General features: G+C 43.4%; 1 long non-coding RNA gene across 4 annotated transcripts; it reads right to left on the bottom strand.

Annotated features, from left to right (window-relative positions):
- Positions 1–28,369: 28,369 nt before the first annotated feature.
- LOC102148050 (uncharacterized) lies at positions 28,370–57,276 on the bottom strand. Of its 4 annotated transcripts, XR_011430762.1 has the most exons (5): positions 57,147–57,256; positions 42,913–43,093; positions 40,061–40,212; positions 38,718–38,832; positions 37,368–38,430 (listed from the first exon to the last, which is right to left on the bottom strand). It is a non-coding gene; the product is annotated as an uncharacterized lncRNA (long non-coding RNA). The 4 variants fall into 4 exon arrangements; XR_011430761.1 differs by lacking the exons at positions 37,368–38,430; positions 42,913–43,093; positions 57,147–57,256 and adding exons at positions 28,370–29,334; positions 40,589–40,754; XR_011430760.1 differs by lacking the exons at positions 42,913–43,093; positions 57,147–57,256 and adding an exon at positions 40,589–40,788 and having other exon boundaries at positions 35,446–38,430.
- Positions 57,277–70,063: the final 12,787 nt, after the last annotated feature.

Raw genomic sequence — 70,063 nt, 5'->3', positions numbered from 1 at the left:
TACTAGAAACCTACAACTGTGGCTTTCTCTGAAGTTGGAAGCTAGGAGACCCTGACAAAAAGAGGAAGGGAAACTTTATTTTATTGATTTAAGTTCACCTGTTTGAACTTTTAACTTTTAAAACATAAATATTATACAACAGTTTCATTTACATTCTTTCTGGTGTCCAGCTGCCTTCAAAACAGAAAGCACTGGGGCTGGCCCCGTGGCCGAGTGGTTGGGTTCGCGCGCTCCGCTGCAGGCGGCCCAGGGTTTCATCAGTTCGAATCCTGGGCACGGACGTGGCACTGCTCATCGGACCATGTTGAGGCAGTGTCCCACATGCCACGGCTAGAGGGACCCACAACAAAGAATATACAACTATGTACCAGGGGGCTTTGGGGAGAAAAAGGGAAAAAAATAAAATCTAAAAAAACAAAAAACAAAAAAACCAGAAAGCACTATTTAAAATTGAAATATATTTGACACATAACTGTGTAAGTTTCAGGTGTACAACTGTTGATTTGATACATTATATACTGCAATATGACTGCCATTGTAGCATTAGCTAACACCTCTAGTACATGAAATAATTATCATCTTTTTGTGGTGGGAATAATAAAAATCCGGTTTCTTGGAAAATTTGATGTTTATAATAAAATATTATTGTCTATATTCACTATGCTGTGCCTTAGATCTCCAGGGCTTATTTATCTACAAATTGCAAGTTTATACCTTTAAACAAGACCTCTCCTCTTCTGTCGCTGCCCCCAGCACCTGGTAACCACCATTCTACTCTCCAAAACAAAGGCCGATTAAGAAAATATGAAAAGTTCTCAGATGTATTAGCAAGGAATTCCCTTGTCTCCTTTTAGTCCATTTTTTAAAATAACGGGATAGATCATCGATCACGTGGTCACATCCAATTTGCCCCATTTGCCAGGTGGGAAAACTGAGTTGAGAAAAGGAAAAAGTCTGAAGGGCATGAGAGTGGTGACCGGTCTACAGCTGGCATCCAGATGCCCTGAGACCCAGCCTTGGCTGCTGCTTCAGACATGTCTCCACGGTGGAAGGCGGATCTTTACAAGAAACTCCAGAGGGTAATGGTAATGCCCGTAACTCTGGGGTAGACCTACAGCTGTTTCCCAGCCAGCAAATGTCCATCTTTGCTGGAGGACAGTTGAAATCATGCAGTGGGAGTTCCCCTCCAGCCATGAGAGCAGACATGTGACTATTCCTGGCTGAAAACTTTGTGTCTAATCTCAACCTTTTACTCACAGAGGCCACAGTTTCTGTGCTGCTTACCTGGTGACTCAGTTCGTTTGGTAAGTTGTCTCTGAATCATAAGTTATATTTGTATAGTGCTGTAAAAAGTGCTTTCACCTACAATCATATTGTCACAGCAAATCTACTGGAAAACAACAAACAAACTTTGCAGATGAAGAAATAGCTTCAGAGAGGTGCATTAACTTGCCCACCATCACAGTTAATTGCACAGCGGAGCCAAGTTTAGAAACCAAGATCACCTGAACCGTTGCTCTTTAAGACCCGCCATGGAAGTCTTGCACTTGCCAATAAGAATCCTATTAAAAATGAAAATAACTTCCCAACTAAGGAATTAAATTCTTGAGTAAGAACACATACTAGTAAATAAGACACCAAATCATGTAGCATCATGCCAGGCACGTAATAAACGTATAAAAGTAACTCAGCAATTACGATGTGCCAGATATCCTCAAATACAAGAAAAACACATAGTATAGTATTGAAGACATCCTTCAGTTGGTAGTGTAGGGGTGAGATGTACCCATCAGCCTATATTATTTGGCTGCACCAAGTTTTTTAAACATTTGAATTGGTTTCTGACATTTCAAAATTGGGACGTTTCCCATGAATAATCCAGATGTGTGGCATCTGGTGGAAAGCCAGCACCTATGGGCTGGAGTTACAGAGCCACTGCCCCCATAGGATAGTGTGCAGCCTCTCTGGTTCCCCACTGAAGTGAGGCCTGCTGGGTGGCCATTTCTCCCTGGTGGTTAAGAGAGAGGGCTCTGGGGTGAAATGACAAGTCTCGGTTCTTGGCGTTGCTGTTTCCCAGCAGAGTGGCCTCGGGCACATACTTTCCCCTTTCTGAGCCCATCTCCTGGAACTGTGGTGATGCTTAAATAGAATAATCTGCACAAAAGCATTTAGCATGGTATCTAATTCATGGACAGCTTTCAGTAAAGCTTCGCTCTTTGTATGAGTAGGCGTGGGAGGCAGAACAACGGCCCCCTAAAGATGTGATTAAGTCAAGGATTGTTAAATGGAGAGATTATTGTTCAGCTATCCGGATGGGTCCAGGGTAAGCACAGGCTCCCTGTAAGTGAAAGAGAAAAGCGAAGGGTCAGGGTCAGAGGTGATGTGCCGATGGAAGCAGAGGTTGAATCGACACCCTTAGAAGGTGGAGGAAGGCGGGGCTGGCCCCGTGGCCGAGTGGTTAAGTTCGCGCGCTCTGCTGCAGGCGGCCCAGTGTTTCGTTGGTTCGAATCCTGGGCGCGGACATGACACTGCTCATCAAACCACGCTGAGGCAGCGTCCCACATGCCACAACTAGAAGGACCCACAACGAAGAATATACAACTATGTACCGGGGGGGCTTTGGGGAGAAAAAGGAAAAAATAAAATCTTTAAAAAAAAAAAAAAAAAAAAAAAGAAGGTGGAGGAAGGGGCCACAAGTCAAGGAATGTGCATAGCCTCTAGAAGCTGGACAAAGCAAGGAAGTGGGTTCTAGAGCCTGGACGGGACAGTGCCCTGCCAACACCTTGACCTTAGCCCACTGAAACCCATTTTGGATTTCTGACCTCCAGAACCATAACATAATGAATTTGTTTTTTTTAAGCCACTAAATTTGCGGCGATTTCTTCCAGCAGCAATAGGAATGCATTAGGGTATTTCATCCTCAGAACAGTCCTATGAGGTGTGCCCTATTCTTGTTCTGCAGAAGAAACATTCTCAGTAAAGAGGAAGAGCAGGGCCCAAGGTCCCACAGCTAGAAAGTGACAGAGCCAGAGTCGACTCTGAGTCTTTCCGAAGCCCAAGTCCAACCTCCCTCCTGACACCTCCCAGTTATCAAGGGTCATCCAGCGTCTGCTTGAATGATCCCAGAAAGAGAAATATCCTTACTTCCTGAGGCAACTCTTTCAGTGGCTGAATGGGATTCTCTGTCATGTCTTCTGTATACTGAGCTACTTTCTGCTGCACTCTGAAATAGTTAAGACACTTTCGGTTGCAAATGAAGAAACCCAGTTGAACTAACAGAAGTAAAAGGGGTGGAGGGATTTATAACAAGGACACAGAAATCTCTCACAAAACCTATGTCCAGGAAGGCAGTTGGGCTCTGAGAAGAACTGAAACCAGGAAACGGGAAGCTGAAAAGAATCCAGCCAGGGAAGACCCTGTGTCTTCCATCTCTGCCTCATTCTTTTCTCTCTGTAGATTGATTTTCTTGGCTACTCCATTGTCATGGTGGCACATGGCTGCCAGTGTGCTCCAAATTTACACATTACAGATCTAACTCTATGGAAAGGCAGACTGGTAGACCCCGTGGCAAATTCCATATTCCCCAGAGAGGGAACCTGCTTGCTCTAGCTTCCAGCACTCATCCATCCATTGTCGGATCAGATATCAACAGGAAGGCGGGGTTGTGAAGAACAAATAGGGGTTCCAGGGACTCACCTCATTTGTGACCTCGGACTTAGTATGCACAGGGGAGGAGTGAAGGAACTGTTGTGAGCTGAGCTGATACCCCAAAAGATGAGTACATCACATTCATTTCCCCAAGGTTTGCCAAAAAGCAACAGAAATACTAAGGCAGGTCTTCCATATGGAAGACCTTCAGAGCTTTCAAAAGCTCTCTCTTCCTTTGTGGTCATGTCTTTTCCTGGGAAACATCCCTAGATCCTTCAGTCATTCCTCATTACGACAGTTCCCAGATGACTCATCAACATGACTACTTCCCTCTCAGCCTACACAACTTTGTCAACATCCTCATTAAAATTTGTAATGTGTCTCCATAAGTAACTTCTCTTCTCCAAATGTGGACCGTCTAGCTCATTTAAATTGTTCTCTTCTTTTACCTTCCTTAGACCCACAAGGCATATACTGACTCTGTTAATGCAGCCCAAGATCGTTTGCAGCTGTATACATCTGGCTCAAATTGAGCTTGTGGTCAACTAGAAGCCCCAGATCTACTTCCCAGGAACTGCTGTCTGGCCGAGTCTTCCCATTCCCAGACTTAAATAATTGATGCCAGAATCCACATCAATCCTCGGTAAATGTTCTCTTATTTCTTCCAATCCTTTGTTTGATGCTGTGGAGACCATTGTGAATCTTAATCCAATCATACCAATTTTTTGTCTCCTAGAAATTTCATCAGTATACTTTAATTTTTCAGTCCTGAGCCAAAATGATATCCAGAATAGACCAAAGACAGTGCCCCATGGGACACCAATGGACACTCCTAAGTTGCCTCAGCTCTATTAATCAACGTCCAATATGCTGAAAATAGGCTGCAAGTATTTTATGATCTTTTATTCCTGGAACAAGACGGGTGGCTGCCCAAATTCCTCAAATATTTTTGATGTTTAATTTTTATAAGAACAGAAAAGATCCAGTATGATTATAATCTAAGGCATCAAGAATATGGGAAAACCTCTGAAACTCTTTAATGTAGATGAATCATAATATTGATCACTGAGTAAACGCTTACTAGGATTACTGAAATTACTTCCTACATAACCCCAGAGCTGTTCATATTCCATTTGATAGGCATGTAACCAAGTTTACATACACAAAAGGGAGCAGTAGAACTGAGATTTAAATGCAGGCTGTTTGATTCACAGCCTGAGTGCTTAGTCCCTACACTCGAGGTGGGCAATTTTTTTCTGTATAGGGCCAGAAAATAAATATTTTAGGCTTTGGAGGGTCACACAATCTCTATCTTTGTGGACTGAAAGCAACCATAGACATTACATAAACAAATGTACGTGGCTGTGTTCGAATAAAACTTTATTTACAAAAACAGGCACTGTGCCGGATTTAGCCCACAGCCTGTAGTTTGCCAACCCATCCTAGAATGCTCTTCCTTCCTAATCTGCATGGCAAAAGCCTACTCAAATACACAGCTCAAACATGACCTTTAAGTGACAAAACTAGACACAAACTGGGTTTGCCCATGAATCATAGCGTACTGACCCTTGTCCCCAACTGCCATGCCTTCTGATTTGGTGGGTTAATTTCTCTCACTGAAGAACCTTGAGTTACTGGCTAACTGGAGCTCATAGCCAGAGCCAGCAAGACTGACACATTTCAAAATACATAAAGATTCACTCATCTCCTTTTAACGCTGCCCTGAACAGCAGAAGTTCCTTGTAAGGCTATTTGTTTTGACACCTTTGTCCAAAAATCCCCAAAATAAATTCATAACAATCTAACACAGACACACACACACACACACACACCCCTCCCCATGCTCTGAGTTCTGGCATCTGATCTCAGCTTTCTGTTCCTCTCTGGCCAGGGCATTTTAGCATCCCATGATACAGACCTGAGCCCTATACTGAGCCTGAGTCCTGTTTATCCTTTCACATGCCTGAAAAGTGGGGAAGGGGTTCTACTGGAAGTTAGGGTGAAAGCAGATACAAGAAAATAGTCCAGGAAGCAGAGTGAAGATGGATTCAGGCATGATGGCCGTCCTGGGCAGGCTAAAGGGGCCATAACCATCAACAGTAACCAGGGGAGAAGTCACCCACAATTTTGAAGAGTGGGTGAAAGAAATAAGGTCCAGAGCCCTGTTATGAACTCAAGCAACCTGAAAAGAGCAGAACAGGCATTTCATGCTGATGCAGAGGAGGCTGCCATTTCCAGAGATGCATTGTCCTGCTAATGGGAAACGCAAACACTTGCAATTCAGGAAGTGTTGCAGGAAGGACAACAGCATCAGCCTCTGGCCAGCTTACCCTGTGTTTCTCAGTGTTAACACTTTTCAGACAAACTGTTTAGGGGGGATGCTTTAACTTTGGAAACAGGGAAAATATAACCAGTAACGCTCGGCTGGTTCTAATGGCACAAGAAGACATAGGTAACAATAGCAGAAACCCTGGACATCCTTTATCAGATTTATTTGCATTTTTTTAGTGCTAACTTAAGATTTATTTGTTACCTAATCACCTTTAACAGATGTGCTATGGCAGAGCCCTCAAGGAGCTAACGTCAGGCAGATCTCAGGTTAAATCTCTACTCTGGTGTTAGGTAGAGATGCAGCTGTGGAGTCAGCCCCACTGCTCTGAACGTCACTTTCCTCATCTGTAAAATGGAGTATGAATAGAACCTCCTCATTAGTGTTGTAATGCACATCACCAGGTGTCCTCGATTTCTCCAAGCTGTAGAGACTCTAGATATTTCCCCGAAGGCCTTCGAACGTAGCAGAAATTCACCAAGTATATAGAGGAAGTAGAGGTGGTTCCTGAAGCCCCTCAGCCATCTCTGCCACTGGAGTTTTTCCTCAGACATCGAGGGCCTCATTACCCTGCCCTCCGCCACCCCACCTCCTCTCCCTCCCACCCCTGACCCCTCCTCCTGTCTTCATCTCTCCCAGCTTCATGAGAGTTCTGCCCACCTTGAAATTCCCGTTCGAGTGTTCTACTAATCCTCATCAATTTTCCATCTCCCTCCACCCCACTGATACCAGGAAAGTTGGATTCTTCTACTCAAAGAAGCCATCACAATATCTATGGATAACAATGTCCTTTTGACCCAGCAATTCTATATAAATGAGGATTTATCTCTTTGATCGGTTCAAGAAAATAATGCACATTGTGTCTATTCATGTCAGCACTGTTGATAACAGACAAGAAATAACAACCCAAATATCCATCAACAGAGAGCTGATTAAGTAAATTTGAGAGTGATCATAAAGTGGGATATTTTACAGCTGTAAAAAGAAGGAAGAAGTTCTCCCTGCACTAACGCGGAAGGACATCAGGATAAGTTAAGTGAAAAAACAAGATGCCTGAGAGGTTATATGGTATGCCCGAGTTTGTCTTGAGAAAGTGAGAGAAAGGTTGAAACAAAAAAATGTTGGTGTGTGCTTCACGTACAAAAGAAGATTCTTCGAGAGGGACACCCGAGAGGCTAATAAAAGGGGTCTCTGGGGGTGGCGACAGGTCTGATGGAAAGAGGAATATGGCTTCTCACTAATCCCTTTTTATATTTTTTTCTTTTCAAATCATGTGAATGCATTAGCTATTCAAAAGCTTGAATTTTTTAAAAAGCTATCAAGGTGTTTAGAACAATGATAATTCTCTCTCACAGGATGTTTCTGCTAGATGTTAAAACAATATTTTTACTTCTCTGCACTGTGTAAAAATTAGATGGATAACGTGCTTAGAATGGCATCTCCTGCGAAGAATGTAGTATAAATTGAGGCTGTTCTTAGTAGCACTAGAGATGATCAAAAGGGAAAGCACCTAGGTAGCATTATCATTGTATTGTCTGTATATTAAAGTAAAGAGATTGAACTTGGATTTCACACCAACCTGGGGGGAATCCACCTGCAACACTCGCTGGCTGTGTCACCCTGAGCAGGTCACGTCGGTTCCAGAGCCTCAGCAGCTCTGTGTAATGGAGACAGAAACACCTACCATTCAGGGTTGCTCATTCATTCCTTCAACAAGTAAACTGTTAACTACTAATTATGTGCCACGCACTGTTTTAGTCCCAGGCACGACCTTAGATTCTAGACCGGTGCGTCTCAGTAGAGAACAATTTTGCCTTCTGGAAAACATTGGACAACGACTGGAGACATTTTTCGTTGTCATGACTCTGGAGGACAGTGGAAGATGCAACAGCATCTGGTGGGTAGAGACCAGGGATGAGCTAAAGACCCTGCAGTGCCCGGGCCAGCCCCCACAGCAAAAGCTATCCGTCCCCAGATGTCAAAAGTGCAGGGGCTGAGAGCTCCTGCTCTACCCCATTCTAGAAAAAAAAAGAGAGAAGAAAGTTACAATAAACAAGTAAAAGACAATTCCAAATATTGCTCAGCGCTACGAAGGCAATGAAGCAGGGAATGGGACAAAGTGACCTGGGCGGCTGCCATAGCTGGGTGGGGGAAGGGCGTCAGGGAAGGACGGTTAGGATGGAGCCAGGTGAACTGGCATCTGGGAGAAGAGCACTAGAATGCCCAGAGAAAAGGAAGGGCAAAGGCCCTGAGGCCGGGACAAGCTTGGCTTGTTCAAGAAAGAACGAAGGGGAGTGTGCCTCAGAGTGAGCAGAGGCAGCTGGAGACGATGTGTGACAAGCAGACTGCCTGGCGAGAATTTTTATTCTGTTTGAAGTACAATAGGAATCCATGGAAAGGTTTTAAATAGGGAGCTGGCAGGATCTGCTGTGCATTTTAAAATACCATTTTGGCTGCTCTATGAGTGATGGATCGAAGGAGGGTGGGGATGAAACAAGGAGGGCAGTGAGATGCTCCACAAGGTGAGAGAGGATGGCAGCTTGTGGGGAGGGGGGGAGGGGGCGCTGGGGAATGATGTGAGAGAGATTTTTGGAGGTAGAAGCCGAGAGGACCCTGTAGAGAAGAGAATTAACTGGATCACACAGATCAGGTAAGTCATATAGAAGAAGAGCCCGTAAACGGGAGCACCAATAAACAAAAGGAGTGTTAATCCTGCAATCTGAAAATTAAAATGTAGCTAAAACCAAAATGATGATGCAGTTTACAATATTCAGTTCTCCCCAGGTGCCCCAGGGTGGTGAAGGATCAGGGCGAGCTGCCATTTTGATGTTTGAAAGTTCTGAGCGAAGAAAATTGAAGATGAACACAAGGGATGATAAGAAAAGCAGTGGTAATTCCAATTTTGGGAAGCTTACAAAGGCCAATTGATATGCCCAAATTCTTCAACAGGAGGATAACAGAAAACTAAGGAAGTATTTCAAATAAGAAGAGAATATTCTAGGAGGTTATTTAGAGTATGTAGAATTTTAGACAACAGCTGCAGTCTCTTAAGAAATATTTCCACTAAGCTAAAATAGCATGATGAAGCGCCCTTCTCTGCTGTAGGAGTATTTCTGTAGAAAGAACAAGTTTGTTTGTTTTTTCCTTTTATGTTACCGTTTGTGAATGTTTACTGTATACCAGGCTTTTTAAAAACATGGTCTTTTATAATTCTCAAAAAAAAGAAAGAAAAGAATATTCTGAACTATCGGGTGTCTCCTTAGGCGTCTGCGCAGGCATCAACAGGCGATCGTCAGCCCCGTCAACGGAAGATGCAAGTCAAACAAGGCGTTAACTAGAGTCCACACGAAGCCACTTACAAGTGGCTGTTTAAAGATTTTTAAACATAGGGGATATTGTTTATGAAAAGTAGTCTGATCATCCAAGCAAAAATAACGCAAATTCCATGGCAACCATGGAGATTAAAGAAGCGTTTTAAGGACAAACTCCGCATGAATCCCTTATCTGCCACCCCTCTTGTAAATTTCCTCACCAAATAAGAACTTTCAGGAAAAACGTTGGTGGATAAAGACAATTCACTCTGCAGACTTTCAGAACCTCACTTTGAAACTAGTGAAATTACTGGGTAAACACCACTAATGTGGGATTAAAAGGCATCGTTTGGCATCATGTTTTGTATAGAATCTAAAAATAATAATAAAGCAATAATAATAGCAGCTGCCTATCTACTGAGCTAGGTGTTTTATGTGCATTAACGCTAATTCTCGAGTGAATTTAACATATTCCTTTTTTTTTTTTTTTTGCTGAGGAAGATTGGCCCTGAGCTAACAGCTACTGCCAATCTTTCTCTTTTTTTTGTATGTGAGCTGCCACCACCGAATGGCCACTGACAGATGAGTGGTGTAGGTCCACACCTGGGATCTGAACCTGGGCTGCTGAGGCAGAGTGCACTAAACTTAACCACTAGGCCACCAGGCTTCTGATCCTATTAAGTCATTCTCCAAATCACACTCCTCGTCACATCTGGAGCAAACAATCCAGTACCTCTCGGCATGGGGGAGAAAACAGTAGAAGATATCACTTTCAGAGACTAATAATAGTAGCAACTAGCCTTCACTGAGCACCCTGCGTGTGCCCATTTCTAAGACTAAGTGCTTTCATTTGATTCTAATGTCAACTCTATGAATAGGTACTTCTATAATTTTCATTCTACAGGTGAGGGACCTAAGGCTCAGATAGGTTCAGTAACTTTTCCAAGGTCACACAGCCGCTAAGTGACAATACAGGATGTGAAACCCTGTCGTCGGACTCCAGAGTCTGCAGGCTTAGCCAGCCCTGCAGTGAGGCAGGTGGGAAAGTAGTCACAGGTGGGCAGGAGGCATGATAGAAGTTTAGATGCAGCTCAGATGGAGCCTCATGTTAGTTTATTTTCATAGCAAGTATCAAAATGGTAATCACATTATTATCTGTGGAATTATTGGTTCAGTGGATGCCTCCACTGAATTATTTGTAAGAACTGTCTTGCTCACTATCTCAGGCTTGTGTGCCTGTGAGAGTCGACGCATAATCAATGCTTCACCAATATCTTTTGTTTTGCTTTTCCGGTTTTTTGGTTTGAGTCAATGAAGCAAGAATTGGAAAGGCGAAGGGGAAGTGTGGAGACACACAAAACTAGGGAATCATTATCCCAAACTAGAAAGCAGGCACATTCACCTCTTGCCTTCCAAAATCTGATCTCCTTCTTTCTTCTGGTAGCTTCATTCTAGCTCGATGCTCATCACTAGATCAATAATTAATCTACACATCCCAGATCAAAGAGGGAAACTAGAAAACACCCAAGGACCAGCTCTCACACATGCAGCTCCAACCTTGGGCATCCTTCCATTTAATTAAAACAAGAGCAAAGTTACTAACTTCTCAGTGAGCGACTTCTTGGGAGTGTCACTTCCTTCATCAGTACCTGGGATGGTGTTCTTGCTGGCTGGGGTAGGAGGGCATTCTGTGGCGAGCCACTGCCATATTCTGATTCTTATCGACCCAGCTGTGGTCTCTGCTCCTTGCATCTCCATAGCATAAGTCACTTACACTGAAAGTGACTATGCAGAATGGAAAGCCAACAGATTGGAAGAACGTTGGCTTGGGGAGACCTACCTGGCCACGGGAGAGGACACTGCCTCGTGGTTAAGTCTAGGTAAAAGCAGACAGAACTAGGATTTGAAGTGCAAGACTTCGAGCCCTGACTGCCTAACTGGAAAGTTCATACGTCCTCCATCTGCCATGATGAAGAAATAAATGTGGACGGAGGCAAGACCATATGGACGCACTTCTCTCGGTAAGATTGTGGTCACGGATGTTCGACTCAAATACACCCAACTTCACAACTGGACTCTGCCACCTTCCAAACTCGGGCAGCTTCCTGCACTTCTCAAAGCCTTGTCTGTGTGGCAATATTAATGAGACCTCCTTGGCGTGTTGGAGCCAAAATTAAATGAGATAAAGAGTAAAAACCATTTAGCACAGTGGCTTGAAAAAAGTGCTTGATATATGATTGCTATTATTAATGTTATTATTAGTAACAACCATTCATTTACAGAAAGAGGTTTCCAAACTTTACACAAGAGAGAAATCTTCACCTCTTCTCAGGCTTTTTCTTCCCCAAAAGGAAATAGAAATTTGCAGCCAAGACAAAAATGATAGAACTGCTCCAAGCTGGTGCAATAGTTTACTTTTTAGGTCACCGTGTTTATACTGGGGCGATACTGGCGTATCTGTTAATGCCTGAAGCAAAGAGAAGTGCAGCACAGACATCGAAACGGCATCCTCCACTTTCATATTTTAAAGTGCATTTAAATCTCTGTCCTCAGCCCATTCTCCTAGAGATTCTCTGTATTTTTCAGGTATGTTTTTTCTGTATAAATCCCACCCATCCTCCTTTTTTTAAGCACGAAGATTAAGTAAGCAAAGATAAATTCAATTAAGCTGCAGGCTTTGGTGACCAGCAGCTATTTTTCTTGAGGAACTGAATCCAAAGGTCTCAGGGGCGGGGATGTGCATGCAACGCCCTTCTCAATGGAAAGAGGCAGAACTCGAGCAGAAATCACGTGACACACCGACAAATCGAGCCCTCTTCTGTTAATCTTTTATTCGGAAACAGGCAGTGTTTTAAGGAGAAATTAAAGGTAATCAATAAGTGGGCTTGCCTGGGCCGCTTCTGAGCTTGTGATGCAAATATTATTCCAAATTCTGGATTCCAGAGAGATCCTTCCATTGACATGTTAACGGCCTTCTGTGTTTCTCCGACCTCAGATCCCGGCAGGCCACGAAGCTGTACTTACAGGAAACAAAAGTAAAGCACGTCGTCGTCGTCAAATAAACATTTGCTAAGTGGACTTTGACTGTAAACCCCAACTTGTCCTGTGCTACGGCATGGAATTCTCTAGGAGCCAGGTGCTGATGCATTGAATGTTTAATATATTTATATGTTTAAAGAGCTGCCATGACTGCTTCTTTCTCTGACGTCACCTGATGTTTCAGCTTCACGCTCATGGTGCACAAGACAGCAAACGTTTTGATGTTGTCATCCCAAATAAACGCAACCCTGGGCAAATGGAAATGAGCAAACTTCAGTTGCCTACAAATCAAAGGTGATTGTCACCAAATGTTGGTCACCTATTTGTAAATTCAGACAGCCACAAGCTAATTCAAAGAATATTTATTTAGCACTTATTGTATGCAAGATAGTGTGCCAAGGTACGGGGGATAGACAACTGAACATGTTTGACAAGGAGCTTATATTTTTAGGGGCAGATGGGCAATGAACAATTTAAAAAATAAAGATACATTAGGTTGTAGTGAGTGCTGTGAAGAGTAAAACCAGATAATGAAAAAGGAAGGCCTCTCCGAAGAGAGAACATATGCATAGAAATTCGAGGAGGCCAAGCCAGCAATGGGTGGTCTGCAGGACTGGCATTCCAGGCAGAGGGACAGTAAATGCAAAGGTCCTGAGGTACGAACGGGCTTGTGTTTGAGAATCAGAAAGTTGCCCAGTATAGCTAGACTGTGGTGGATGAGATTATGTCTCACCATCAAGCAGGAGCCAGATCATGCAGAGCCTTGTAGTTAGTACCTTATGAAAAATTAAGTGTAATATTCAAAAAGTTACGTCTTCCTATAAGTAGAGGTACATATCTAATCTCTAACCTTAAACATACTAAAAGAATCTCCAAGGTTGACCAAATATACATTTTTTCTTATTGAGGTCATAACAGTTTATAACATTGTGAAATTTCAGTTGTGCATTATTATTTGTCAATCATATAAATTTGCCCCTTTGCCTGTTGTGCCCATCCCCAACCCCCCTTCCCCTCTGGTAACCACTAACCTGTTCTCTTTGTCCATGTGTTTGTTTATCTTCCACATATGAGTGAAATCATACAGTGTTTGTGTTTCTCTGTCTGGCATATTTTGCTTATCATCATACCCTCAAGCTCCATCCATGTTGTCGCGAATGAGACAATTTTGTCTTTTTTATGGCTGAGTAGTAGTCCATTGTATATATATACACCACATCTTCCTTATCCAATCACCAGTTGATGGACACTTGGGTTGCTTCCACTTCTTGGCTATTGTGAATAATGCTGCAGGGAACCTAGGGGTGCAGAAGTCTCCTAGGATTTATTTTTAATTTTTTTTTTTTTTAGGAAGATTGGCCCTGAGCTAACATCTGTTGCCAATCTTCCTTTTTTTTTCTCCCCAAAGCCCCAGTATTTCCTAGTTGTAAGTCATTCTAGCTCCTCCATATGAGATGCCACCACAGCATGGCTTGATGAGCAGTGTGTAGGTCCACGCCCAGGATCTGAACTGGCAAACCCTGGGCTTCCAAAGTGGAGTGCGCAAACTTAACCACTGGGCCATGGAACCAACCCCTGAATTGTTGATTTCAAGTTGTTTGTATAGATACCCAGTAGTGGGATGGCTGGATCTTATGGTATTTCCATTTTTAATTTTTTGAGGAATCTCCATCCTGTTTTCCACAGTGGCTGCACCAGTTTGCATTCCCACCAGCAGTGTATGAGGGTCCCCTCTTCTCCACATCCTCTCCAACATTTGTTATTTTTTGTCTTGGTGATTATGGCCATTCTAATGGGTGTAAGTGACGTCCCAGTGTGGTTTTGATTTGCATTTCCCTGATGATTAGTGATGTTGAGCATCTTTTCATGTGCCTATTGACCATCTGTATATCTTCTTTGGAAAAATGTCTGTTCATGTCCTCTGCCCATTTTTTGATTGAGTTGTTTGTTTTTTTGTTGTTGAATTGTGTGAGTTCTTTATAAATTTTAGAGATTAACCCCTTGTCAGATAGATGATTCGCAAATATTTTCTCCCAGTTGGTGGATTGTCTTTTTGTTTTGTTCCTAGTTTCCTCTGCCTTGCAGAAGCTCTTTCGTCTCATGAAGTCCCACTGGTTCAAATATACACTTTTAAAGGATGTGGTATACTAATACTTAGGAATTTACTATATTCTTACACATATATTAAATTCTAGAATGACATACGTTAGCCTCAATATCTCTTCATCGAGCTTGAGGTTTCCAGCTAATTTGCTTTTCAAGATCTGAATTCAAATAGTGGCTGACCTAATATGTTGTGCTTCTTATCTTTTATGTGAAAGGAGTTTGTAATATTTTCCAGAAGCATCTTTCCAAGCAAACTAATCATTTACGATGTGAAGCTAAATCTTTCATAAAAACAGATTTTCCGGTCAAAGTGTCTTCTTTTCAAAGTTTTCCACCACGTAGAGTGGGTGTAGTAGCCAGTCTCTGAGACAGACCCAGCCTCTCGCTAGTCCCATTCTTCGGTAGTCCCCTCTGGTTGTGCCAGGATTGCTCCGTGTGACCAACAGAATAGACAGCCATGATAGGAGTCACTTCTGGGGTTAGGGATCAGAGACCCTGCAGTGAATCACAGAGCACAGGCATCTCCACAGTTTCTGCCACCTTTTAGAATTGGGGGTATTTCCTCTGATTTCCTGAATGATCTGTCTTCAGCACTTGTGACAACAGAAAATAACTGACCCTATCTACGGAGGAAGTGCCCTAAGATTCCTGGATTATCCCAAGGCAAGAGGATCCTGGAGATGGAGAGAGACTGCACTTTCTGCTGCTCTGGTTAGGGAAGGTTCTAGAATTCTGAACAACATCAGTATCAAGGAGGAGATAGCACGAGAGCAGAGACAGAGAGAGCTAACACCATGTTCGGCCTGCCTTTCCACCACCCAGCTGTGTGACCCATGGCAAGTTACATCAGGTTCCTCTCCTACAAATTGGGAACAAAGTAACTCCTGTTTCATATGGTTATTTGATCAGTATGTGAGTTGATTTGGGGAAAGCACTTAGCGTTGTGTTTTCACTCGGCATATGCTTGACATACTTCTGCAAATATTCAGAGCCCACGATCAGTGAATATTTTAGGCAGGGCGCTGAGTAAGGTACTATGATGATTCCCATTTACAGATGGAGAAACTGAGGCTGGGGGTTGTGGAGCAGCTTGGCCACTGTCACACGGCCCCTGGGGGGTGGAGCTGAGATTCAAGCCCATCATTTCTGATCCAGGAGACTTTGCTCTAAACGTCTGTGCTATGATTGGATCCAAAGATAGTTTGCTCTATAAATTCACACATAGAAAAACTAATTTTCAAGGCTATTTTATAAAACTTTTGTAGTGATAGACAGGAATGTTTTGTTCTAATTTGTTTTGATTTTGCTCTGTCCATTTGTGTACGATTCCCTCCTTCCTTCCTTCCTTCTTTTCATCCTTCCAGCCTTTCTTTCCATCCTTCCTCCTCTCTCTCTCTCTTTCCCCAGCAATAAGGGTGTATAATTTAGATAGCAATTAAAAAAAAAAAACATAAATTTAAAATGTACTGTGCATCTTGTCCCCAGGGAATATTTGACAATGTCTGGAGATATTTTTGGTTGTCACAGCCTTTGGTGAGTAGCGGGTGTGCCACTGGCATCTAGTAGGTAGAAACCAGGGATGCTGCTAAAATTCTGCAGGGCACAGAAGAGTCCCCCACGACAAAGGCTTACCAGTCCAGAATCTCAGCAGAAAGCCCGCCATAGAGCAGAAGGCTGCTTTGAAAGGGGCCGGTTCTCTGTGAGGGCTCCTGTGATGGCTGCTCCCGCTGCTGCCCCGTGGACCAAGACGTGCCCACTCTGCTCCCTCCTGAGGTCATGCAGAGACGTGCTATGGGACCGTGGGGCTGGGGCCACAGTCTAAGGGCTAGAAAGAGTATGATAGAAAAAGAAGTCAATAGAAATGTTTACTGAGGCCTTACTCACGCCAGGCTCTGAAATAACTTCCTTATATCAATTTAATCACTTATGAATTCATTGATCAATTATCCTCATGGCAATCTTGCAAAGTAGGTGCCATTTTTATGCCCATTTTGCAGATGAGCAAATAGAGGCTCAGGGAAGTTAGGTAACTTTCCTAGGGTCAATCATCACGGAATCAGGAATTTGGGGATTCAAATTCAAGCTGCCTGAACTCTCCATTTCCTCTTTTATTTTTTTGAGGAAGACTAGCCCTGAGCTCACATCTGCCTGCAATCCTCCTCTTTTTGTTGAGGAAGGCTGGCCCTGAGCTCACATCCGTGCCCATCTTCCTCTACTTTATATGTGGGATGCCTACCACAGCATGGCTTGACAAGCGGTACCATGTCTGCACCCAGGATCCGAACCGGCGAACCCCAGGCCACTGAAGTGGAACGTTCGAACTTTAACCACTCGGCCATGGGGCTGGCCCCTCCATTTCCTCTTGATGAATGTTGTGTGAAAATTCCCAAGTATCACCCACTGAAGAGCAATCAAAATGGGTTTCCCCAGCCCCTCACTGTGATCAGTTTGAATCCAACGTGCTTTAACTATCAGGTCCGCCAACGTGTTCCAGTTGTTCCACTCAGGCTATCAACCAATTACATCCATTCCGAGGGGTGCCAATGCATAAATTTTTGTTGCAAAATATTTGATCATTGGTCAGGTATTTATTTTCCCTTAACTCAAGCCTTTTAATTACCTGCCAAAGCCCTAAGTCCCTAAGGGTCCTCGCTGCAGAGGCATACACAAATGACAGTAAAATCTTGATTCACTGGAAACCGATTGCATAAAGCCCATTTTTGTTTTCTCTTATTTTTGGCTCCTGTGCCCCATTTTTAGAAATCATGTAAATCATACGAAAATAAGCTAATATTAAAAATTTATTTTTAAACCACAACCAAGGAAACACCACTTCGGGGAAGTCTTGAGATTAGAGTCAGGGCGGCTCAAACTGTTACAAGTCCATCGGAGCTACACGTGGGCCACCGGCTCCAGAGCGGTAACGCAGGTCAGACCACCGATCTCTCCAGAGAGACCCAATTATGTTCAGAGACTTATTAAGGAAGTAAGACTTGAAAATGCTTCCAGGCTTTCAGCCACCACCTCCTTGAGCTCTGTGACAGATGCCACCACCACGAGCCCCACAGAACCCTGAGCTAGGTGATGCGTTGAGGAATTTTCTTTTTTGAATGCTATTTGAATTGAAAACCCACCAGAATGTGCCCCCCCCCCCCACCTACTTTTCCACCCTCAGCTCCTCACGCTACAGCTTGCTGTGGTCACAAGGGCCTTTTCTCCATCCCTGAAATGGGCCGCGCTCCTTCCTGCCTCAGGCTTTTGCCTTCGCTGTTCTCTCGGCCTGCAGGGCTTTCCCAGATTGCTGACCGCCTCTCATCCCTCGGGGCTCCGCCTGCCCGTCCACCGGTCACACTCCTCATCACCGCTCAGCTCCCCTTCCTTCCCGGCACTCTTCAGGCCCTGACCTCGTCTGGGCCTCTTGTTCAGGCGCTTTCTTAAAGACCACGCAGAATATTGTCATACAGTTACCAGATGCGCTCAAAACTCCGTCCAGCTGACCTTCAAGTCCCAGTGGCCACTTAACTGACTGTGGGGCTTTTAAAAACACAGACTTAACCTTTTGGTTTCTTTCCCCATTTGTAAAGTAGGGAAGCATTAAACGAGTTAATATAGAAGGCGGTTAGGACATCACCCAGCATGGAATCAGTGCTAGATCGAGGTTGTCATATATTAATAAATACAATTATTTTATTAATCCTAATTATAATCAATATAACAGGTCTTCTATTCCATTCTGTATTGATCTATAAGTTAATTAATTTTCTACTTATTAGTGCTTCATCAGCTCTGCTGCTAGGAAAGAAGTGCCCCCTGAGAGCAGGGACTCCAGCACAGTACCTGGCGCGCAGTACCTGGCGCACAGTAGGCACCGCATGATTACCTGTTGACTGAGTGAGTGAATGAAATTGGCATGCTTCCTTTCATCATTGTATTGTAACACACTGCAGTGAAATCATGCTCCCAGCAGGGGATGGGGGAATCCAAACAGAAAAGTTTTACAGAACCGGAATAGAAAATCCTGGAAGATTATACTCTCTAGTGGGTTCTCTGGAAAGGTCAGAGGAAGTGGGGTGCCTCTGTCAGGGGGTGGCCCCCACTTTCAGGAGCTCACGGCGGTGGAAGCGCAGCAGGCCGAAGCGCTGGGGGGCCCGGGGCCCTCAGAGGCAGGCACGCTCCCGGTGACCAGCATTCCACGGAAGCTGGCCTCCTACTCCCTGGAGAATCAGAAAGTAATAACCCAAGTCCTTTCATTTCTGAGCCGGGGTTTATTTAGGTTGGAAGAGAACTTTGAAAACAAACTTAAAAAGTGAAATGTAAGACTTGAAGGGAAAGCTAAAAATAGCTGCGCGGGCTGATTCTTTCACTGTATTGCTGTTAGCGGTGTTTATACTGGTCAACCTTAGCGGGGAGGGAGGGGCCGGAGCGCTTTTCTTCAAAGGAATGCAGGAGCATTTGCGGTGGCAAATGGCTGGCGATCCCAGACTCTGGCAGCCGGCATCTTTCGTAACATCTGTTTCTGCAGAATGTTCTCGTTTCCTCACCACTGACCTGGGCAGACGGTCGTTTGGAGATATTTGTTTAGCTTTACATTTTTCCCAATTCTCCCACATTGGGCCTGATGAAATATATCAAGGCTCATTTCAAAGCGCTCTCCTGGGAAAAGCAAAGACGCTGGCTCCTGGGGACAGGGCGACTGCCTCTCACTGTTGCACAATAGCAACCCCACCGCTCGGCACGGGTTCACCCTGCAGGACAGCATCGGAGCCTCATAGGCGTTATCTTATTTGTCTCTGATAACGAGTGGATGAGATATGTTTTAAAAAACCATTTTATTGATGAAGAAATGGAGGCTCTCCACCTTGACCGAGCTGACACAGCTGGCAAGCGGCAGAGCCAGAGTCCAGAGTCAGGTGTGTCCGACTCCAACTCCTGCGCTCAGTCAGCGCAGTATACCGCCTCTGGCAAAATCTAGAAGCGAAGCTCCGAACGAACTTTTTCATTTATTTGTCAAATGCATGTTGAACGACCACCACGTACTGGGCGCTGGACGAGTGAGAAACTGGATCCAGCCGTCAACAGCAGCCGAAAAGGCCTTGCTCTCAGGAACCTTACCCACGAGGTAAGGAGAAAGTCGAGAAGCAGAGAGACGAGGCAGTGCGCGCTCTGTCCACGGCTGCTAAGTTCTGTAAGGAAGAAGGCAGAGGCAGGAGATGGCAGGGAGGGGAGTGAGCTGTATTTTAGACGCGGTAGAGTAGAGAAGGAATAAAGTGATGGATAAAGCTAAACGGCTATTTAGGAGAAAAGCATTCCAGCAGAGGGAACAGCCCAGGCGTGATGGCCCTGGGGCCACAGTGCTCCCGTCCTGCCAGAAGAACAGCGGCAAATTAGGAAGAAGCAGGAGGACAGGAAGTCAGAGACATAGTTATTTCCACCATTTAAAGGTACAGTCACAAAAAATATTGGCCCATTCTACTGGTCTCATCATACAAAAGTATCAGTTAGAATTACTTTTAGTGCAAGTAGCAGAAAATCCAATTCAAAATAGCTAAACCATAAGGAATGCTATCGTCTCACACACAAAAGAAGTCTGGAAGAAAAGTAGCTGCAACTAATTCAGCAGCTCAGTGGCCTCTTGAATGTCACAGATTTTTTTCTATTTTCCCATTATGCCAACCCCAGGATATTGGCCTTGTCCTACCAGGCTAGCTCACCTCATGTTTGCAATATTGCTGCCATAGTTCCAGCCATCACATCTTTACATAACAACATCCAGAGGCAGAAAAATAACTCTTCAGTTCCTTGAGTCCCTCTTTAGGAAGAAAGAACCCTTTTCCTAAGGCCCCTTATCACTCTTTCTCTCAAATCTCATTGCCCAACATAATGTCATGTATCGCTACATAGATTAATCATTGGTAAGAGGAAAGGGATCACCCTGAATAGCTTAAACTAATCAGAGCCCACCTCCTGGGGCTGGTCCAAGGTATCCCTGGGGCATACAGTCATCCTGAGGACGACAGATGTCTGTTAGGGAGAAGGGAATAGTCATGTGGCAATTGGTAGACTTCTAGCTGCTCATCAAATATCCTTTATCTTCTTTTTTATCAAAAGAACCCTAGAATGATTCAGGGTGCCACTAAGCCCAGCTAAAAAAACCCAAAACTTATTTCCTCAATTCCCTTGCAGAATTTTCTTTAAGTATTTTATTGAGGTCATATTGGTTTATAACATTGTATAATTTCAGGTGTACATTATTATATTTCAGTTTCTATATAGACTGCATCTTGCTCACCCCCAAGGGTCTAGATTTTATCCGTCACCATACCTATGTGCCCTTTTACCTCTTTCACCCTCCCCTCCAGCCCCTTCTCCTCTGGTAACCACTAATCTGTTCTCTTTGTCCATGTGTTTATTTTCCACATATGCATGAAATCATAGGTGTTTGTCTTTCTCTCTCTGGCTTATTTCAATTAACATGATACCTTCAAGGTCCATCCATGTAGTTGCGAATGGGACGATTTCGTCTTTTTTTATGGCTGAGTAGTATCCATTGTGCGTCTATATATATACTACATCTTCTTTATCCAGCCATCAGTCACTGGGCACTCAGGTTGCTTCCACGTCTTGGCTATTGTGCATAGTGCTGCAATGAACATAGGGGTGCATAAGTCTCCCTGAATTGTTGATTTCAAGTTTTTTGGACAAATACCCAGTAATGGGATTAGCTGTATCATATGATATTTCTATTTTTAATTTTTTGAGAACTCTCCATACTGTTTTCCACAGTGGCTGCACCAGTTTGCATTCCCACCAGCAGTAAATAAGGGTTCCCTTTTCTCCACATCCTCTCCAACATTTATTATGTTTTGGCTTATTAATTATAGCCATTCTAATGGGTATAAGGTGATATCTCATTGTAGTTTTGATTTGCATTTCCCTAATGATTAGCAATGCTGAACATCTTTTCACGTGCCTGTTGGCCATCTGTATATCTTCTTTGGAAAAATGTCTGTTCATGTCCTCTGCCCATTTTTTGATCGAGTTGTTTGGTTTTTTGTCATTGAATTGTATGAGTTCTTTATATATTTTGGAAATTAACCGCTTGTTGGATATATGATTTGCAAATATTTTCTCCCAGTTCTCATTTTGCTTATGGTTTTCTTTGCCTTGCAGAAGCTTTTAGTCTGATGTAATCCCATTTGTTTACTTTTTCTTTCGTTTCCCTTGCCTGAATAGACATGGTTAGAATTTTTTTTCGTGATAAAAATTCATGACTTCTGCTAGAATGCACGTTTGTTACCTTCTCCTTGTCTTCCCATGTGGGGTACGTCCCCATTCTTGCAGTGGAGCAGCATTCATGGAATCATGAAGTTGAGGGCCATGTCCAAAGGATGATGGACTGGGAAGGCAGAAGGAGTTGAGTCCCTGGTGACTTCCTTGGAATGCTCCAGCAGCCTTGAAATCTAAGACTTATATTGTGAAAGAAAAAAAGTCCTATTGGCTAACCCACCATTTGGTAGTTCCTTCTGCAGCCAAGGCAGCTTGTTGTTAGGCAACCAGTAGTATCTGCTACATAGAAGACCTAGGTTGTTCCATATGAGGGAAGCTTGAAGTGACCTTTTCTAATCCAATTAGCTCAGCAGAGCTCAAGGGGAAGTCTCCTTCTCAATACAAGAGCATATAACAGTGTTGCATCGTTCATGCATTTAACTCGCCAAATAAGCAAAGGGAAAAAGAAATGCTGGGGCCAGCCTGGTGCCATAGTGGTTAAGTTCATGTGCTCGGCTTTGGCAGCCCGGGGTTCACGGGTTCGGATCCTGGTTGCAGACCTACACACTGCTCATCAGGCCATGATGTGGTGGCATCCCACATACAAAATAGAGGAAGATTGGCACAGATGTTAGCTCAGCGACAATCTTCCTCAAGCAAAAAGGGGAGGATTGGAGACAGATGCTAGCTCAGGGCGAAATGAAAAAATATCTCAAAGAAAAAAGAAAAAGAAATCCTTTTACTGGCTTTCATCAAGTTTCCAAGTTCAAACTCGACCTTGGCCTTTGATGCAGCCAGAGAAAGAAAAGCCATAGCCAAAATGCTAAGAGAAACAAGAAACATTCATCCTTGACGTTTGAGCTTCCAAGAACCCTCGTCCTGGCAATTAAGTGAATAAAGATGCCAGCTGATCTTCTGCCTTCAGCTTCTTCCAGAAACTCTCTTGCACGTCGGGAACCAAACTTTACTCTCATCTAGTGGTTGAAGAAAAAATATTGCGTCCTCTTGGAAGGCAGGAGAGACAACACAGATCAATGATTTCACATGGATTTATTGAGTGTAGTTTCCTATGAGGTCAAATGTAGAGAATTTAAGAGAATCAGAAAATGCCAATACCATCCTTAGGTCTACATTCTATTTAACATTTATCGTCAGTTAACTAAGCCAGCTAACACTTTTTGAGCACTTCCTATTTGCCATGGATGGCATAACACATTTTAGATGGATTTTTCTCACTTACACCTCACAAGTCTGGGAGAGAGGAGCTGCCACTCTCCCCATTTTACAGATGGGGAAACTAATGTGGAGCATGGCTAAGAAATGTGTCCAAAGTCATACAGCTTTTTAAAAAAAATTATTTTATTGGGGTCATACTGGCTTACAACATTGCGTACATTTCAAGTGTACATCACTATATTTTAGTTTCTGTGTAGACTGCATTGTGTTCATCACCAACAGTCCAGCTATGATCTGTCACCACACGCATGTGCCCCTTCACCCCTTTCACCCCTCCCCTTCTATCTGGTAACCACTAATCTGTTCTTCTTATTTGTTTATCTCCCACATGTGAGTGAAATCATACTGTAATTGTTTTTCTCTGACTTATTTCACTCAGCATAATACCCTCAAGATCCATCCATGTTGTCACAAATGGCACAATTTTTTTTGTGGCTGAGTAGTATTCCACTGTGTATATACACCACATATTCTTTATCCATTCATCCATTGATGGGCACTTGGATTGCTTACATGTCCTGGCTATTGCAAAGTCACAGGGCTTTTAAGTGGCAGCTCTGAGATGCACACGCGGGCATCTGATCCCCCACACTAGCACGTTTAACATCACACATAATATCTGTGAGTTTAATATCCACTTAAACTCAGTGAAAGGCATTCTGAAGGCAATTTCCAAATTTAGTGGTATCAAATCTGTTTATTTCAATACAATGCTCTCAAGACAGCAATCCAAGGAAGATAGTTCACTGAGAACACAGCTTAGTTGTACACGTTATTCAAGCACCAACATCTTGCAACGCTAAGAGTTGAAGACATGATCGATTGCTTATAAAACAGCAGTGGCTTTTCTGTGATATATAGTCCATGGCATCTCAAAATGAGTCTCTAAATGGCTCCTCCCTGTCTCCGAGGAGTTTAGGATCCAACAAGAGGCACAATCTGTCTCATCTTTGGCTTTGCCTCCTGTGGTTCCCACGTGCCAAGTAACTTCAGTGTTTGATTCTCACCACAAGCCTCTGTCTGAGGCCGGCAGCATCATCCTGGTTTTTAAAGGACGAAACAGAGACTCAAACACATTGAGGATGCAGCCAAACTCTCAACACCAGCAGGTGTGGAGCCAACGCACCACCACGAACAGGAAAGTCGGCCCTACACTAGTGCAGAGAAATGAGCGTCAGCTGAAAGTCAGCCCTTCCTCCAGTGCCATGCGGGGCCCCCGAAGAGCCCTGTCAAGTCATCCACTTAAAGAGGGAGCACCTGCTCGAAGGGGGCACCTTTTTCTAATTAGCACAAAGGTACCAAATGGACTAGTGTTGGTGGAGCCGACTAAAATTGAGTTCATCGATGCCTAAACCTCTGTTCATAATCATCACCAGGGCAAGGATGGGGACCGAGGTCCTTCTCCACCACCAGCCTTGGACAAGCTTCCTAGGCTCACTGTGCTTCAATTTTCTCCACTACTAGATGGGGATAATAACAGCATCTAGCTTATAGGATTGATGTGACCATTAAATGAGTTAATACTTAAAAAGTACCCAAAGCAGTGCCTGGCATATAGCTATAAGAGAGCTACGATTATTATTTACTATTAGTTTCATTATCGTTGTTAGTTTTACATCACTTCTGGGCACGCTTGAAACCTATTACCCCCAACCTCCACTCAATTTCTGACTTGGATCTTTTGCATTTGGACCAGGTAACTTTTATTTGTCTTCCTTTAAACAAAAATCAGTAGATCATCCATTTAGACATCTCGATATTGCCTTTTGAGCTACTGTTGTAATGAAAAAGGACTCAAGTTTTGGATCAAAGTCTACCTTTAAGACAATTTAGTCTCCAAGTTAAGCAGGGAAATGAGAATCAATCCCATTCTTTTGTTTCCTGCTCTGCGATAGACCTGCTGTGTCATGGTTGTTTTCCAATCTGTGATTCAGGCTTCCTTTCTGCAAATGAAGGGGCACACTCCTGGACGACAAGGGAGCCTGCGATTGTCTAAGAGGATTATTCCCTCTGCAGACTCCCGTCGACACCCGTTCTCGGGGAGCTCGCATGGTCCTCTAAGAGCTACAGCCGGACAGTCAGTCACTTCAGGTAATAAACACAGTAAAAATAGACAGGCTCCTGGCGGGGCTTGCACACGCCCATGGGGCGCACCTGATGACAAAGGTAAAATTACTTCCTCCCCAAAGTCTGAAGTAGGTATTTGTGGTGAATCATGCTTAAGTAAACCTCTTCTTGGGATTTTATTGTACTCCAGGCAATTTTTCCGGAACCTTTAGCACAAGATGAACCCTGGCGATGCTTGAAGTTCACCTAAATTAAACCGGGCAGCAACTATACCGGCCTTCCCTGAAAAGGTGGAGCAAGAGAGACTGAATCTGAGTGCTCTCTGGCCAATTGTTTACGTGCGTAAGCTAACCTATGCCTCTCTTTCCTCATCGTAACGCAGAGGTTGCTTACTCTGACAGCCTCCAGGTTGCTATGAGGATCAAATAAGAAACAACACAATAACAATGCTTGGAAAAGGACAGTAACAAAATCTAACATTAGGATCAAGTTTTCAAGAGACCTTCTATCTCATTTCATCCATAAAAACAAAATTTCTTGCCTGATCCTCATTTAATGTAAACACATTCTAAAAGGTGGGTGCAAACAGACTTTCTCTGACACAATTCTGTAAGTCTATAAACCTCCAGGAGACAGACATACCTTTGCTAATCAGAGGTGTATCCTGTCAAGTTAAAAATCCCAGCCTTGAGAAAATAATTTGCCCGCCTCACAAATCTTAAGATCCGCCCATGCTGGTTATTTATTCTTTCCCTGCATACGATTAAAGCTCCGGTAATTAAGTATCCTGTTCTCCTAAGAGAAACCAGTTTCAGATTCATAGCTGGAAAAGCTAAACCCAGCTTGCCAGCAGCCACCATTTTGTTGAATTCCTGGCGTCTGTGCGGGTGGCGACGGATGCGGGTGGAGGAGCCTGCTCCTCGGTTCCCCCGTCATCACTCTCCTCCGGCGCCTCCTTCGCTTCCTATTTTCTATTTAACACAATTTATAAAGAATGAATTTAACGAAAGTAACAGGCAATCTAGTGAAATTTCACCTGAAAGATCATCTGAAAACAAGAAGGCAACCAGATTGTTTCACAGTAGATTAACTGAAGACCAAACATTTTTTTGTACGTAAGCTAAGGAATCCTCCAGGATCTATTGCATCCCTGTCTTAGTCTCTAAAAAGGGCTGGTTTTTAACTGTGATTTTCTCTTTAACATTCAAAGGTACGATTTGAAGCCTTAATCTGGTAGGAGGTGTATTTTAAAGGATAGATTACAAAGACCATGTCATTTTGGATGCTTCCTATTTCTTAAAAAAATTAAAAGTAAAAAAAGCAGTGTTAATAATTTTAAGTAGAGTACGAGAGAGAGAACGGAGCATTTCCCTTTTGCCCCACAGGGCAGTTTCAGTAACTGTTTTCAGTCGTCGACCTTGTTCGGGGCAGGGTGGAATTCCGAATCACCTTCCAAACGCGATTTAACTAGGAAGGCTGCAAGCCGGGGAGCCTTTTGTGTCTGGAGCCTCAGAATTCTTCGAAGTTAAAGGACTTTTTGTTTATTATGAAACTTATCCCTTGGGGTTTTTGTTGTTTGTTTGTCTTTGCAAGTTCATTTTGTTTTTATTTATTTTTAAATTGCACAAGCAAAGGAGGAATCCTGAAGTACAGATGATTGAAAATAGAAAGTTGCCCTTTTCTCTCTCAGACACACACACCTTCCTCCGCCCCCGCCTGCTTCTCGTGTACTTCCTGTGTGAACGGTGAGTGTATTCTTCTTACCCCTTTTCTATAGCTTTACACTCCCGCACACCATCGCATGTGTATATACGCGCCTTTTTTAAACACAGAGGAATCATCCAGCAGTCACCCAGCTACGGCTGTTGCTTTGACCAACACTCTCAGCCCTTGGCCAAGCTATCGCCCATCTCCCTCCCCCGAGCCTTTTTGAAGAACACTTGCTCGTGTGAAACCATGTTAATCTTCCACTGCCTTCTGGAGCCAGCTTCAGATCTTCTCAAGGAAGCTTTCAAGCACGCTAGGGGGAGGCCCACTTCCCCTCTCGACTGGAGTCGATAATGCCGGCCGCTTTCTGAAACACCATCTTTCTACCCCATCGTCCTATTCTCATCTGCATCCCCAACAGACAAGCTGCACTTTTCCTGTTAGCTGTGGCTTTGAGTTGATAGAATCAGGGCAGCTCCCAAAACCAGAGAGAGAACAGCAATAATTTTTTACAAGGGGCTGTGTCTTCCTGGAGGCAGAGGTTTAACCACAGTGACAACTGCTCAGCTCCATCCTGCCTGACTGGAAAAGCATCTGTTTTCTTTCCCCTGCCTGGTTACTAGTGGGTTTTGTCACCTGATTCATAAAGATGAGATTGCTCAGAACAACAGTGACCACAAATCTGCAGAAACTATAATAGTATGTAGCTCCTTTTTTGAGTTGTACGTGTGTGTGCACATGTGTGTGAGTGTGTGTGTGCGTGCATGTGTGTTTTGCATGCACATTTACAGCTGCAATACTTGGCCTGGAAAGGTGTTCTGACAGAGGAAAGGCAGGAACCTCCCGAGTAGCGGGCAAACCAGCCCAGGGGTGAGAACAAGGCCCAGCCAGCTTCGTCAACCCCTTAATTCATCCAGTGAACAAGCACCAGCCCGCCTCTCCTGAGAGAGCCTAGCGGGTACAGCCACAACTCAGGGATCAGATCCGAGATTCAAATCTGGGTCCTGCCATTCACAAGCATTGTTATTTGGTTTGGTCTCTCCATTCCTCAGCTTTAAAATAAAGAAAACTACACATCCAAATCTCTTGTCCAAACCCTTATAGTGGAATATGCTTTGGAATTCAGAATTTTGAGATTTTAGAAATGTGATGCGATGCTTATACCGTATGGGACACAGCATTGCCCGCGAGGCCTGGGGCAGCACCTCAATCTGCCTCATCGACACGTCTGCAGAGAAACACACAAAGGTCAAATTAGTGAGAGAAATATAGGCAATCGACAGCCTCGCATTTGTTCAAGGCATATTCTGCAGCCAAACAGGTCAGATCAGATCAGGTTTTGCTGCCAAATTTGGTTTTTAAAAGTATGGCTTCGGAAGTTTCAGGTTTGTGGACCCTTATTAGAATCTACCTCATGGAGTGCTAAGCAGGATTAGGTGGGATTAAGGGTACTGAGTAAACACTCGATCAGTATTTGCTGAGTGCCCACTATGTGCCAGGCACTGCACTAGACAAATAACCACAACCAGGGTTGGCACACATTTTCTGAAAAGGGTGACTATCTTGGCTTTGCGGGCTGCTCAGTGTCTATCACAACTACTCAAGTTTGCTGTTGGAGAGCAAAAGCAACCACAAGCAACAATACATGAGAGAATGGGCATAGCTTGTTCCAATAAAGCTTTATTTACAAAAAGAGGCAAAGGGCCAAATCTGGCCCACAGGTGGTAGTTTACAAACCCCTGATCAAGACAGACCTGACTCTTCCTCTTCATGGTGCTCACATTCGAGTGCAGGAGACAATCAACTGATCAACTAAGAAAATAAATGTCCCATCTGATGGTGATAGATATTAGAAGGAAACGAATAGGCTGCCTACAGGAGGAGAACCAGGGAGGGCGGGAGCAGCCTTGCAGTGGGTGGTCAGAGAAGGCTTCCTGGGGAGGGACGTTTGAACGAGGAACCAGCCGTTGAAGATCTGTAGGAAGCGTGCTCCTGGAGAAAAGACTAGGCCACTTTAGTACACTCAAGCAAGAGACAGTGGCATGCAGAGAAACTGAAGTGGCGATGGATTTGATCTGGAGCATAGAAGAGGGAAGCTTCTTCCGGGTGGCCTCATCCAGTGTTTCTTGACCTCAGCCCTAGTGACGTTTTGGTCCAGATAATTCTCTGTCATGGGAGGGTGGGGGTGGGGTGGGGATGGAGGAGGCTGACCTGTGCATTGCAGGGTATTTAGCAGCATCCCTGACCTCCACCCACTAGATGCCAGTAGCACTCTCCCCACATTGTGACAACCAAAAACGTCTCCAGATATTGCCAGTGCGCCTGGGGGCAAAATCCTCCCCCATCCCCGGTTGAGAACCACTGGGTAGCTGAGTTAGTTGGCCTCCCTGATTCCCAGCAGATCCCAGGTCTTAGCGACAGAGCTCCCACGTGTTGATCCCCTCCTCCATGTCAAGGACCGAGGAACAGCGTGACAGGCGTTACTTCATCTGAGCCTCGAAACCACGCCCACAGAAGAGGGACCGTTGCTCCTGGCGAGCCTCCAGGGGGCCAGGTCCGGCGGGGGATTTTAGCCGTGCTGAAACACCCAAGCTTGGACTTGATCCTGACAGCACTGGGAAGCTCCTGAGGGGTTGAAGCAGATTACACTTTAGAGAAAGCTCAAGGTGGTCCCAGAGCCTTGAGGGCCAAGGCTCAGAACAGGGCCCAGCACGTAGCAGGTGCTCAGTTCATCTCCACTAAATGAAGAGCGAAGGTGGGGAAACCAGTTAGGACAGAGTAACCCAGATTAGGAAAAACAGTGAGTCAAAATGCAACAAAAGCAACGAAAACGGAAAAGAAAGAAGCTGATGTTTCAGTATCCGGACTTTGAAAATGGATGAGGAGAACTGCAGGGTTCTTCTGAAGGGATGTGCTTGGGACCAGGGTGTCTCCCGAGTGGTGGGGGAACCAGCAGCATCAGCATGCCCTGGGGGCCTGTGAGAAATGCAGAGTCTCAGGCCCACTCCTGACCCCTGAGAGGTGCTCTCTGGTCCACTTCTCTCCTCCACAAAACAAGCCTGTACATCGATCACGATCAGCGAGCACCACTTTAATCTTTATGACTCCCCGAAAAGGTGGGTCTCATTATCCCCATTCTGCAGATGAGGAAACTGAAGCTCCAAGATTTAAGTGACTGGTCCCATATCATCCACTTTGCAAGTTCTAGAATAAAGTTTTAAACTCGAGCCTTCAGAATCCCAAGCCTGCCTTCTTAACCACGATTGTTTTCTTGCTTTGTAGGAAATCACAGGAAATAGTCTCCCTCCTGTGAAACCTCCAGGCAGGGAGGTATGACATTGACCTAAGTCAGCAGTTCTTGAGTGTTTTGGTCTCAGGACCCTTGTACACTCTTCAAAATTTGCAATGACCCCAAAGATCTTTTATTTATGAGAGTTAGATCTATCTATACTTACCTGTTTGAAATTAAATGAGAAATTTTTGAAATGTTTGTTTGTTTGTTAATTTATTTAATAACAGTAACAAACCTCTTATCTGTTAACGTGAACTGTCTCGTGCTTGCTTTGCTAATGAGTGTTTGGCTATCAGAGTAGCAGAATTTGGACAGAGACTAGATTTTTATGATGACCTGTAGGTAAGCGGTGAGGGGCCAGCTAACTCTCACCTCTGCCAAAAATAACCGAAGAATTGTTCCACTCCAAATTGGCTTAGATCACAACAGTTTACCTCGTACCCAAAAGCCATCACCCATGTCTTCCTTCCCAAGAGAACCCTATTGGTTTGGCTTTTAGTCAGCAATGTATTCGGAGAAGATGGGCCCAGGACCAGGAGACGAACCAGGACTAGTCAAGCAAGGGGTCAGCAAACTATGGCCCACAGGTGAAATATGGCCCACCATCTGCTTTTGTAAATAAAGCTTTATTGGAACACAGCCATGCCCACTAATTTGTGTGTCTCTGGGGCTGCTTCTGAGCCACTGCTACAGCAAAGTTCAATAGTGCAACAGACACTATATGGACTATAAAACCTAAAATATTTACTATCTGGCCATTTACAGAGAGGGTTTATGACCTTTGGTATAGAATAGCGTTAGTCAAAGTGTGCTTTACGGAGCGGAGGCACCTGCATCACCCGCAGACTGCCGCACCCCACCCCAGACGCCCCCTGGAATCAGAAATCTAGAGGTCAAACTTCCCCCAAAGAGATAAAAGAATTCCGTGATTGGCTGAGAACAAATATCCTTCCTCCCTTGGAGCCGGGTGCGCTGCTGCCCCAATGAAAGGCGGGTTCTGTTAGTAGGAAAAAGAGGAAATGACTGTTGGCTAGGAACCGCAGTGCCCTTCGTGTTCATTCTCCTTTGGTGACAGAATGTTTGCATATATAACAAAGCCCCAAGTGCTGAGTTCGTTTGTTACTATCAAGGGGTAATGGAACAGGGGTCGTCACTGCACACCGCCTCAGATGAGTCCTTGTATCTCCCCGAATTCGGGGTTCCTTAAGTGCAAAATAAGGATGGTGATTCCAGACCTAGGGTTTGGACCATACAGGATAAGCTCAGCTGCTGGTAATGGAATAGGCTGTAAAAGTGACTTAAACTATTTATCATCTAACACAACACGAAGTCTGGAGGTGGGGAGTCAGAGCCCTGGATGGGAGCGGTAACGGCGTCGTGAACCCTGAGCCTCTGCATGCTCCTCTCCGCCATCTACCATTATTGATCCTCCCTCTTGTGGTTTTAAGATGGCTGCTCAGCTCTCATCATCTTTCCTGCTCCAGAGGCGGGAAGAAGGGAGGTGGCCACCTTCCTTCCTACCTCTTTTGAAAGGGGAAATGCCTTTCTCAGAAGCATCTCCTCAGCAGAACTCTGCCTAAATCTCATTGGCCAAAACCCATTTATATTGTCACCAGCGGACAATCACAGATAAAGAAAGATAGGATTACCACGATTGGCTTAGACCAGCAGAGGTCGGCAAACTTTTTCCGTAAAGAGCCACACAGTAACTATTTCAGGCCTTCTACTCACAGTGTCTCTTACAACACTAAACTCTGTTGTAGTGCAAGAGCAGCCACAGATGATGCCTACGCAAACCGGGTCTGGCTGTGTTCCAGTAAAACCTTATTTACAAAAACGGGTGGTGGGTGGGGTTTGGTCCACAAGCCATAGTTTGCCAACCCTATTCTGTATCATAGTCATTGAAAGCACAGAAGTTGGAATCAGACACATTCAAACCCTGGCTTTGCAACTTACCAGCTGTGTGACTGTAGACGGATAGCTTAACCTCTCTGTGCTCCAGTTTCCTTATTTTGTAAAATAGGAGCTTAGAGCTTCAGGAAACAGAGAACCCATCTAAAAATGGCATAAATGTCCTCCTTGATAGGGCAGTTCCAGGGTTAGTTAACTCCATTGTTCTAGTCCTAGGTTCTTTTGATCTTGTTCTGCCCACCTCAGTGTATTGACTTTGAACTTCAGGTTTGCCTCTCATAGCCACAAAATGGCTGCCACAGCACAAGGAAACACATATTCACCTAAAAAAAAAAATCTGAAAATTGGAAGAGAACATTCCTTTCCTTGTTTCGAGAGCAACGATAACCCTCCCAGAGACATACCCCAGCCCACTTACTTCACCTCTAAGGGTCAGAGTTATGTCACATATCAATTCCTCAACCAGTTATTAGCAACAGAAATAAAATTATCTTCCCTGCTTAGACCCATTTAATCACAATAGCTGGGGGTGGGACCCAGGCATTGACAATTTTTTTTTTTTTAAAGATTGGCACCTGAGCTAACAACTGTTGCCAATCTTTTTTTTTCTTTCTGCTTTTTCTCCCCAAAGGCCCTCAGTACATAACTGTATATTTTAGTCGTAGGTCCTTCCAGTTGTGGCATGTGGGACGCCGCCTCAGTGGAGCGCTCGAGCTCAACAGCTCGGCCACAGGGCTGGTCCCTCAGTCTTTTTTTTCTTTTTTTCTTTCAAGCATTGACAATTTGTAAAAGCTCGGAAGATGATCTGATCTGTGGCCGGGGTTAAGATGCACCGATATTGACTAATCAAAACTCCCACCCCTGGGACTGTTGAGGTCCCAGCTTTCCCTGAAGCACAAAGGAGTTGGAAAAAATTAAAATTAAATATGTATGTGTAGGTGTGCGTGTAAGTTGAGTTTTATCAGCAAAGAAAATAATTAGCAATTGCTACTAGGCAGACAACTACCAAGATCTGTTAAACTAATGATCTCATTTTTTTCTCACATAATTTTGAGAAAAAAAAGACACAGTCCCTTATATAAGTTGACATCTTAAATTTTTACCAGAATTCAAATAAGTCCATTTTTTCTTAATAAGAAATAGAAAATAGTAAGCATTTTGTAAGAAAAAAATACTATGGTGACTGTAATTGGAATCCATATTTCATACGATTTGATAAAATGTTTTTTTAAATAAGTTTAATAAGTTGTAACTAATGTATTGAACAGCACCAACACAATCTGAAAGAAACCGTATACAATTTTTATCCTAGGACATTTTTATGTATCCTGAAATACTGGATGGTTCTAGAAAATATTCCCATTACATTTATAAGAATTAACAATATCATTATACTTCTGTGGTTGTTCTGAAAGCTCCCTAGAAAAAAATGCATGTAAGATACAGTAAGACAGGATGCCCACATCTAGGTGCTTTGATTAACCATTAAAGGAGGATTCCCCCAAACCAACATGCTGATTAATCTCTTTGTTTGTTACCTTGAAGGTTATCACACCGCCTACCTCTTCAACGCTCCATAAAGATACTGCTGTACTTACCCTCCACAGACTTCTCTGTAATGGCAGAAAAGGGTTGTTCCAGTTGAGTTTAGGCCTACAGGAGCATTCCAAGGCAGTTTTAGGAATAAGTAAATGTAAGTATAAACATGTAAATTCTAGAAATTAATTTCCTTAAAACTCTCAGCACAGCATCGACCTGGATTAAGAGTGTTCTACCGTAATTCAGTGGGGTGGTTTTGCAGATTCAATGAGATAATGCAATTAAGCAGTTAGTACAGTGCAAGGCGTGTACTCAGTCATTGGTAACTTCTTGTTTCCAGTCACAAATAAATGAGGAACAGCTTGCTCCCCTCTGATAAGGAGAAGGAGATAGCAGTGTTAGGAAATCGGAGCCAAATGTCTTAGAACTGAGGGTAAACGCTCAGCCCTTAGAAGACAGCACCTAGGACCTTCAAGCTTAGACAAGTCTTAATGGCTGCTGAATTGGCGAGAGCCAGAAAGTATCAACATAACTTCTCAACATACCAAGATCTTTCCATCTCAAGGAATGTGCTTTGCTGTTTCCTCTGTCTGGAACTTTCTTCTATTATCTAGATCTTTCTCTTGTGGCTTTTATTCCTCATTCAAGTCTTTTCCTTGGCCTCCCCATCCTATATTGCTACGCCGGACTTAGACACTTGCCATCCCATCTATCCTGTTTAATTTCCCTCTTGGCACTCCTCATCCTCCAAAAATATCCTGGTCATGAACTTGTTGACTTAGTTATCTGTTTTGTTCGCTGTTGAATCCCCAGAGCTGAGTGCAGTGCCTGAGACATGGTAGACAACAAAGTAGGTAAGAATTGGGTCAATGAAAGGAAGAACAATCAGTGACAGACCTCCTCTTAGAGGGGAAAGAGTATGGAATCGGGGCTCAGGATTTCGAGGTCAATCAGTCATGTATTAACTGGACACCTTATGCACCTGGATCTCATTGTTCTCATCTAGAAATACAAATAGTAACCCCCTGCTTGTCGAGTTATCGGCCCTCAGCACTATGTATTCAGAACTCCCAGCCCACAGCGCCCGGCAGATACGAGATACAGAAGATACTATTATTAATTTTGTTCACTAACGTTTTTTAAAACCTGGATATGTAGCTACACTCATCAATCCGGGAGACCTATGACAAACTAAACCAGTGTTACAATACCAGAAACAGTTCACGTGGCAACACGGATCAGTTTCCAAGATCTCCAACTTCCATTTGTAGGAAAGAAGAGAAAATAACTGTTGAGTTAGCAACCCCAACTGTCCTTAGTTTTCATTCCCCTTTGGTTACAGAAATTTTACATTTATAAACAAAGCTCCAAACGCCGAGAGTTTGTACATTACTATTATAGGGTGAACATCAGATTCAAAACTGGGAGCTTCTTACTTTAACAACTTATTCTACTTGCAGTTTTGAAAATAACATACGGAAAAAAAATGTTATGTCACCTGGAAAACTGTATTCCATTCCTTCATTATTTTGGAAATGACTCTAGAAATTTTGGTTTTTAGATAAGCGTTTATATGCAGTTTCAATAAAGCTGGTAAGGCAATGCAAGGTTTTTTTGTTTGTCTTAAATTTAGGATGTAAACAGTTTCTAATTTTGAGACAAAAAAAGGAAAAGAAAGAAAAGTTTGTTTTTGCTTGTTTTTAATATTCTTGGGCCTCTAACAAATTAAATTCTCCAATCACTATTATTATTTCTGACATGTTAGATTAGTTTTTCCTGTTCAGCATCACATTTAAAGAAAAAAATGAGACATTTTTGGAGGAGAAGAACACAGATGGGGTTAAGAGCTTGGGCCTGGGGGATTTAGTGCAAGCATCTGCCAACTTTTTCTGTAAAGAAATGGAGAGTAAATATTTTGGGCTGTGCAGACCATAGTGTCTCTATCATCATAGCTCCAAAGCAGTCAGAGGCAATTATAACCAAATGATCGTGGCTGTGTTCCAATAAAACTTTATTTACAAAAACAGGCGTTGAGCCGGACTTGGCCATTGGACTGTAATTGCCAACCCCTGACCTAGAAATATATTTTGCCTGTACCATTTTCTAGCTGGCGATCTGGCTGAGTCTCCATTCATCTGTAGAATGGACATCGTAACTATCCTAACTCATTAGGTTCAGAGGATAAAATGGATCAGGGTAGAAATTATTCCATGTAAGGGTTCTATAAATGTTACCTATTATTATTGTTGTTGTTATAATCCTCTTCTTACGGTAGAGAAAGCAGTCTGCCCAAGTCATGCAATTAGGAAGTGTCACGCTCGACCTCAGCAGACAGCCTCAGGAAGAAATTTCCATTGTCCAGCAAGTTTAACTTGGTCCTACTTTAGCTTTTAGCTAAAAAATGCCTTTTCTCCTTTCCTAAGCAATTCCATTCAAGGTAGGGTTCTGGGAGAAAAAAAGAGAAGAGCAGAGGACCCCAAAAGATTGGACTCTTTGGAGAGAGGGATCACTCTGTCCCTGCCAAGGGCTCCTTCTGGCCCATTCTCAACTCCTTTCTGGAGGAGAAAACTGTTCCCCAAGATTCCTCCATCTGGTCCTAAGGCTCAGGCTGGCCTGGAGAGAGCTTCAAAGGCCATCAGGAAGCCAGTGCCTTTGCATATAGCATTGCTCGCAGGAGCAACGTGGCAAAACCAATCTTTATTTACTCCATTAGACAACATCACAGAGGAAAAAGATCTCCTGGGATTTTGTTTTCCTTTTCCTTTGGGACATTTTTCTCTTGTCCAAGTTTCCCACTTAAGTGTTTAGGATTTCTGGCATCAGCCATTTGCCTTTGTCTCCCATTTCTTTGTGCTGATTGTCAAATGCCCACATATTATTTACACCTCCCATTCTCTCTGGGGTTTCTAATCCCTCCCTTTCTTATTACTAGCATTTCTTCCCAGACCTCGCCTCTTTTTTCCTAAGCAGCAGGAGAGCTCCCCGAGCCTCAAGATAAACAGCAAACAAGACTGTGAATTTCTATAACAAATACAGCAGGTGATGTATTTTCCAGCCTCGCATAATTTTTAACTTGGAGATAACTTCTTCGGTTTTCCTGCTCTGAACATCGACAGGCCTAGTTCCTCTTTCATTTTGGCCTCGTTGCATCTCTTCCTGAATTAAATTTTTCAATTAGCTTGCTTGTTACAAGGCATATGGAGCTGCCCTGCTCTTTAACTCAAATTTCCTTCTTCCCGGGCGTAACAGAAATTTGCTGCACACACAGCAAGACAAAGAACAGAAAGACCTCACTAGCTGAGCAAAAAGATTCAGTTGTGTACATGATTTCATCAGGTTTCCAACTGTATAATGAAATCAGACTCCTCCCCCGGGAGGGGGTGCCCCCCCATCCTCCTGCATACACCAAATCCCACCCACTTCTTTCCACGGACACACTTTGTTCTCAATCCCCAATGGCTTCAACTCTTGCATACAGAAAAGAGCAGGGAGCAGTACCTAAGTTGTAAGAGTGAGTTGCGATCTTTCTCTGAGCCCAGGATGAAAGAAGTAGATGGGAAGGAATTACCCAACGTGCAGCCTGCATTTGTAATAAGCAGGCACAGGATGCTAATGCAATGATTTTGGCATGGCTGACTCCTGGGCGGGGGTGGGCGTGGGGGGGAAAAATGACTTTCTTTTTTTTTCATGAGCCTCACTTTCAAGCTGGAGGAAAGATTCAAAACTGCAGGAAGGGGCACGTATTCATAACAGATTCTTAATGGATTATTAATACTCAGTTTTAAACCCTCTTTTTAAAAAAAAAAAAAGTTGATTCAATCAGTTCTTCGGATTAACGCAATTTGAGGAGAGGTGTGGGGTATAGGTGTTGCTTTCAGGAAGGGGTGAGTGTGTTTGAGCAAAGACTCACAGGGTGTGCACTCGACTATTTATTGCAGCACTGTTTGTAGAAGCAAAAACTGAAATCCACCCAAAGTCCATCTAAAAGGACGAGTGAAATACATTAAGGAGCGCCATTCAAAGAAGTACGACACCATCATTTAAAAGGTCAATTTTTTCTAATGTGAAGTGCTCTCCAAGAGACCTGAGTGAAACACGCCAGGTGAAAGATACTTGGTAAAGACAAAGACAGGTGTGAATATTTGATATCCATATATGCTGGTCTGCGCGTAGACTATTTCTGGAATGATACACTAAAAACTGCTAACAGTGATTGTCTGTGGGGGTGGGGGGAGCCTCGCCCTTCCCCACAAGCCCTTTGGTCTGAATGCCCCCCTCCCTGGGGAGCATAATTACACTTTTCTCAAACTTTATAGCTAAGTTTTTAAAAATGCACATAGACGCAGATAATTACCCATGATAGATATTTTAAGTGGAAAAAAAAACCAAGTTGTATAATATTGTCTATAAATATGATTCCTGTAGAATATTTAAAACAGAGAACGTCTGTGTGTGTATATATAGACACATACATATATTTGACAATATATGGACACAAATGTATATATTTGCATACTTACCGAACACGTCTGGAAGGATATGTTTGACAGTGTTAAAAGTAATTGTTAGCTATCTCTAGTGAATGAGCCAGTGGGGGTGAGCAAAAGGAATGAGGAACTTTGACTCTACCTTAATTTTATACTGTTTGAATCTTTTAAAGAGATTACATAGTACTTGTATTTTAAATCTTAAACACGAAGATGAGAAAATAAGAGGAGATGGTCAAATATTGACCCACAATCCGTGAGAAATGTGGGTCATGTCTTTCCAGGGAAATCAAACTCCCATGAGCCTTCAAGGTAAATTTCTGCTTTTTGCCTCCTTAACAATGGGACGTGATGCATTATCAGGTCCACAGGCGTTTTTCCCCTTCCCCTAAATGCTGTTTGCTGGGACTTCTCCAGATTGCTTTCCGAGGTGGCCCCGCTGGTGTCTTTGTTCCAACTGGCCCGCCTGCCAGGAGACGCAGCAGCCTCTGCCTTCAGGGAGATGGAAATGCAGCGTCAGGCAAAAGGCCGGGCTGGTAGGCAGGAGTCATACTTGTATATACTTTCCTGCATTACTCAGTTGAGCTGCACTCGAATGACTCCATCAACAAGAATGAAGTTGCTTAATGATAAAACCCTGACTCTGGCAGTCTGCTGTTTTCTGTTATGCTGTCGTCCTGTGAACGGCAGCATATCCTATTTGATAGTGGGGGCCTCAAATGGGATCCCATGGAAACCCCCTCTCCCTTCTCAATTAGCTCTGAGAAGACCTCTGTTACCTCTTCTTCTGCCTTTAGCACGTGCAGAAACGATGGAGGCAGAGACACCCTTGTGAGAAGAGAGTTTAAGGAGTCTGAGTCCCAATTTCCAGGCGCTGACATTGCAATTCACCTCCTAAAATAAACATATTTTGCAAATGGGCATTGGCTGTTTTCTGGGATTGATAACAAACACACGAGGTCAAATAACAGCCCTAATTATTTCTGTATGTGCATTTTGGGGGCAAGAAATTCCGGGAACGGAGTTTACAACTTATCCCACTTCCAGCATTTTGGGGTTTTTTTCCTCTCTCTTCTGGGGCAGGTTTTTCTTGCTTCCACGATGTTCCTTTGAAATGTGACTTCTTACTTCCCAACAGTTGTTTGGAAATTTTCAACATTTAATTTATGACCTTATTAGTTATTTTATTAGGAAGGGAGGAGTCAAGTTTGGAAGCCAAATATTTGCAAAAAAGGACTGTGACAGAACAACCTATGATTGAAACGAACTGGGGAGGATCCGTCACACCCGTTCCTCCTCGGAAGCAGCTGGAGTTTCTTGTTAATTTGGATCGCTTGAAATTACAATGGCTGCGTTTGCAGGTATTTCTGAGACATGAGTTAGATTCCTTTAAATTTAGGTGAAATGTTAAAAGAGGATTCGGCTGTCTCTCAAGATGGAATAAAGAGTCTACTGGTTATTGTCTGACCTCCTCAGTGCCTGATTGACTAGTAGAAAACGCATCTCCATGGGAACAGATAAATGTCTGCTTTTCATGCCGTGAAATAACCAACTCAGCCGCAGAGCCTCACCAACCTAGCACTTTATCTGGGCGGCTGTAAGCAGCGTCTCCCTTTTCATGTTCAGCCAAATTATCTGCCAGAATTTCTTTTCAAGTCTAGGAGGGAAAAAAAAAAAAAGAGAAGAGTTCCCCCCTACCCCCCTTCTGCATGGAGTTAATTACTGTATTTTCATCCGGGAGGGTGGGAAAAAATACACACTGAGCTGAAATAGCACACAGAACAACGGCTGGTGCGTTGTATCTGCCTGTTGTCTAACAGCCGTTGGTAATTTTTTTTAAGGTATCGCTGTCTGCTGCAGTATTTGGGTAACGTCAGTGAGGGAACCCTACAGCCTGGGAGGCAGGACCTGGGACGAGCTGTTTTGGATTATTTGTTTACTGTCGTGCCGCCGTTGGGCAGTGTGAGCTCAGGCAAGTGGGCAGCACCTCTGTTTTAATGTTGGGATCCGAGATATGGAGGTGATGGGAAGGACAGGACAAATTGCTGGCGGGTCTCAGGTATCGGCCTCCCTCCCCCCTAAAAGCCCCAACATCTGCCATTTTAACTCCCTGCTCACTGACCCAGTGCTCTGTGCCAGCAAAATTCGAGAACGGCTCTCAGGAGAGCTGGGGCTTTCTCGGGTGATTCTGCACACTTCTGCTTCTGTTCCTGGTGAAAAATACCACCGGAAGCTGCATTTTCTGATGAGATTGCGGCACTTCTAGTCCCGTTTCTGAAGCAGAGGGAAAGAAAAAAACAAATGAAAAGGGAAAAAACGTGGGAAAAATGGAGGTTAAATATATATATACACACACACACATATACTTTTTTTTCCAACACACAAGGTTGAAATCTTAGGGGGAAAAATGTCTCAGCCTGTTTGGTTCTAAAACTGGGCACAAGAATGTGTTCAGGTTCGTTATTTCCCTGGCATCCATTCACCCGTTCCTATTATTCCCTGCTTTGTCATTTAAGCTATTCTGTCTTTGTCTTTCTCCTCTGCCTCCACCTCCACCCTCCCACCCAACAAGTCCCAGCAGGAAACATTTAAAGACCAGTGAACTGCAAACCCACTAGGCACTTTTCAAAAATACCCAGGTTAAAGATACCTGGAGTCGACAGAGCAATCAAGTCTCAGTTCCTGCTCTTCCGTGGACGTGATCCCCAAATATCAGAATCCCAGAGGTCTTTATCGGGCCCAGCTGCTTCTGATGTCGGCAAGGAATGTGGCACATCAAGTGTGTGAACACTGCCTCTATTGTATCCAAACAGGCTGATTGAAGCCTGGATAATTGGCATGTAACCTTCTCTATTAATAGTGCAGACAGATATGTGAATTAGCTGAATCCCTCTGACATATGCCACGCATTAAAGGGGCTCACAACTCTCCAAAGATCTCAGCTAACTATTACACCAATAATTAGGCTTTAGAACTTGATAACTTTGGGGTGAAATCGATAAATAATGGGGAAGCTCCCGACTGCCTCTGAGTAGGAAGTGGCTCTATCATAATCTTAGAAACCCAGCACTGAGAGTGGTCATCGTTGATCCTTTGAGGGGGTTGGGGGTTTGGGGGTTGTGGAGTATGTGTTGCTGACGCAGAGTTCTGGAGGAGACTGGTGAATTGGGGGAGCCTTTGTTTAGCTTCTATAGTCCTCAAGATGTGTGAATAGCAGCGTACACTTGTCATGTCCTGTGCGACTCATTTGTAAAGGAATAGACCCTGAAGGAGGTGTATGGAAACACTGAACGAGGCTGTTTAGAACTGTGCCTTAACTGAACATCGAAATAGTCGCTTAGCCTCACATCAGTTCCTAAGACTAGCAAGTACCGTGGGCTGATGGTTAAGAGCATAAACTGCAGCCAGGCTGCCTGGGTTTGAAGCATAGCTCTCCTACATACTAGTTTGTGACCTTGGGCAACTTGTTCAACCTCTCTGTGCCTCAGTTTTGACATCTGAAAAATGGGGAGAATAAGAATTTCTTTCCCATTGGGACTTTGGAAGGATTACATAAGTCGTATCTGTAAAATGTTTAGAACAGTACAGAGTACAAGTAAGCACCTTTCCCTTTTCACTTAACAAATATGTACTGAAGGTGTTTTCAAACTGCAGATTGTGACCTATCCATTGGTGGTGAGAGCAATTCAGAGGATCTCAACTATCCCTTTTTTTATAGACTACAATAGGATAGGATAGGATAGGATAAGATAGAATACAATAGAGTAGAGTAGAATAGAAGAAGAGTGTGTGACCCATAGGAAGGGTAAATACTGTTTTGTAAAACTTTTTGCTATATAAATGCGTGTACTTGTGTGTTGTATGTTTGCGTACTGGGTTGCGATGTAAAAATGTGTTTCTTTTAGCAGGTCAAGTTAAAACAATTTTGTGACAGACCTGCAATCAAATAATTTAAAACCTGGAAACAGCCTAAAATCATCAATAGGAGATAGGTTCAGTAAATTAGGCTGCATCCCTACAATGGATTATCAGGCAGTCGTTAATAAGAAAGAGGTCAGTTTCCATGTGCTGATTTGTATTAGACGCCCAGAAATATTATTCTGTAAAAAAAAAGAAAAAGGCAGGGACGGCCCGGTGGCGCAGCGGTTAAGTTCACATGTTGCACTTCTCAGTGGCCTGGGGTTTGCCGGTTCTGATCCTGGGTGCGGACATTGCACCGCTTGGCAAGCCATGCTGTGGTAGGCATGCCACGTATAAAGTAGAGGAAGATGGGCACGGATGTTAGCTCAAGGCCAGTGTTCCTCAGCGAAAAGAGGAGGATTGGCAGTAGTTAGGTCAGGGCTAATCTTCCTCAAAAAAAAAAAGGGGGGCATCAAAGAGTGTATTTATTACGATCCTATTTATATAAATAAAAAGGGCTGTATGGTGTGTGTGTGTGTGTGTGTGTTTGTTTGTTTTACTATATTGAACCTCAAGCTGCTAACTGTCAGACTTCGTGCTAAGTAGAGTCTGGGCTTCCCTGGGGTTCATTTGCTGAGTGATTGGCACCACCATCCATCCAGTTGAGCAAGCCAAAAGCCTTGTCGTCTCTCACTCACCATAAAGGATCCACAATCCATTCATTCTGCTTCATCTTTACCCTCAACCCCTATTCCAAGCTACTGTCATCTCTCTCCTGGGCAACCACATCAAACTCCTAACTAGTCTCCCAGTAACCTCCTAACTAATCCCCCCCCCACTCTCCTAAGTAGTCTTGCTGCATGCACTCTTGCCTCTTTCCCACCCATCTTCCCAGTGTAGTCAGAGAGACATGACCATCCCTTCCCCCGCGTGCTTCAATTCTTGCCATGCCTCCCCGATGCTCTTCGGACAAAGACCCAAATCCTATGATGGCTTTTGTATTCGTTTCCTACGGATGCTGTGGCAAAGCACAACAAACTATGTGGCTTAAAACAACACAAATTTATTGCTTACCAGGTCTGGAGGCTAGAAGTCCAAAATCCAGGTGTCAGCAGGGCCATGTTCCCTCTGAAAGCTGTAGGGGAGACCCCTTCCTTGCCTCTTCCTAGCCCACTTGCATCCTTGGCTTGTAGCTGCGTCACCCCAATCTCTGCCTCTCTCGTCACAGGGCCTTCTCCTTGTGTGTCTGTGTCTTCTTAGAAGGACACCAGTCATATTGGATTAGGTGCCCACCCTGCTCCAGTATAACCTCATCTTAACTAAGTACATCATATTTTCAAGGAAGGTCACGCTCTGAGATACTGGGGGCTGGGACTTCCATATATCTTTTTGAGGAGGCTCAATTCAACCCATGACAACCTTTGAGACCCTGCCTGGCCAGGCCCCTGCCTCCCTCTCTGGGCTTCTCACCCACTACTCCCTGTCTCATCTTTTTGCTCCATCCACATAGGCCCTGCTCAAATGATCCAGGATGCCTCTGCCGTGGGACCTTTGCTCAGGTGTTTTGCTTTCCTCCTGATTAGAATGCTCTCTCCTCCTCTGCAACCTCCACTTCCATTTCACCTCCATATCTCGCCTCCCGTGTCCCTCGGGGCTGCCTTTCTTGAATGTCCCCACCCCAGGACCAAGTTCCTCTGACTCTCACATAATTTCATACCACCACCCACTTCTCATTTGTCACACTTGTCACAGCCGCAGTGTGTATTCACCTGTTTGATGAAGATCTTCCCCACGATACTAGAAGCTCTCAAAGGTAAGTGCAGGGCTACTCCTGCTGGGTTTTTTAACCTTATCTCTTATCAGAGTACATAGATCCTCATGGGTGCTCAACACAGTATTGGTACTTGGATGGATGGGTGAGTGAGGAAATGAATGAACAACACAGATTTTTTTAACATTCAGTTCATAAATATGTCATATCTTTATGGATTTGCCTCTTCTGGACATTTCTTTTTCTTTTTCCCCCCCTAAAGCCCCACTACATAGTTGTATATCCTAGTTGTAAGTCCTTCTAGCTCTTCTATGTGGGACGCTGCCACAGCATGGCTTGATGAGCGGTGCAATGTCTGCACCCAGGATCCAAACAGGCAAAACCCTGGGCCGCTGAAGCAGAGCACGTGAACTTAACCACTCAGCCACAGGGCTGGCCCCTGGACATTTCTTATATAAGAAGCTACACAGTAGGTGGTCCTTTCTGAGTGGCTTCTTTCACTTAGCACAATGTTTTCAAGGTTCTTCCATATTGCAATATGTATCAATACTTCACTGTTTTTTATTTCCGAATAATATTCCACTGTGTACATAGTCCACATTTTATTTGTCCATCCATCAGTTGATGGACATTTGGGTTGCTTCCACTTATGAATAATGCCTCTTATGAATAATGCTGCTATGAACATGGGGTACAGATTTTTGTGTGGATATATGTTTTCAATTCTGTCGGGTACATACCTAGGAATGGAATTGCTGGATCGTACGGTAACTCTATATTTAATTTTTGAGGAGCTTCCAAACTGTTCTCCAAAATAGTTGCACCATTTTGCATTTCCATCAGCAACGTACGAAGGTTCCAATTTCTCCACATCCTCGCCAACACTTGTTATTTCCATCTTTTTTTTATTATGACCATCCTAGTGCATCTGCTTTATTTTTTTAATTTGCTTTCCAACACCCACCCTGACAGATGGTCCTAATATTTTGTGGTTCTCTATTTGAGATCCTCATGAAAGCTGTAGTACAGCTCCTCAGAAAAACGTATACACGCACATAAAAAATTGGCCTATGACTTCAAGGATTTCACAGACTTCTCCAGAAACCATCTATGTTTTATCTGGGGGGTCCATGGACCCCAAGTTAAGATCAGGAGATCCTATCTGTAGAAGTAAGATAATGGAACCTCCCTCAAGTTGGTATCGTTGAAGGGATTAACTGCATGCCATGTCTGCACAAGGTGGCAATCATGAACATTATCATAGTGTGACCCATCCCTCTGCCTACCAAGGCTGTTGTCCTTATAGCAATGGTGGCCACAGATCAAATTCAAAGATGTTTTCTTTGGCCTGCAGAACGTTTTTATAAATGGAGAAATTTCTTCTTTTAAAATGTGTATTTTCAGCTTCCACTGACAAATTAGAAGATCTGGTGAGAGTAGGATCATATTTTCAAACAGCACAAGCAGATAGAGCTGAGGAACAGCTGCCCACTTTAGTGCTTTCCAATTAACTGCAGTCACCACCCCTCCCTATTGCATTAGACTTGGTCCACTTCACTCATATCTTGCCTTTGTTGGAACTGAGTTTGTCAGTCAGGCTCCCAGCAGGAAACAGCCACCTTTCTGAAATAGGGTAGGTATCTAAGAAGAGTTGAACAAAAGGAGAATTTCAAAGCCACCAGCATGGTTAAGACAAAGGAACCAGAGATGGTGAACACCCTGAGGCTAATAACATCAGCAGGGAGTCGTTGCTGTCCCCAGGCCAGAAGACACAAAGGCAAGGTGTGGTTGCCAGAACCTGAGGAAAGCAGCTGTGGGAGAAAGCCACCTCATCAGAGCTGTGACCTTCAGTAGAGGGAAGCAGCCAGCTAGGGCAAGGAGGGAGCCAGGGAAATCAAAACCCCACCTCGCTTGCCTCCTTCCGCCAGTCTCCTGCAAGTGTCTTCATTGGCCAAACCCAAGCGGAAGCCAGAGAGTCTGAGGGTCTGTTAACAACGTCCAGAAAGGGCAGCCACAGAGCAGGGAAGAGACGGGTGGAGGGTAGATAGAGAACAGAAAATGAAAAATATTTAACATATCATCTTTGATTTTAAAATTCTTCCTCTTATCCTTGTTAGTGACTAGAATAGTTAAGATTACTATTAAATATTTTATTATTATATTTATATTTTATACTATATGCTATAATATATTATGAATAAATATTAAAATTTAGTTTGTATATAATATATAGTTTGTATATAAATATATATTTAAATATATTTATACATTTGTAATATATTATATATAACATTAAAACTCTCCCTCTTCATTACTCATATTTTAGATCCCTGTTCCTCTAAGTTTTTAGACCATTTCCACCCAACTATGTAGAACCAAATCCTTTCTTTTTTCTCCCCACTGTAGCCCATTCATACGTCTACCATCCACCCAACGCTTTTTTATATTTAATTGTTTTCCAGGTTGCCTCTGCCCACTGAGGACAGGAACTGTCTTATTCATCCTGGAACTCCCAGAACCTAGCACTCTGCCAGACACATAATAACTACTCAAAACCCGGAGACTGTGGGTGGATTTCCACGTATTGTTCTCGTAAAGAAAGAAAGGCTTGAAAAGTGAGGGCTAGGAAAGAAATGTCATCACCAACTGTTCTCATCGACATCCTTGTTTCAAAGAAGTGAATGGTCATTCACCAGATCATCAAAATAATAGTAACAGTAACAATAATATTGACTAATACTTCTTTGAGCACTTACTATGTGCCAGTCACTTTATACATGCATTATCATATTTAAGTCTTTCAACAATACCATAGGTATGTCATATTATTATCCCTATTTTGCAGGACAGGAACCTGAAGCATAGAGAAATTGGAGTCAGGATGGGCCACCAGATCTGATGGATTCAGAGCCTTCATTCATAAAAACTGCCTCTTCTTGGTTAACCCAGCCTAGACTTACTATTACTTCTGGTATTTGTAAACTGTTAGACATCTGTTATCCTTATCAACATGGATCAGAATTTTCATTATGCAGCAAGTGGAGAGCTGACTTAAACAGTGGCTGAAGCATATAAGAGTTGTTTCTTCCGTAAGAATAAATCCAGATGTCAGCTACTGCTGGCTTTGGTTCATTGGCTCAAGGATGTAAAGGCTGAGGCTTCTGACATATTCTTGGACTTGCCCTTAGTTACAAAATGGCCACTTGAGTTTCAGCAATCATTCCCATGTTCCAGGCAGGGAAAAAAGGAAAGATAGAAGGCAAAATAATATCTGCCAGCTAGATAAGCCCTCTTTACACAGCATTCCCAGACATCTCATCTATATTTTCTGTTTTCACTTCAAGAATCACCTCTGTTGGGCCAGCCCCAACACTGAGTGGTCAAGTTCGTGTGCTCTGCTTTGGTGGTCCAAGGTTTCACTGGTTCAGATCCTGGGCATGGACATGGCACTGCTCATCAGGCCATGTTGAGGTGGTGTCCCACACGGCACAACCAGAGGCACTCACAACTAGAATATGCAACTACGTACCTGGGGGTTTTGGAGAGAAGAAGAAGAAGAAGAAAAAAGAATCACCTCTATTGACAAGAGAGACCAGGATACAAATACACTTAACTAGGGACATTGCTGGCCCCACCAGTTTGGAGGCTCTGTTCTTGAAGAAGGGGACTGGGAGGTGGAGAGGCAGTTAATCGCCTCTGCCACACTGCAAGTATCTGTTGATGCCTATCTATTCGCATGTACATCTTTAAATTTCTATGCTTTACTCCAGGAGTTGACAAACTAGGCCCACTGCCGCTCTTGTAAATAAAGCTTTATTGGAACACGGCCCTGCTCATTCCTTTGCCTATTGTCTAGGGCTGCTCTCCCACCACAAGGGCAGAGTTTAATAGTTGCAACAGAGGCCATCTGTCCCACAAAACCTGAAATAGGTAATGCCTGGCCCTTTACAGAAAGAGTTTGCCAACGTGTTTTACTTTCTTCCTTTTTATCTCTGGAAAAACAAATTGTACCTCACTGTGACTCATTCACCCAAAAGAGAATAGGCCCAAATATAATAGGTGAGTCAATAAACATTCCTCGGTCAGGATTTCAGTGTCTCTCCGTCACTCCTGCTCCAGCTCCAATGAACAAAGACCATTCAGGAGACATCTGAGACTGAAGAGCATTTCCACTGCATCTGCGGCTAAGCCTGAGCAATTCGATGCCATCTTCCAGTATCCCTCACGACAATGGCAATCATCTCCACTCATGAATAAACATACTTTTCGCCTCCAGATGCCTCCAGACATACCGGGAGACTCACACGCGGGAACAATCTAAAATTATCCAGCTTTGTATGCTATGGAAATAGTCTCATTCAGCAGCAACTTCATATTTGTTGGGCTAATTACAAGTTTGATAAGTGCAAATTATCAGAGGAATAATTTCTGTGAAGAATTATGCACAAGTCTAGAGGATTGGTTAGAGAATTTTATGGCAAAACTCTATAGATTGAGATAAATCAAAAATATTTATGTTCCTATAAGCACATAAAAATCTGCATGCCATTCTTTCAATCAGTTCTCAACAAAGGGGAGACATTTTTCGCAAAAGATTTGCACCTGAAAAACTCTCATAATTCAAATCATTTCTGTTTGTCAACTTACTGATGTTGTCGTGTGGCTATACCACATTCACTTCATAGTTCACTCAACCTGCCAGTCCCAAAGTTGTGTCTCTTGACAAATTTGTAATTTGAGAGCAAATTCACAACATAGCAAATTTTGCAGTCAGACATTTGTAGTATTTTTAAGTAACATTATTTTAAATTCATAGAATTTAAACTTTCATAATGTTGATCATCCTGTATTTAATGTGAATTTATGGCTCCCGGCAAAATAGAAGATAAAACCTCCATCTGAAACGCTTTGGGGAGAACTGCCTGTTCGTAAATCACAGGGTTTCTCAAACAGGGCACTTTGCATTTGGGGCTGAAAATTCTTTGCTCTCGGGGGCTGTCCTGTGCATTATAGGATGTTGAACAGCATTCCTGGCCTCGTACCAACTAGATACCGTAGCACACACACACCCAATTGTAACAATGAAAAATGTCTCCAGGGGCCAGCCCTGTGGCCCAGTGGTTAAGTTCTCACACTCCACTTTAGCAGCCCTGGGTTCACCAGTTCAGATCCTGGGTGCAAACCTACACACTGCTCATCAAGCCATGCTGTGGCAGCGTCCCACATAGAAGAAATAGAATGACCTACAACTAGGATATACAACTATGTACTGGGGCTTTGGGGAGGGAAAAAAAAAAAGGAAGATTGCCACCAAGCTAACATCTGTTGATGTTAGAAGCAAGATTGGCAACAGATGTTAGCTCAGGGCCGATCTTGCTCACCAAAAATGTCTCCAGACATTGCCAAATGTCTCCTGGGAGGCAAAATCACCCCTGGTTGAGAGTAACTGCTATGGTATGTTCCACAGAATTCGTTCTGGACACAGATCCAGATTCTCTATTAGCTAGGGGAACTTAGGCATAATTTAACCCCTGCAGACTTCAATTTTCTTTCTGGAACATGTACATAATAATAGTTTTGTCTCATAAGATGTTTGTAGCATTAAAGTTGATGATACATGTCAAACAATAAATTCTCAAAACATGGTAGGTATCATCATTTTCTTATCAATATTAATTGTCAGTATATCTTTTGGTGGCAGACAGCATAGACAATTACCCCCTTGATATAAAAAGTTTGCGAGCTGATGAAACAAAGTATTTGTTTCCAAGTGAAATAAAAAATTGGATTTCACAAGTCACTGAAAAGAGTTTTAAGAATATTTTTAAAAGCTAACAAGCAAAACAAGCCCTCTTCTCCCATTGGCGGTCAGAGGAAAAGGGTACAGAAGCATCTTTCTTCCAAGGCCAGTTCAGCCTGGAGACAAATGGGAGAGCTTTAAGGGAAAAGCACAGCCTCCTGCTCCAGCCCCAGCGTGATGGGCGGGTGTGCTGATTGCTGCTGATGCCAACAAGGGGTTCTCCCGGTGCCCAGGCGGAATAAACGTGTTGGCTCTGGAAAGAAAGAACTAGGCAGATGGCTACCAGCCCCAATTATTTTCAAGTCATTTCTCAAGTGTGTAAACTCCGTTGGTACTATTGTCTGTCTCTCCGCTTTCAGGAGGCTGTTATCACCAGATTAAGCTATTTGAAACATGCCCTCTTGCCTCTGTTGTGCTGGAGAATAGAGCCTTTCCTTGAACACGGCATTTCCAAAACAAAATGCTGGCGCTCGAGAATATGTTTTATCGCCTCTCAAGTCTTGAATGGGAAAATTTGGCTGAAGTTTGCTTTTCCTTTTCTCTAAAATATATGCATAACTCCTAGGAATTTATTCTTCAGAGGGACTCCCATGCACACAACATAGTGTACAAGGCTATTTACTGCAGCGCCGTTTGTGAGGAGCAAAGAAGCAGAAATGATTGAAAGGCTGTGCCGTGGGAGACCAGTTACAGAAATTAATTACACAGAATACTATGCAGCAAGAAAAAAAGAACAAGGAAGTACTTCACAGATATGAAGCAATCTCCAAAATACACTATGAAATAAAAACAAGCCAAATCGTACTCAGCACACGACAGAGATTGCTTGTATATTCACAGAATAATTCCGGAAAGATGCCAGAAACATGTACTCCAATTTTCTCTAAGGAAGAGAACTGAGTCACTTGAAACAAGGCTTAGAAGGAGATTCAACAACCTTTTGCATCTTGTAAACTTGGTATCTTGGCAAGTATTTATTTTTTTAAATAAATAGGGTACTTAAAAGTTTAAATAATACCCCCCAAATAAAATGTATGATTATCATAATATTGCTGCATCTTGATGGAGGATGGGAAATAGTCTAAACTGTACTGTTTTCTCTTTTTTCCCCCCTTTGGTATATTTATATTGAAATAACTTGAGATTTACAAAAGAGCTTAACAGATAGTACAAAGAGTTCCCATGTGGCCTTCACCCAACTTCCCCTTTTATTAACAATTTACAGAACTATAGTTCATTTATAAAAATGAAGAAATTCGACATTGATGCAATACTATTCACTAAACTACAGACTTTTTTCTAATTTCACTAGCTTTTCTACTAATGTCCTTTTTCTGTTCCAGGGTTCTATCCTAAATATCACACTGCATTTTGTCTTCAGCCTTCCTTAGTGTCCTCCAATTGGTGACAGTCAAACGATGCTGTTTTCTACCATTCCTCAGCCAACAGGAAAAGTCAGAGGAAAAGGAAATGCTTTGATTTTGAAGCTGAGACACTGATCCATGCCTGGGCCCCACTGCAGCCAGCAGCCAGCCCATCTCCTGTCAGAGCCCCTCGGGACCACGTGCCAGCGGCTCCTGCTCCTGGGGTCTCCCCCAGGCCCTCCACACACTGGGTCCTTCTCCACATTTAGACCCCAACTTCAACGAAGCTCAGAGAAGCCTTCTGCTGCCTGTCGAAACTGGTCATCCACCCACCCAAGGGTCCCACTAAATACCCAGGTTCTCAACACTTTTTGGTGCCATGGGCCATTTGAGAGATATTGACCTCTTCTTGGGATCAGGTTTCCGTTTTGTTTTGCTTTTTTTTTTTTTTTTTTGAGGAAGATTAGCCCTGAGCTAACATCTGCTGCCAATCCTCCCCTTTTTTTGTTGTTTTTTTCTTTTTTGCTGAGGAAGACTGGCCCTGAGCTAACACCTGTGCCCATCTTCCTCCACGTTATATGCAGGATGCCTGCCACAGCATGGCGTGACAAGCAGTGCGTAGGTCCACACCCGGGATCCAAACCGGCGAACCCTGGGCCGCTGAAGCAGAACCTGTGAACTTAACCACTGTGCCAACGGGCCGGCCCCAGGATCAGGTTTCTAAATACAGAAACATAAGATTACAAAGGAAGCCAAGTATTTTGAAATACAGTTACTGAAATGCTAAAAACACACACTCAAATGATACGTTTAAAATAGAAGCAAGAAGTTAGTGAGACTACAGATGTTCTTTTGGCTCCATTTAAGTTCACAGATCCCCTAAGTCCATTCGGGGGCGTCTGTGGATCCCAGGATAAGAATCCCTACAGCACACCAGTCACCTTGTCTCATTCATTCTTAGCACATGTTACTCGCAAATTCTCTTATTCGTTTCTCTGTTGGACGAGCGTCTCCCTTCCACACCGGACGGTAGCTCCATCATGGGGGGCTGGGAGGAGAGCAGCATTCCTTTTGTCTCTCCTTCATCCCAGAACCTAAAACAGCGCTTGACACTCAGAGGAGAGATCAATTAATGTCTCTGAAAGGGCAGAATGAAGGGGCAGATGAAAGAGTAAGTGGACGCTGCCCTCTATATTGACGTCCCTAAATCCTTGCCTCGGTTGTATTTGAGTACTTTCGTGATGCTCCAAGCAGGGTTTCTGACAATAATAGCTACGTTTTATTGAGTGCCTACTATTTACAAAGCACATGCGGAGCACTATTGGAACCTCCCAACAACCCTGTGGGGCAGGAACGTACATTATCCGCATTCACAGGTGAAAGAATTGAGGCTCAGAGAGGTTGGCTGGCTTGCCCAAAGTCACAACCACTTAGTGGCAAAAGTGAGTTTCAACTAGAGCAGGCTGGACCCAGATTCTTTGTCCTTAATGTCTATATCCTACTCCTTCCTTCTGCCACCCAAAATCATTTTATACATGTGAAAACCAAGGCCAGGAGAGGGAAGAGGTGTATCCAACAGGCGTTTTCAGAGAAGCGGTGTTGAAACTTGGGCTTCTGGCTCCCGCTTCAGTGTCGATTGACAAGAGTCTGCTTTGTAAATGAGGCCAGTTCTTCATCTCTCTCAGCCTCCGTCATTCACAGGGGTGTCCCAGAAGCAGCAGCGGGACCACGGGACGTGGTCTGAAGGAAGAATCGGGACGTGACGTGCCTCTGCGCCAACAGCCCTTGCTCACTCACGCCCCTGGGCCAGCTGCGGGGACTCCTCCCCTTGTGCTTTAAACTTCTGTTTGAGGGTTGTCTGGGACCCAAGGGCCATGTCCCCCTGTCGTGTCCGCCACTGTCTCCTCAACGCCCACAACAGGACCGGGTGCAAATAGGGTGCTCAGTACATGTTTGTGGAGTGAATGAATGAAATCAAGCATATCACAGCTGAACCTGATGGATTCATGTGGGTTAACAAGCAAGCGCCTCAGGGAGCGGGAGGGACTGCAGGTAAGGAGGGGATCTCCGTTTGGGGAAGAGTCCCACTCAGGAGGCCTGGCCTGGGATCTGGTCCCTGAGCTGAAATGAAGGCATGGGCTTGTGAGAGAAAAGGAGCATTTACAGCTGGCACATGCCAGGCCCTCCACCAGGCAGTGTCTCAACTTCAGCACTACTGACGTTCAAAAGGGAATGATTCTCTGTTGGGGGGCCGTCCTGTGCATTATGGGCTGTTTAGCAGCATCCGTGGCCTCTACCCACTAGATGCCATTAGCGACCCTCCCCCAAGTGGGAACAACTAAAATGTCTTCAGACACTGCCACATGTCCCTGGGGGCAGAATCTCCCACTGAGAACCACTGCCTCAAGGTGAGCTGCCCTCTTATTTCTTCACCTCTAAGGTCCTGGAGGTCACGGTTCCCAGTACCTCTGGGTGGATCTGGGAGCTCTTGCGACATCCAAGCTGAGAACATCGGTGCAAAGCCGGGACACTGGGTTTTCCCTGCAACGCCCCTCTCCAGAGCGAGTTCTCTGGAACTCAAGCTCATCACTGTTAGGTCCGTGCTCAGAACGCGCCTTTTTCTTCTTAGTCTGTTGTTGTTGTTAACCCAGCTGCTTTATTCTAGAAATGAGGACCCCAAAGCCCCACGGGTTCAGGGACTAGACGGAGTTTACAGAGCTGGCGGGGAGCAGGTGGATGCTTCATTTCCAACCCGCACAAACTAGTAGGGGCACTGCCAAATAATACGTTCTGAGTTGGCAAAGGGCATTCAGTTTGGCCCCTTCGACCTCAGACTAAGCGAGTGGCTGAGTGAAGCACCCTGGGGCCCGCTTCCCACTTGCAGCCTGCTCCGGGGGCTTCCTGCTTTGCTAAAAGCCTGAAGGACACAGGGCTGTCCCTCTGCCGGCTGCTGCTGGTCTGGACAGAAGCAACTGAGGATCTTTGTGAAAGCTGGGGAACGGGAGAGAAAGAGACACAGAGACAGAGGCAGAGACAGAGCGAGGAGATGTCATCCAGATGGGTATAACAGGAAAGAAGCCGGCAGTCAGCGAAGCCGATGGACACCGCCAGGCAATGGCTTTGCATGAAACAGTCTGGAGCAAGTGGATGAGGTCAGTTTATTTTGAAATGAGAATGTCTCGTGTCAGGCGCTGTCCTCACTGAAACCTTGCTCACCTGTGTTGCAAGTGGGAGTCAGAGCTGGCTCTGGATCTTGGTGTGTCACACCAGGCCCGGGGAAGGGCACGGCCAAGAGTCAGCAACTTGCCACCTGGATCATTTGAGATGTCCAGCCTCTCGTAAGCCTGGCACACAGCTCTGGCCGCAGATGCACCCGCACTGGTGTTTGTCCAGACGACTCTGGGGCGGGACTGCTGCTTTTCCTCCCCGCCTTATCTACACGTTTCTTAAACTAGATGGTGCCCCCGAGCCGTGGGCCAGGTGCTGTGGGTGGTAGACAGGCAGAGGTAAGGCAGTCAGTTGTCGTTTGGCTATTCAGCACATTTTTATTGACCACCTACTGTATGCCAGGCACTGTTCTAAGAGCTGAAATACAGCCAAGGCGAGTCCTTGCCCTCCTGGAACTTACGTGGTGGTCCCGAGAGACAGTTTATAAACAGACCAACATCTAAGATATAAGGCGACGATAAAAAAATAAAGCTTAGCTGGGGGCTGGAGAGCAACAGCAGGGTCTCTTTTAGATGGGGAAGAGGAAGCAGGTTTGAAGTTGTTCCAGAACCTATATCATCCATGTTTTGGGTAAGAATGGAGCCCAGGACTCTCAAACACACTTTTGAAAGGGGAGGTGGCTTGAACAGATATTTGTACACCCATGTTCATAACAGCATTATTCACAATAGCCAAAAGGTATTATCAACCCAAATGTCCATCAACGGATGAAGGGATAAACAAAATGAGGTATATCCACACAATGGAATATTATTCAGCCTTAAAAAATGAATGCAAACACACACTACAACATGGATGGACCTTGAAAACATGCCAAGTGAAATAAACTGGAAATTAAAGCACAAATATTGTATGGTTCCACTTATATGAGGTACCTAGAATGGTCAAATTCATAGAGACAGAAAGTAGAATGGTGGTTGCCAAGGGCTGGCGGGAGGGGAGAATGAAGAGTTCCTGTTTAATGGGGACAGAGTTTCAGTTTGGGATAGATGGATGATGGTGATGATTGCACAACAAGGTGAACATACTTAATGCTACTGAACTATTCACTTAAAAATGGCTAAAATCGTAAATGTTACGTTATGTATATGGTACTACAATTAGAAATATTAGCTGGGGGGCCAGCCCAGTAGCGCAGCGGTTAAGTTTGTGTGTTCCACTTCAGCGGCCCGGGATTCGCTGGTTCAAATCCCAGGGGCGGACTTATGCTTATCAAGCCATGCTGTGGCAGGCGTCCCACATATAAAATAGAAGATGGAGGGGCTGGCCCAGTGGCCAAGTGGTTAAGTTCGCGTGCTCCACTGCAGGCGGCCCAGTGTTTCGTTGGTTCCAGTCCTGGGTGCGGACATGGCACTGCTCATTAAACCACGCTGAGGCAGCGTCCCACATGCCACAACTAGAAGGACCCACAACAAAGAATATACAACTATGTACTGGGGGGCTTTGGGGAGAAAAAGGAAAAAAAAATTTTTAAAAAATCAATAAAAAAATAGAAGATGGGCACAGATGTTAGCTCAGGGCCTATCTTCTTCAGCAGAGAGAGGAGAATTGGCAGCAGATGTTAGCTCAGGGCTAATCTTCCTCAAAAAAAAAAAAAATATATATATATATATTAGCTGGAAAAAAAGGGTAGGCGGAGGAGGGAGGAGAAAGGAGGGAAGGGTCAGCAACGACGTTTATTAAGTGAAGCTTACTCTGGACCAGTCAGCCTGTTAAGCATTCTACATACATTATCTCATTTAATCTTTACAACATCCTTAAACATTATATATGATCCCGGTTTACAGATGGACAAAGCAATGCTCAGAACTAAGTGCCTTTCTCACTGGTAACAAATCTCTGATTCAACACCCCCTTCCTCGCTCTCTGCCCACACGATGAACCTACCACCTTAACCCACACGTCGGCACCTTGTCATTTGCAAAAGCCCCCTCTTACACAACTTTCAGTAGAGTTGGTTGACAAATAATTCCATGATGGTAGGGGGCTTAAAGGGGCTCACTGTGTAGGATGAACTCATGAAAAAGATGAGCCAATGAGAATCAGGAAAGCCCAATGGTACAGTTTTAGTTTCAAAAATAATTCATGTCACTCATTGCACAGACAAAGCCAGGTGCTCTTTTGGGCCCTGGCGAGTGTTACAGAGAGAAAGAAGCTGGCTATTCGATGGAGATAAGCTGATCTAATAAAAGAAGGAGAGAAATCAACAGCACCAATTCTGTCAAAAACATGACATAAATGTTATACAGAGATTTGCCCAGGATGCTCAGGAAGCCCAGAGGATCCCAGAGAAGGGGTTTTTCATTCTAAGAAATCAGAAAGTTGTTCTTCCCTAGAAAAATTTAATTACCCTAGTACTTAAACTAGAGGCGTTAACTAGAACCTTAACTTGCAGTTTCTGACACACTTTCACTTCCCCACCCACCTTCCTTCCCACTGGTCAGTTTCCTGGGAAACATCCACATTTTGAGAACAAAAACACCAATAACATGTCATTAGAATGACATCAGCATGACGAGAACATTTTGTTAAAATAACTCCAAGTCCGAAAGTACATGTGATGATTATTTTTAAATGGGATTCATTCCACAGCAGGGATGTGCTGATGAGAAGCTTTTCTTTAAATACAAAAAAATTATTTGATTTCTCAGGATGCTTATCCTCTGAACCAGAACAGTGGTTGTGGTTTAATATGAACTTTGGAACAATCTAAGTAAATTCTGTTCCTCGGAAAGAATGAACACAGCCTCTGGGATTCTGTGATGGAGACAGAGATAATGGGTGTAGCAAAATTTCATTTTTAACTTTCTCCAAGTAAGAATGAGATATCGCTGTTTCAAGAGATTTAGGTTCTTATGTCTAGAGTGAAAGGAGAGTTTGAGAGTATGGTGTCCTGGAGCCCCGTGTCCTGGCTCTGGAGAGCTGACCTGTGTCTGTCTTCCCAACTCTACCTCCAGTGACGTTGGAGGTCTGAAATCAGGCATGGCGGGAGCATTTACACAACAGAAATTTGCAAACACAATCAAGGCTCGCCACCCCCCCGCCCCCCCCACCGCCCCCCACCCCCAATCCCCCAGAGCCAGTTTACCAGCATGCCACTGGGCTGACAACTATACGGTTGTTCTATTAGAAAGTTTCTGCTTACCCCTGAGATCCTGAAATAGATTGTTTCTGCTCTTGTGAACTGCGCCTCTGTGGTTAGAAGTGATGTTACCGTAATTTATGATACAAGGTGGAGCCCTTTGCTCTTGTTTAAAAATACACTGATAGGGTGTTACTGGCCCCACATGGGGGCTATCATAGCTTGCTTAGGAAGGGGAATTTGTAAAAGGCAATTTCTAGTTCTGGCAAGAAACCCTATCTGGGCTCCCAGTAAGGGATTAAGTATCACGCAAGCACATTCTTGCAGCAGGCTGATTCGACTGGGAGGAGAGCTCGGCGGCAACTCAGGGGTTTAGAGGAAACTAACAAATTGCTTCTTCTCAGAGCTGGTGGCAAGGAGCTTTCACTTCAAGAACCGCGGGAACGGCGGACCCCAAAGTGCAGAGCGTAGAGGCAGGATGGGCTTCTTTCTCTTCTTCAGGGAATTGTGCTGACGACATGATCTGGTTCCATGGATTGAGAACATATTTGACCCTATCTGTAAAAGGAATATTTAAGATTCCTGAAACGTTTTGAGTTTCCTAAACAATTTTATCCTCGATTGATTATGCCTTGGTGGCTGAGTTTCAGTCTTAGAAAAGTTACATAAGCGGTGAAATCAAATCTTGTGTATTTAAGACAGTCGGGACCTTATCTACTTAAAAAGTGAGGTCTCATGAGAAAAACTGATTTACTGATTGTGATCTGGCCAGTAAGTTTGAAAGTTCAAGGAAATACATCTTTGAGGAACGAGATGTATCAATATAGCTTGCCAAATATTGATCTAGCGTGCAATTATTCATGTGTATCCTCAAACATTAAAACAAAGATTTACTCGGAAAAAGAGACTTATTTTGGCTTGAATATCAAGGCTAGTTTAAAAATACTATTTCAAGTTCTAGAGAAATTTTATTTTATCAGGACTTCTGAAGAAAAGACTTGCCTTAAAAGAAAACCCCAATCTATATTTTTCTAAGTCTCTCTTTCTGAATGTTAACCAGCAGAATTACAGATGGAATGTGTGATAGGAAGGGGAAAAAAACATAATCAGTGCAAAACACCTATTCTGAGCTGGGCTGCGAGACTAAGTGTGGTTTCTTTTTCTTTGTCTACTTCTTCTCCTCCTTTTTGGAAACGTTCTGTTCAAAAATTGAATTAGGCAGCTCCGCAAAAAGTTAAACGTAGAATTCCCATATGATCCAGCAATTCTACTCCTAGGTGGAACCCAAAAGAATTGAAAACAGGAACTTAAACAGAAACTTGTACACCAGTGTTCATTTTAGCACTGTTTGCAAAAGCCAAAAGGTGGAAACAACCTAGATGTCCATCAACAGATGAATGGATAAACAAAATGTGGTGTATAAATACAATGGAATATTATTCAGCCTTAAAAAAGAAGCAAAGTTCTGACACATGCTACAACATGGATAAACCTTAAAAACACTAAGCCAAGTGAAAGAAATGAGACACGATATGACAACTATGGTATGATTCCACTTATAGGAAACATCTAGAATAGTCAAAATCATAGCAACAGAAAGTGGTAGAATAGAGTTTACCAGGGGTGGGAATGGAGAGTTATTGCTTAATGGGTACAGAGTTTCTGTTTGGGGTGATGAAAAATTTTGGAAATAGCAGTGATGATGGTTGCACAATATTGTGAATGTACTTAATGTAACTGAATCGTACACTTAAAAATTGTTAAAATGGCTAATTTTATGTTATATATATTTTACCATAGTAAAAATATTTTTTAAAAAGACACTATAAAAAATTGAATCTGCTGTAATTCTATATAAAAACACCCATAAGATTGATAGATTTCATATTGCTCCCACTCACCTTTGGTTCTATGAATCTCAAAATTTAACTAAAATTTCATTATTTAGTGTCTGGTATTCTATCTCAGATACACTGTTTAATCAGGAAACTAAGCCTGAGGAATTGGACTTCTACTGCTGGCTTTGAAAGTGTTGAATTGCATCTGCTTGGAAAGCTGTGGCATGAACGATGCCCAGGAGAGCCGGTCCCACTGGGTGTGTGCCAGAGACGGGGCGGGGTGAGGTTACAGGTGTACAGCCAGTGCAGGCAATTAGGGTGTCATGGTTGACAGCCTAGGTTCTGGGCCAGGCTGCCTGGCTTTGTGACCTTACACAAGTGTCTTAACTTCTCTGGGCCTCACTTTCCTTATCTATAAAAGGGAGATAAATAATAGCCACCAGCTCACAGAGCTGTTTTGAGGATCAAGTGAGTCAGTGTGTGACCTGCCTGGCACATAGTCACAGGTAGCGCTTTTTTTTTTTAACTTTTTCTTGAGATTATGATAGTTTACAACCTTGTGAAATTTCAGTTGTACATTATTGTCAGTCATGTTGTAGGTGCACCACCTCACCCTTTGTGCCCTCCCCCCACCCCCCCTTTCCCCTGGTAACCACCAATCAGTTCTCTTTGTCTCTATGTTTAACTTCCACCTATGAGTGGAGTCATACAGAGTTCGTCTTTCTCTGTCTGGCTTATTTCACTTAACATAATACCTTCAAGGTCCATCCATGTTGTTGTGAATGGGACGATTTTGTCTTTTCTTATGGCTGAGTAGTATTCCATTGTGTATATAAACCACATCTTCTTTATCCAATCATCAGTTGATGGGCATTTAGGTTGCTTCCACATCTTGGCTACTGTAAATAAAGCTGCAATGAACATGGGGGTGCATGGGACTTTTGGATTTGCTGATTTCAAGTTCTTTGGATAGATACCCAGTAGTGGGATGGCTGGGTCATAAGGTATTTCTATTTTTAATTTTTTGAGAAATCTCCATACTGTTTTCCATAGTGGCTGCACCAGTTTGCATTCCCACCAACAGTGTATGAGGGTTAGTCACAGGTAGCTTTTTGGTAAAATATCCTATTTATAGTTTCTCCTCTGGCTTAGAATGATTTGGGGGTGAGTTAAATAATATAAAATAATATATTATTTATAATATTATATATTAATAATGTGTGAAGTACTACTCAGAAATGAAAAGGAATGAACTGATGATACATGCAACAATGTGGATGGATCTCGAGAACATTATGTTGGGCAAAAAAAAGCCAATCTCAAAAGCTCACACACTGTATAACATTTATATAACATTCTCAAAATGACAAAATTATCAAGATGGAGAATAGGTTAGTGGTAGCTTAGCAGAATCCATATAAAGACGGAGGATAGATTAGCAGTAGGTGAGTGTTTAGCGGTACCCTAAAAGGAGGAGTATGAGGGGGCCCTTTGTGGTGATGGAACGGTTCTGCACCTGGATTGTGCTGGTGGTTGTACACGCAAAAAAGTGGTATCGAATGCTACATGCACACATTGTACCACTGTCAATTGCCTGGCTTGGATATTGTCCTATAGGTACAGAAGATGTAACCAATGGGGGAAACTGGATGAAGGGTACAGGCAAACTTGCCATCTTTGCAACTTCCTGTGAAACTATAGTTATTTCAAAATAAAGAGTAAAGAAACTCAATAATATGTATGCAATAAGAACAATTCAATAGATGTTGAGTCCATTAAAATGGGGACTAGACAAACATCCTACTCCAATGCTTATGATCCAGAGACAAATGGGAAGTCAGGTGCCCGCTCAACTCCAAAACCCAGCTTCTCTTTCTCCCTTCTTTTTGCCCACACCCCTGGCCACGGTGGCTGTTATCATGATCTCCATCTCAGGTCTGGGATTCTATAATTTGAGAAACTTGGTTCTTCAAACTTAAGTGTGTATAAAACCCCGTGTGGAAAATGCAAATTCTTGGGCCACATCCCAGTAAATCCTTCATTAGTCTGAGGAGGAACCAGACATCCTCATTTGTAATAGGTGCTTCGGGAATGTAGATGTGGTTCATTCTTAGTCTACCTTTGAAGACCACTGACCCAGCATCTCAGGACTCTACCATCAGAATGTTCCAGCATTCCCAAGCACTGGGGACAATCTAAGGTGACCAATCAGGACTGAGGGATTTCCCAGGACGTAGATATTTCAGTGCTAAAACTGGGCAAGTCCCAGACCAATCAGAACCAGATGGTCACCCTATCAGTTCAGGAGGCAACTGACAGTCCAGGATTACCCTTTATGTGCAGAAAGGTTGGGAGTCCTTCAAGTTGTAGTCAGGTTCCCTCCCTGGGTTGGGCTGGTTAAGCAGAGTGAATTTCACCCTTGAGGAGTCCCAGCTTAGCATTCATTTCACATGTACTAGAATTAACTGAAGGAACCATCTCAAGCCAAATAAAGTGCATTTTCTGTCAAACTCATAAGAAAGAAGAATGGTTAGCAACTGAGAGCTCTTATACCCCAAACCTACTGTAGTTAAGAACTCAGGCTCTGGAATCTAAAGAGATCCAGGTTCAAGTCTAAATTCTCCTGTGCCTTGCTGTCAGCCTTCAACCTCTTTGGACATGAGCTTCCTCTTGTAAAACGATAAAATCCCCTTTTTTTGGCTCTATTTTATCAATTTTTACATTGACTTTATTCATTCCTTTCTTTTATTATTTTTTGAAATTATGTTGTTTTTCTTTCCAAGTTTCTTGAGTTAAAATGTTTATTACTAATCTTTTTTTATTTTCTAGTGAATGCATTTTAAAGCTATACATTTCCCTCTAAATACTGCTTTGTCCTCATCTCATGGGTTTTCATGTATAGCACTCTGTTCTCATTGTTCAGTTCTAATTGGACTGTTATTTCCATTTTGACTTTTTCTTTAACTGGAGAATTCATGTGAAATATGGAGAGTAATCATATCTACCTCACACAGGTGTTATGAGGCTAAACTGAGGTAATAAAAGTAACATCCTTGGTACAGTGCCTGGCACATAATAAGCACTGGCACATAAAAATCTACTCCATAGATTTTAGTGATGCCCTGCATCTGATGAGATGTACCACTGTATCTTAGGGCTGTTCCACCTCTGATCAGAATCTTCCCAGTTTTCCCACCTCTGGTGTCTTTTCCTCCATTTCTTGTAAATATCTCTGCCAGAACCATTCTCCCAAGATGGAAGCCTAATCAAATCATTTTCTTGCTGAAAAACCTAAGGTGGCTCCCTATTGCCAAAACATGCACACAATCTTCAAGAGTCTCCATAACTGCCCTTGAAGGTAAGCCACTCGAGAGTGGAGGCCTTTCCATCACATTCACCACTGTGTCACCAGGCTCAGGAAGAGTTCCTGGAACATGGGAGGTGCTCAATACCTACTAGCTTGGATGAATGAATGAATGACCTATTCTTGTGGATACTCATTTCATTTCCTGAAAGCTCTTCCTACAGATCTTGAATTCCCTACTTCCCCCTTTTGCTTCCGCGTAGAGTTTGTATTTCTCATTAAAAATTGTTTTTATTGAAAGAAGCAGAAACCCACTCTGGCTAGCTTAGGTTGAAACAGGGCATTTATCAAAGGACACAGAGGGTCACTCCAGAACTGGAAGCCTGGGATACAGCCTGACTTGGCATCAGGAAGGACCAGGACTAGAAAGTGGAAAGCACTGGCAGCCCAGGGAGATACCATCTCTCAACTCTGCCTCTCTCCGCACATCTTCATTCCTCTCTTTCTCATAGACTGGCTAGTCTGCGGAAAATATGGGTGCCCAGGGCTCCCTGTTTGACAAATTTCAGGGCCTCTCTGGAGACCACATCTCTTTCAATACTAACTCCAAATTCTCAAGGAAGAGTTGGATTTACCTAGCCTGGATCAGGCCTTGCACCTGTTTCATTCAACAGTAATGGGATGAGCATGGTGTTTTAGTCTAAGCCAGGTATCAGGGGACCCACTCCATGGAAGGGGGAGTGGAGATGGCAGTTAAGGAGTCGTTGTGAGCTGGCAGCATTCCAAAATGCTTCACTAACCCTGGCCTTTCCAAATCTTATTTACATGCCACCTTCATAACAAGTAGGCTAGTACTGACTGCCTAGATATGTATCACAGCTCTGCTACTTCCTAGCTGTGTGACCCTGAGCAAGTTACTTAGCCTTTCTGTGTCTCAGTTTCCTCCTCTGTAGGAGGAGTGTTGTGGGTAGTGAACAAAGTTGATTGGTGTAAAAGTCTTAAAACTGATTGTCACATAGTAAAGAGATCAGAACACACTTAGCTATTATTCTGCTAAGAACTTTTATTATTTTTAAATTCCCTCATGGACCACATAAGATTATTACCATTGCTTATTTTTTTAATATTTTTCCACTTTGAATAATTTTTTAAAAGAAAACTCTGTATCACTGCTATAAATGAAAAATCAATATCATATTTCACAAATAGAAGGTAACCATTTTTAAAAACATACTGAAAATAATGCTAAATTGTAGCCGTACAGCATTGCCTACTGAAGGCTCTGATGAGCCGGTGGCCTGCTGTCTCAGTTCCAGAGGGAGATTTGCCAGTATTAGAGAGGTGTTAAAGACATATTAGCATCACACTGAGACTTTCTTCTCTGAGAATCGTAAGGATGGACCAGACAATGAAAAGGGCATTATGTTCTCACTTCGGGATTCTGTGTGATTAATGCCTTGTCCCTGTACCACTAAAATCCTCTCCCAGACCACAAACAGGGAAACACTGTGTTATATCATCAAATCTCCACTCACATCACAACAATCAGGTTTTTGTTGGTAGGGATCACCACTTCCTTCGGCAGCCCTTGCCAGCATTCTGTATCACCCTGGTCTCTGGCTCTTGGACATGCTGTGCTGCTGGCTGAGTTGACTAGCCCACAAGAGCTAACGCGCCATCGTAAAATGCTGCCGTCACTTCGGGAAACAGCCTAGCAATTCCTCAAAAGGATAAACACAGAGTTACCATGTGACCCAGCAATTCCACTCCTTGGTAAATACCCAAGGTAATTGAAAGCATATGTTCATAACAGCCAAAACGTGGAAATAACCCTTATGTTCATCAACAGATGAATGGATAAATAAAATGGAATATTTGACAACAAAAAAGGATAAAGTATGAATACATGCTACAACATGGAAGGACCTTGAAAACGTTATGCTAAGTAAAAGAAGCTGGTCACAAAGGATCACATGCTGTGTAATTTTGTTGATATGAAATGCACAGCATAGGCAAATCCGTAGAGTCAGAAAGTAGATTAGTGACGCCCTAGGATTACAGGGAGGTAGGGTTGGGGGGAAATGGGGAATGAGGGCTAATGAGTACAGGATTTCTTTTGGGGATGATGAAAATGTTCTAGAAGTAGATAGTGGTGATGGTTGCACAACTCTGTGAATGGACTAAAAGCCATTGAACTGTATACTTTAGATAGGTGAGTTGTATGATACGTGAATTAGATCTCAGCTAAACTATTTTTAAAATAGCTAACTTACGCCTTGGGAGGAGTTGGATGACCAATGCTGTACCTCCCTAGAATGTGTAGCTAATTGCTGCCAGCCAAGCCCACTGACTCATAGGTTGGGTTGCTAGGTCCACATGGTTCTGTTTGTATGGCAGGGATTCTGCCAGTAGCAATGAATTTGAACATGTTAAAAGCTTTCCCTAGGAGAATGGTCACTACGAAGCTCTCAAAAGTAGCCTCTGGCCTTCAGAGTGGCTCAGACCAATCCATTCAATAAATCCATTTCCAGAAAAATTTTTTGAGCACCTACTAAGTGCCAAGCAGTGTCATAGAATCTGGAGACACAGCAATGAAGGAAACTGAAAAGGACACTGCCCTTTTGAAGGTGGCACCCAAGAGACGAGCCAAAAACCAGTTGGCATGTAGAGCTGTTAGATAATTTCAGAAAATGATGGAAGTGCTCCTATGGTAATAAGATAATACAGTGAAAGAGAGTGAAAGAACAGTAGAGGGGAGCCTTCAAATGAGATTCCATTTGAATCTAGACTTGAGTGAGGGGAAGCAGCCCGCCATGGGAAACTCTAGGGAAAGCGTGTCCTGGCAGAGAGAACAAAGCCCCTGCAGCAGGGACAGGCTTGGCATAGCAAAGGTAGAGAAACAAAGCTGGTGCTGTTTGATGATGAGCAAGGGATGAGCGTGGCAAGAGATGGACAGAGAGAGACAGGTGGGGACCCCGCTCACACAGGCTGTAAGGCCGTTGTCAGGAGCTTGGATTTGGTTTCAAGGCAGATGGGAAGCCGTTGTAGAGGGTTTGAAAACAGAGTGACGTGATCTGATTTACCTTTTGAAAAGCTCGCTCTGCATGCCTTGTGGAGAACGGATTGGATTGCGGGAGGGCAGGAGCGGAGCTGAGAGACCTCTTAGGAAACTATGGCCGTCGCCTGTCCTGTTCTGTGTTGTCTTTCTCGTCTCAAAAACAAGGTGAAGAGCCTTTATTTGTTGTTAAAACTGTCCAACTATTTACAAGCCTAATTTGTTTGAACAAAAATGTAGAGGGGTAAGTTGAAATGCACTGGGCCTCTATGCTTCAATTCACGTGGGCACGTGTACAGGTCCTTAATCTCGACCAGACTGAATGCTTTTGTGGGTGGAAGGCATTATTCACCAGGCTGCAACGTCCTCCAGCATGACACCCGACACCACGGGGTAGGGCACGTCACTAATGTGCTCACAGATGTCAAAGGGGTTGAATGATTACTAAAGATTTGAAGACTCTAAATTAAGGGAGGAGATGATAGATAAACAGATAAATAGATAGATAGATAGAGATATATATGTATTACATCCTTCATTTATAAATACATTCATATATAAATTAAAATTCGATTTTTTTATTTTAAATAAATTTAAAATAATAAAATTATAAATCAATATAATTTATTTATAATATATATCCTTCCTTAATTTATTTATATTATATAGTATAGTAATTATATGTTATGTTAGATATTGGTATATTATATATTAAATGTATGTGTGTGTGTCTATATATATATATACCCTTTGATCCCCTATATATAGAAATGTATCCAGTTTGCAATCGCTGCAAGTGAGTTCGCCCAAATCAAAATCATTTAGTTCCATTCAACCCCATTTGGACGAACAGTTCTAACTTAAGGATCGGCACAAGCCTATTAAAGCAGGAATATGGTTTTCTATCATTCAACTCATCCAGGTCAGTTTCTACGGCTGCAATAAGTCCCAGCGCATGTCTAACGGGCCCATTAAAACAATATTTTTTCCTTTGGCTTTGATAATAATACTTTCTCGATGCTGAAAAGCTCTATTATTCTCTTTTTGTGCTGCTTCCCTCTAACCATTCACAGACCAACTTACTTCTGTATAAATAGAGTTTAGGGTATTTCATGTGATACGTATTCATAATCACACTCTACATATTCAAGACAGAGACAGCAAAAACACTCGGGACTGATATCTTTCTAGAGTCTTCCTTTTCCCACAAGGCCTTCATCCAATAGCCAATCAGCTACTGAATCCTATTGATTTTTTTCTGCAATGCCCTGGGGATCCTTCTGCCAGTCCTACTGTCATTAACTTCACGTCTTCATGACCTCTTACCCAGATAATTAAATAGCGTCTCATCTTCCAGTCTCTCCTGCTTCCCCAGTTAAAAACATGATGAGTCAGTCTTGACATCTCCCTCCTGCTCACTGTCCTTGTCTAAACTGTCAACAAGTCCTACTAATTTGGCTGCCTAGGAATCTCTCAAGACTGTCCACACATCTTCATCTGCCTCCTGACACCCATCCTATCTCTCTTCCTAGATTGGATAATTGTGGGAGCCTCCACACTGGTCCCCTGCTTCCACCCTTATCCCTGTACAATCCATTCTCCTTACTCCACTGCCTGAGTAAACTTTTAAAATTGAAAATCTGAGCATGCCGCCCCCCTGCTAGGACACTTCTCTTTGGGCCGAGAATAAAGACCAAATTCCTTAATATGACCTATGAGATGTTATGTGATCTAGCCCCTGCCGCCTGCTCCAGCTCCATGTGGGCTCCAGACTCACCAGCATTCTTTAGGCCCTCCACACACTTTAGGCTTCTTCCTTGCATGAGACATTTGCACATGCTGTTCCTGCTGCTAGAAATGTTCTTCCCATCCCAGATTGCCAAATTGACGCAGTGTACTCTTTAAGTCCCAGCTTAGCCATCATTTCTCAGGAAAGTCTTCACTGCCCATCAGACAAAAATCAGGCTGTTCCATGGTATAGTCTTCATTTCATGCCTCTCTCTCCCACTTCACCTGGCACAGCTGTAATGTCACTCTAATTGGTATCATACTTAACTGACATCTTTCACCCCAACTAGGGTGCAAGTTCCATGAGGACAGAGACTGTATTAGCTATCCATTGCTGAGTAACAAATCATCCCCAAACATGGCAGCCTAAAACAACAGTAATCATCACAGTTAGTATCACAGTGAGTCGGGAAGCTGGTTGTGGCTTATGTGGATGCCTCTGGCTCAGGAGACAATCAAAGTGTTGGCTGGGGCTGCAGCCTCATCTGAAGGCTCAGCTGGGAAAGGATCCAATTCCTGCATACTCCAATAGTTGTTAGCAGGACTCAGTTCCTCGTGGGCTATTGGACTGAGGGACACAGCCCTTCCCTGACTCTTGGCTGGAGAACTTGCGTTGTTCCTGCCAAGTGGGCCTCCCATAGGGCAGCTCACAACATGGTGGCTGGTTCCCTCAGGGCAGGTGAGCATGCAAGAAAGAGCAACAGATGGCAAACAAGAGGGAAATCACAGTCTGTGTCACCTAACCTTTGAAATGACATCCCCTCACTTTTGTCATATTCTATTCATTAGAACTGAGTCACTGGGTTCAGCCCACACCCAAGATGTGAATACCAGGAGGTGGGGGGTCACTGGAGCCCTCTTAGAGGCTGCCTACCACAGAGACCATGTCTGTTTTGACTCATCATTATTTCCCCAAATTATTTTACTCTGGGTCTAGCACATTGCAAATATGTAAATAGTCAATAGTAAATCCCTAAGTTGTCCTAAAATTCTTCCTAAAATATACCAATTGAATCATGTCACATCTGTGTTCAAAAACCTTCACTGGATTCCTGCTTCCCAAACCCTGGTATGTATTTAAGATCCTCCATAACCTGCTTATAAACTGCCTTTTTATTCTAGAAACTACTTGCCACCATCTAAAGACATCTCACAAGGTCGCCTCCATGACTATCCTTGTATGTTCTTCTCCCACGCTGGCTTGCCTCTTCCTTATCTATTCACTCTGAATTTCACCTTCCAATTACTTCTTGAAATTCCATTTCTTTTTCCAATTTCAACAAATGTAAAATTTTAGAAGCCAGAAGTCTAGGTTGGTTTTTGAATCTTTCTTTTTTTAAATAGATGTGGTATGGGAGAAGGATGAAGGCAGAGGATTTTTAGGGCAGTGAAAATACTCTGGATGATACTGTAATGGTGAATATATGTCCTTATACATTTGTCCCAACCCATAGAAGGTACAACACTAAGAGTGAACTCTAATGTAAACTGTGGACTTTGGGGGAAGATGATGGGTCCACGTAGATTCATCGATCATAACAAATGTACCACTTTGGCACATACTGTTGATAGTGGGGGAGGATATGCATTTGTTGGGGTAGGAGGTATATGGGAAATCTCTGTACCTTCTCCTCAGTTTTGCTGTGAACCTAAAACTACTCTTAAAAAGCAAAGTCTTTAGGGGCCAGACCAGTGGTGCAGTGATTAAGTTTGCGTGATCTGCTTCAGCAGCCCGGGGTTGGTCGGTTTGGATCCCAGGCGTGGACCTACACACTGCTCATCAAGCCACGTTTTGGTGGCATCCCACATACAAAATAGAGGAGGACTGGCACAGATGTAAACTCAGGAAAATCTTCCTCACCAAAAAAAAAAGAAGTCTTTAATAATTAAATCTATTTCATAATTATTAAGTTTGTCAACTTTTAAAATGTAATTTCAATCATTGAGCAGAGTCCATGAGCTTAATGAGGCAGCCACCAGTTTCTACCTGGTTTTTTTTTTTTTCAGTTTTTTTTTTTTTTGAGGAAGATTAGCCCTGAGCTAACATCTGCCACCAATCTTCTTTTTGCTGAGGAAGACTGGCCCTGAGCTAACATCCATGCCCGTCTTCCTCTACTTTATATGTGGGACGCCTGCCACAGCATGGCTTGCCAATCGGTGCGTAGATCCACACCTGGAATCCGAACCAGTGAACCCCAGGCCGCCGAAGTGGAACGTGGGAACTTAACCACTGCACCCCTGGGCCAGCCTCTCTACCTGTGTTTTACGTGAATTTTCTCATTTAATTCTCATACTATCACTAAGGGGGGTCACTATTATTATCCTCATTTTCAGGATTGGAAAACTGAGCCCTGGAAAAGTGAAGCGATCTGCACACATCCACATGGCTCATTGGTGGGGGAGGGGGCGCTGAAATCCAGACAGTCCAACCCCAGAGTTGAAATACTTAGGAACAAGTGAGGCTTCTTTCTTTGGAGACCAAAAGAAACAGAGTCAAATCAAAAGACATCACATTTTCAGTCTCATTTGCAGGAAAGAGAAGAGATACAAGTGCAGTAAGACACTGGCCCTGCTTTTCTTCTCAACTCAACTCAGCGGGGCTCCTAGGATGCAAGCAAGTTAGAAGTCATTTTCCTTGGCAGGCAGATGGACCCAGTTTTATCCAGCACAGCTGTTTAATAGCTGTGTGCCTTTGGGCAAGTTATTTAACCTCTCTGGGCTTTTCCCATGGGCGATACAAGGATAATAATATTATGTCCTCGGATGGTTGTGAGAATTAAATGAAACAATCCATTTAAAGCTAACAGAATCTCAATAAAGGTTAAGAATAAAGTAATAATTTTTCAAACTGGGTTTTCATCAGCTCAGTGTTCACAGTTGCCTGTCACAGAGCCTAGCACTGGGGTGTTTAAAAACATACTTAGGAATTTATTTCGATTTCCAGTCTGCAAGTTATATTTAACGCAATCAAGCTCAATTTGAATATTTAGATACA

Source organism: Equus caballus, chromosome 22 (genome assembly GCF_041296265.1).
Source record: "Equus caballus isolate H_3958 breed thoroughbred chromosome 22, TB-T2T, whole genome shotgun sequence".
Lineage (NCBI taxonomy): Eukaryota > Metazoa > Chordata > Mammalia > Perissodactyla > Equidae > Equus > Equus caballus.
This window is presented reverse-complemented; position numbering and strand designations above follow the sequence as displayed.